General features: G+C 46.3%; 2 protein-coding genes across 2 annotated transcripts; one reads left to right on the forward strand and one right to left on the reverse strand.

The window, feature by feature from the left end:
- Window positions 1–8,025: 8,025 nt before the first annotated feature.
- HEMK1 (HemK methyltransferase 1, mitochondrial release factors N(5)-glutamine) lies at window positions 8,026–35,632 on the reverse strand. The gene is made up of 10 exons (XM_009482536.1): window positions 35,342–35,632; window positions 34,770–34,861; window positions 32,102–32,195; window positions 18,638–18,790; window positions 16,523–16,587; window positions 12,962–13,011; window positions 11,479–11,584; window positions 10,450–10,545; window positions 8,517–8,630; window positions 8,026–8,062 (listed from the first exon to the last, which is right to left on the reverse strand). The coding sequence occupies exons 1-10, from the start codon at window positions 35,630–35,632 to the stop codon at window positions 8,026–8,028; spliced, it is 1,098 nt and encodes a 365-aa protein (XP_009480811.1).
- Window positions 35,633–42,463: 6,831 nt separating this feature from the next.
- C7H3orf18 (chromosome 7 C3orf18 homolog) lies at window positions 42,464–47,935 on the forward strand. The gene is made up of 4 exons (XM_009487638.1): window positions 42,464–42,697; window positions 44,084–44,109; window positions 45,783–45,912; window positions 47,855–47,935. Exons 1-4 carry the CDS (start codon window positions 42,464–42,466, stop codon window positions 47,933–47,935), a joined length of 471 nt encoding a protein of 156 aa, XP_009485913.1.
- The last annotated feature ends 23,740 nt before the right edge of the window (window positions 47,936–71,675 follow it).

Raw genomic sequence — 71,675 nt, forward strand, 5'->3', positions numbered from 1 at the left:
TACCACCAGGTGAGCCAACTTCAACCAACCTGGAGTGAGCTGGATGACTCCACTGAGGTCAACAGAGTTGTAACAGCTTACTCTGGATTTGCAGCTGGAACTCCAAAGAACTACACAAACCTAAGTCATTCATCTTAAGCCAAATGCCAGGCCAGGAATTTTATAATAATTCAAGCCTTTTTGAACAACCCAAGCAACTATATTCACATTGTAGACAGTCTTGGATCAGTATTTCAGATAAACAGTGAGGATTTTGATGGCAGAAGCCGCTCTTCTACCAGCATTGCTGGGTACTGTGCCTCTTGCAGCAGCTCAGGCTGCCAGGTAAGGGCTCCAATGCAGTAGACGCTGTGCTATCAAGCTGATGGGTGTGCCCCACTGTGTGCATGTTATAGCGTATACACAAAACACAGGAGACAAGCTAAGCATCAATAAAGGAAGAAGCAGCAGGTGGGGAGCTAAAACTATAGGCACCAGCTAGCATAAGTGGAAATCAAAATCTCCCATGTAAGAATTGCTGAGGACATTCCACTAGAAGCAGAGTTCTGCCTCCCATGTACTCATACCTAACTGTGCAACCGGCATTTACAGAAACTCGGGCCAGCAGCATCTCTGTGACACACTCTGAGCAGCGCTCTGCTCTCAACCAACAAGGCTCCTCAGAGTCCTGTGCTCTGTCCACTGCTGCTTGCCTGTCACCTGTGGTCCACCAGAAAGCCATCCACACTGGAGAAGGGGCTCCATTCACTCTCCGAAGTATAGACATTAAGCAGACATGCTCAGACTTTGCCTCCTGTATACAACTTGTACCTTGTGGAGACTCAGCCCCACACTTCTGCTTACCGTTTCAGAGTGGCAAGGCAGCAATGTGGCAGCACAGGCCAGCCCTACTAAAACCTCAGCTTCGTTTTAACACACCCTTTCTCAAGAATCTTGTCTTCTCTAGATGAACTTCATGTAATGATTTCTTCACCACTCCTTCCTCCTCCATCACTTCTGTCATTTCTGTACGCCCAGGTCCTGCGGTGTTTAGTAATGGCTGTGCCAGTAACACAAACTGTGAAAACTACCCTCATGTCATACTCAAGACTGAGGATCTTGAAACTACACATTTCACTGGTCACACTCCCTCATCCTTTCTTCATGCAAACAGGAAGGAATAACAATAATTACTTCCTACTCTCGAGGCACTATCATCCTCCCAAGTGACAGCTGGGATGGCTATACTATTTAAAGAACCAGTAAAGGGAGAAACAAGTACAGCTAGAGCTAGGTTGCCAGAACTGCCATTAAAAGCATTCAAGCTCTTCATGTGACTGCCGTTGTTCTTCCTTTGCTGTGCCTCTTGCCACACCTATTAGTCCCGGATATTTAGATGGCAAACTCTTCTTTGCCATGCTGCAAATTCTAGCCTGGGAGCTGAGAATCCCTGCAATGTCTCCTGATGCTCCCTGCCATGGACAGGATGATTTCAGAACATCCCAGCTGTCACCAAAGAAAGGATGAAGCCTGAGACTACTTATGTAGCCCTTTGAAGCAAGCAGAACCCAGAGCAAGTACTTAATGGGGACAAGGCCCCTTCCTCCCCAGGCAGCAGTTTGTTCACAGGCAGTTGCTCTAAGGCCTCCTACCCTGTGGTAACCTTGCTCATGCAGCCATGGTTATCATCATAACACTGACGGGGTAGCTGCAACTGAAATGACATGTTGACACCCACTCTGCCCAAAATGCTAGGATGAGCACGCAAGACACAGAATAGTGACCATTCAAGTTTGCTGGTGAAGGGAGAAAATGAAGCACATCTTTATAGCTAGAAGGCGCCATTTAAACAAAGCTACAGTCCTGACATCAACTATGTAACAGAGACAAACCATGTAGACCACAACATGTGGCAGCACTTCTCTCCACCTGCCTGCAACAGCAACATTTTTAATGCTCATGCACCCTAAGAGCACCAGTTACTTTTGTGAACAGGATGCACTTTCTCAGCACTCTGCAGCAGGCTGGTTTGTCTGTGCATCATGCTCTCATCATGTTCAGAGATGCACTTGCTGCAGAAAAACTAGTGCTGGTGCTTTGGCTTACTCCCACATCCTATGGTTTTGCAGTGGCAGCACTGGAAATCAGCAAAGCAAAATCTGATTTCTCACGCTGCAGCAGGGTGATGTGCCCTGTCACCAAGAAGCAGATGAGATGGATTTCATAAAATTTGGCTCATTCTTTACTCTTTCTGGATGTAGTTGAAGAAGAGGTTGCCATAGGACAGTCACAGTCCTTTCTGCAGTAACTGAGTACCCCACATCCTCTATATAAGGTACTCTTACAACGGTCTGTAAGACAGAAAAGGGATATTATTCCAACTGTAACAGCAGGGAGCAGAGTAAGCAATAATACACCCAAGGTCAGGCTTGCAGTTTGTCACACAGCAGGGATATGAATACAGATTTGGTGAACCCCAGTATAGGATGGAACCACTGGCAGGTTTCCAGCAAATGCAGCATTAAACTTCCCACAAGGAACAAAGTAGAATGACAGCTTATTTGCCTCTGACCTAGCAATAGCAGATGGAGAAGACTGGAAGTCACACCTGCTTTTCAGCACAGCTGGAATTACTCAGGCCGTGCTTGTGGGCAGGAAATGTTGCAAACAGGTTCCTCCTACTTTGTCATCCCTACCACTCTGTTCCCACAGTGAAATCCCCAGGCATGTGGATTTCTTTTCTCAGGTGTAAGAGAAAGAGATCTAAAGCAGTTTGCTCAAGAGCATACCCCTTGAAAAACAGCTGATTTTGCAAAAACTCCAGTGCATCTGCACACACCATATTCCTCAAAGGCCCGATCCCCGGATCCAGCCCAGAAGTAAAACCATCATGGTATTCAGTTCAGCACAGCACACATAGGTTAGCCTCGTACTACTAGCACGTTCCTTGGTCTGCTCCATACCTTCTAACCAGGGGGTAACATAACCCTTATGTACCCTCTCTGGAGGGGATCAAAAACCCTAAGTAACATGAGCAGGCAATTTAGCAAACCACTTGTACTTTTATTCTACCCTCAGAAGGCTGTCCTGCCAGACCCACTGTGGCAGTGACAGGCGAGACCAAAGAGTCCAGGGGCAGAGAGATCATATAGGTCAGTATCCTGCAAGACACCACCTCCTGCTTGCAGGTGCACTTACAAAAGACTACCCCAGGCCGGAGGGTAAATCTTGGGAACAGTTCCGATGCAGACTCTGCACCCCAGGCATGTCAGCCTAAGCCCATCTGGCACAACCAAAGAGGTGACTGCAAGGCAGGAGAAAGCTGGGTGCAGGTCTGATTCTGCAACTAGGGCACATTTTAGAACATCCCTTGAGGGTACAGTAACTTCTGCTACCTGTCCCAATTGCAACAGCTGAATGCAGAGCATGCTTTGGCCATGACCCCAGGACTGCAGGGTAGTAGCATGTAAGTAGCCCCCTGCATTCACCGGGGATTGGATGGAGCATGCCGAGATTTGCAGGCAGATGCCAGGCAAAAAAAACAGAGAAGGACTGTGACAAGAACTTCCACAGGGAGGAACATCTGAAACTTCCAATGCCTAGCTCAAAGCATATCAAAACATCTATGGAAGAAGAAATAGGTTGGAAACTGGATAAAGTCTCTCTTGGTATCTCATCATCTTCTTGACTGTGAGAGAAGCCTTCTCTCACTGGGTATTTGTTCCTCTGGATGCAACCCAGAGTAGAAATAGTAGTTTATTAAAACTTAAATACAGCTTTTGAAAACTTGCCCAGACAAACAAAATGTTAATGCAAGTTTTGGCTTGGTCTTCACTGCTTGGGAAATGACTCCTCCCCTGTAATAAGATGAGCTGTAGCAGCTCTGTTATTCCAATCACGATAGGCACAAGTATCACCTGCAACACATCTGAAGCACACTACCCTTCAGCACACCTGGTCCCCCTTTACAGGTCTCAAGCAGGGAGGGAAGGATGTGCAAGCAGCCTACAGAAAGAACGCAATGTTAGTGTTCTCAGGAATGAAAACTGTGAGGAAACACAGGAACAGACTACCACATGGAAGCTGCTCTAAGAAGAGAGTCAGCTGTTCTGACTCCTGACCTCAGGACAGGAGAAGATTTAATGGCAGCAAGAAAGACTAAGTACAAAGGATAACTTTCTAGCAGGAAGAACAACAAAGCACCAGAACAGACTGCATGCAAAAGTCCTTATCAGCACTGGAGGCTTTTGAGATCAGGTTGGGCAAACATTTGTCAGGAATGATGTAAGCCAAGTTGATTCTTACTTGGACAGGAAAATTAGGCTAGGTGACTGTCAGACTCCCCTCCAACCCATTTTGATCTATGGCCCTGCATCAAGGAACTGAGTGCTGGCCAGTAATCCACACACATTCAGTCACCTGGGTCCCCAGAGATCTCCTGTGTCATCCTAGCAGAGTCACTCTGTGTCTGTCAGTTACTCAACTGGAAATGAGTCTCATCCCTACAAGAGCACAGGCTCAGCTAAGAGCGCTGTGAGGATAAGCACATTTCTTAGGCACTCTAAGGTCCCTGAGTCACCCTACAGGTCCTTTTCACCCCACATCTTGGGCAAAAGCGGTACTTGCACTTCAGGGTGCTCACATTGAAATTACACCAGAACAAGAATCCTGGAGGATACTAGAGCATACTAGATTGTCCAAAACCATGAATTAATGCATGCTTCAGGCCTCCCATTAACAGTACGAGGTACAATCCCACTCCTGTAGCACAGCTGCGAGGTCCCCTCCCAGCTTCCCCACATGAGCCCTGCACCGAAGCTCTGTTTTGGTGGCACAAGAAAAGAGGCTGAAGCCCCACTGTGCAGCTGCATCTACACTGCAGCCCTCTGTGGACCCGAGTTCTCTCACTGGGGGACTGCACCTTGCCATGCTCCCCACACAGCGGGATGCCTGTGGCAGGGCTGTTCTCCAGCACAGACACTGCTAAGCTGGGACCACAGCACCATCTGCAGGGCTCTGCCAAAGACCAAGCTTTTATCAACTCCTCCTCAGGAAAAGCCAGCATGATCATAGTCGATACCTTGCACCTGGTAACTCTCCAAAACACAGGTGTCAGCACACACACACACACCCCCCCCCCCAACCACACTGTTCAGAGCCCTGGAGAAAAACAAAGCCCCGCTCTGAAAGCATCACTTCAGGAAACAAATCAGCGTTTTGATACAGTTCCAAAGACCCAGTAAGTACCAGAAAATTAAATGTATGTCAGATACTGGATTACATAAAATGCCGACTGAAGCATCAGCCTTCTGTGGCTTCAGAGAGCAGCTACGCCTCTGCAGAGAGCTCACGTGCACGGTATATTGCTGCCGTCAGCTGAGCCTCCCACTCACAGGCAACAAAGACAACAGAGACACAGTCCAGTGCTTTAGCAAGGGCGCTGGGACTGCCTGTGGTTCCTTAAAACCACCATCTCCAAAAGGCTTTGCGGTGCTTCTGTACCAAAATGAGCCAGGGCCAATATGCGTAAAGCACTGAAGAACACATTGTACTACACCAGCGCATTCCCTCAGATATGAGTCTGACAAATAAATCCAGCCTCTTGGGAGGAAGAACGATTTTTCTCCATTCTTGTCTTTATGAGAAGGTCAGCAGCACCATGTGATTTTCCGAGACACATAACCACTACGCAGTGCAAACCCACAGAAATGCAAGCATTTTTATTATTGCTTTAGCTATAAATATAGGAATTTAACACTTGTCCTACCGGAATAGACCAAGAGTCTGTCTCACAGAGAAAGTGTCCTGCGCCAAGCTCTGACAAATGATTGATTGATGCTTCCGAGAAAAGGCATGCTGCTTTCTGCAGCCCAGCCACCAGCACTCTCAGAGGGACATCTAACTCTAGCCTGCTGCAGGGAATCAGCCTACCCCTTGAAGAATGCAATATGATGCCATTTAACACTCTCATAAGCCAGTAAATGATCCAGCTTTTAAAGCACCCTGCAGAAGCTGCGCGTGTTGCTTTGTTTCATACATAAACACTGCCAACACCCAGATGAAAGCTGTGAAATCCGTGAACTGTTTAAAAATTAAAAGAAGTCTGACAAACTGAACTTTAAAAAAGACCCTAAACTATTATTTAAAAAAAACCAAACAAACAAAACACCACCTCTTTGACTACAATTTGTACTCGTGGCTCTAGCAGGCAAAACCACCAGAAATCAGCCGTGCTGGAACTTTATTTCCAAACCTAGAACCAAGTGCACTTTAACTGAACTTCTTCAGTTCTCTCCTTCCCTAGATTTCCTCTACTGTGTTTAACCAGGGCAGGTACTACAGTCCAGAGAAGGCTCATAACTTCAAGTAAAGAGTGTACGGGACATGACAAACTACTGGCATGTGTAGAGGAGGATAAATGCAGGGCTGAGTCATACGATGGGGTGAAAGGCCAGGCTGCGAACAGAGCTGTAAAAGCTCAGAGGGTGGGGAGAGGATCCAAGTGCAGACCTGAGAGCTGGTACACCAGAGAGCTCAGGTATCTGTGGAACAGCAGGGCCAATGTTCAAGAGTTAAACAGCAAATGAAAGAGCAGGGAGTGTGACTATGGGAAGGGCAGAGAGGAAAGGGACTAGACGTATTAGCGCTCATGTAAAGCCATCTGAATCTGCTGCAGCCTTCCAAACAGATGCAGTTTGCTGATGCAGCTCCTACCTAATGTTTCTGGCCTATGCACTCCCAGTTCAGCCTGGACAGAGAGCCTGCTAGCACCTGTCACTGTCTGGACACTTCCACCCTACTGAGTGCTCACCTCCACCGGCCTAGCAAGTGCTTCCATTCAGACTGGTAGACCAGATCCTTCAGTTTGCTTTCTTTCCTTCCTTCCCTGCCTAGCTATGGTCAGGAAGGGAACTTGCAACACCAGAAACACTACCACAACAAGCAGCAGCTTGAATTTAATCCTTCCATTACTTATAATGTCATGATGTTGACTGTCCATTTCAGGGACTTCTCTCAGCATTGTTTCAGGCAGCCCTACTCTGAGTCAGCCTTCCCAAAGAAACAGACCTCAGCTATTCCCATGGCTGTCAAGAGACTGGGTCCTACTCCAAACTTAGCCTGTTGTCAAATTTTGTACAAGTTATTTCACCTCCCATTTTTCAATTTCTCCATCTGTGAAACTGGAGTAGCGATTCTGGCCGCCTTTGTAAAGTCTTGCATTTAAATGCCTTACATGGAAGTTAGGCGTTTCTATTACTATGAGAAACAATGTGGGGGTACCAGATGTTTATTCAGGACTGCTAGCATGTTTGAAAATGTAATCGCACAGCAGTCCTTGTAAGGACACTGATCTGAAGCACTATCTTTATTACAATGTTTTGATTGTTTCTGGCAGCATCCACCAAGTGTCAGGTGCTGTAGATTCAGATGGTGTAACACGTGCACTGATCCTTCAACGACATTGTCACTCAGCAGGACTGGGAAATGAAGGCTGCTTTGCTGTTGGAGATCTACTCTAGAGCGTCAGGATCCTGGAATAGAACTGAATTTGAAATGTGCAGGTTAGTCATGTCCCATTATACCAGCAAATCCATGTGCTGATATGAGCCAGAGTTTGGACCTACCACCCAATCTGGTCACATTCTATATAAATTTATCTCAAGGCCAAAAAAGAAAAAAAGTAAAATTCTTTCTAGGTCAAATGGGTGATCTGACATGTTGAGAAGTTCTATTTTTAATCAAAAATCTGGAGCTGTGAACTTTTCCATATTGGGTCCTGAGATTAATGAGTCACTTTAGCAAACTAAAAAGTTGCATGCAGTTCCCTGAGGAAGGTGAAACACTTCTACATGCTATGCTGAACTTCTGCATCTCTGGATGAAGTCTGTATCAGGAAATGAGGGGGTCTGCCGCTGCATGGAGAGCTCAGTGCACTGGTGAATGAAGTGGAGATTCCTTTTCCCACACAAGAGTTTTCAACAAACTGTTCAGCAGGGATCACCAGCAAAAAGCATACTGCAAGAAGAGTTATTTCTGGTACGGTTGTTATCTGCTTTGTTTTTGGATGTGCAGAAACCTAGGCCTGTGGGAAAAAGAATGATCAGAGCTTTAAGTCTTGCTAGGCAGAGCATGCCTCTACCTCCATCCTATAAAAGCATCAATTTTCCAAAGCTGATCATAGAATCATAGAATGCTTTGGGTTGGAAGGGACCTTTAGAGGTCATCTAGCCCAACCCCCCTGCAGTGAGCAGGGACAGCTTTAACTGATAATCTCACCAGAGCTAGTCACCCCATCAGAAATGCTTATCTGCACCAGAACTTACGACTAAGAAATACTTGCCAGGTTATCTTGGGATATGAGAAGGTTGAGATACTTGAAGGGAGGCCCTATTTTGCTAAAGATTGGCTTCAGCTGTGGACTTTCTCTGGCTGAGTTCATTCAATACATCAGGGTGCAGGGACGTAACCTACAAAGGATTCTAATCCTTTGATAAAAATTTGTAATCTACAAAAATCTGAAGGTAAAAGAGACTTACTTGCCACAGAAGTCCTTGTGAATGGCATGAAGGACAAGTAGTAAGCTGGGGTGTGCCTGTAGCCAGTTCTCCACCATATTTGGGTGTCTGGAATCAACTTCTAGAAACACACTCCTGAAAGAAAACATTTGGGAGTAGAAAGTGGGGAGATGCACACATTTAGGTTGCTAAATTGATAACAGCTAAGGTCTTTCTTTCTGGATGACTCCTATCAGTACAGAAAATGAGAAGGTCAGCAAACACACTGCAATCCAATAATCCTAAAACAGATCATAACTGTCCATTTAAGATGCAGATCCCAACTGCCTAGTTCAGGGGGACAAAGTGTTGATCTTGAGGGGAATTCTCATGGTACTCCTCTGTGTAAGCAGTTAAAATCCTTGTATCGAGATGCAAGGATCCCTTTTGAACCCCATGCAGAGATACTGCCAGCTCTGTCTTTCTGAAGCCCCCGAAGATTTAAGGCCAGTATGAAGTTTTATGATGCAAATGCATGAACACTGAGCACTGGACTGGCAGCATGAAGTTCCTCTTCGTGTAAGCAGGGTGACATTAAGTCCCAGTAGCAAGAGTCATAAAGAACAAGTTAGTACATACATTTTCCCATAGTAAACGTCTCCATAAAGCAGTTATGAAAACACCACCAACATTCAGACCTACATAGAGGACTGTACAACAAGAGTGCAGCAGCGATAAGGGAACTAATCAGACAACCTCAGCGCACCAGGACTCAGCCTGGACACTGCAGGGCTATTTCCATCTCTGCTGCAGCCGGGCTTTATGACACTGGTCCATTTCTGAGTCTCCACTCCCACGATGATGCAGAACCACCCTAGCTTACAGGCAGATGGAGGCAATGGAACTGGTTACAGACTGTGACAGCGCAGCAAGATACAAGTTTAACAGGCAAAAACCAGAGGCCAAGCCCCAATCATACACTCTCCTGAGAATTCCTAAAACATCCTACACTGAATACTCCCTATAAATTTACCAAACTAACTACAAGCTGGGTGTGGATCTCATTCCTGACCTTAAAAAACTTCCACTCCTCAATGGGGGTTCCACCTTATAAAACAAGCAAAAAGGGAAGGAAAAAAAAAAATCCTAACAACCAACCCCACGGGACCAATCTCTTGTTGCTGGGAAGTTCTGAGAAGCATCTTCTGCTCTTGTGGTCACGCAAAGCATGACGAATGAATTCTTCTGCATGCAGTATGCCTCTCAATATTCCTGTTCCTCTTCTCAAAACAGCAGATTTTCAATGACCTCTCATGCTGGTAAAACGTCAGGAATTTTCAACAGGACATATGAATGCCCTGGCACTGCAGACTTTTGGGTATCAGCATGTTGATCTTTAAGCACAAAATGGATCCCACATGACAGAGAATAGGAACAGTCAGTCTTGAGTACTAACCACGGAGAAATTTAACATTTAAGAAACTATCCCTGGCTGATCTTCTTTCTCCTGGGATATTCAGCATTGTATCCTGGCACAATAAACAAGTTTCACCTAATTAAAGGGTGGGAGGGAAGTAGAGATCTACATCCATTCTCACAGAGCTCTATATTGCTTCTCCTTCAATCAATTACTCTGCTTAGAAAGCTGCCTTTTTTTTTTTCCCACTCTCTCTTTCTCTGCTGCTCTTTCATGTTCTTTTTGTTGCTGCTTTGACCTTTAAAGATTCTCATGTCACTAATGACTATGAAACTCCACCACTGGTCAAGGAAGGCTCATATCCCTTTATTAACCAATTTCATGCTAATTTTGCTTATACACATGACATTTTTTAAACTGCTATTATTAGATGGGGCAGGGAGGGATGGGACATTTTTACAACTATTTTCCCTCTATACCTTCCTATATGAAAACAAAACAGAAGTTATAAAGTGAATGGACAAAAGACATGAAGTTCAAACAGAGAACACTGCTTACCCAGAATCCTTCAGAATAGAAGGAGCCAGAGCCAGAATGGTTTTGATGACTCTCATCCCATCATCTCCCCCATCCAGCGCATCAAGGTTCTCATAGCTGGAGTGTGGGAATAAGAAGACATTAACAGCAATTCACGTGGCATGAGCCATGCCGTTGAGGATGCATTGCCCCACACTCCATGGAGAACAGTGCACCTAACACACCTGAACTCCAGTACTCCTATAGCAGGTGACAGCACTCATAGCTTTTATGTAAAATACAGAGAGTAAGGCAGCTACCACTAGGCTGAGAAATTCCACATTGAGCCCAAGCAGAAAACATCCTCTGAACTTTTCCTAAAAATTACGAGCCAACTGCAGCCCTGGCCACACACTTCCAACACGTGGATCTGTTCCCTTTGCGCCAGCTGGACAGGGAGAGAGCGGTTGTACAGCAAGGGATCACCTGCTTTATTTCAACCATGCCAACAACCAGGTTGGACTGCCTTCCAACCCAGCAGAGCGAATTATGATGTAGAAACCTCAGCTTTCAGAATCTGCTCTGGTGCACATGTTGTACAGAGGTGGTTGCAGGACTTTGTCCTGTCATGCATGACAATCAGTTCTGAGGAAGGAACAGCACGCACAAAGTAGTTCCACATCCCAAAAGAGTTTATTCATGTTTGTGTGGGTTTGTTTGCTTAAGTATGAGCATGAAAATGGGTTGTAGCATTTCCACACAAGTTTTTTTTCCCCATCACAAAAAGCTGCTCAGATTACTTGTACTTTCTTTCATAAACTCACATTTATTGTGTGCTTTTTCCATTTTTATAAATACTTAAAGTACTTTGATATTGTTTCAGACCTGTAAGCAGTATTAAAGTAACACTGTATTATTATATACCATATAAACACACCTACACTATGTACACAACTACACTACGTACACTTCCCTTTGCATGTTTTGTGTGCAATTGTGTGTAGTATAAGGAAGCAGACAGAAAACCTTGCTTTAAGGAACAGGAGAAGAAAAATCTGTTTATCTGATTACCGGAGGATTTCTGTGTCCAAGGAAGCCATGTCTTCATGGAAGACATATGGGGGGTTACTGACTATGAAGTCTATGGGGCCCCAGAGTAGCAGTTGCTTGGCAGAATCTAGAAAAGAAAAAGAACCACAACCAGCTCTCAACCATAGCAATCTTCCCTATAAGCTCAGTGTCAGAATCCTACCCAGGAAACTGTCTCTCCAATACATACCCATGTGTGTTTGACTCTGCTTCTCTGTAATAAATTTTTATCCTATTCCTTTTGGGATAGCCTGGCTTGTATGTAAGAGTGATAAAAAACTAAGCACAGGCAAAGTATCATTTTTTTGTATCAACAGCCCTGCTTAGTGGAATATGTTATGAAGCACAGGACCTTGATGCTCCAGAGCTCTGTGCCTGTCCAGATCTAAAGTAACAACCAGAACTTAAGAGCGCCCAAAAAGACCTAAGTGGGAGCTTAGACTAGCTGTGAGGATGCATATCCTTCCTCTTACCAGAGCTGCAGAAGGACTTCTGACGAGCAAAAGAGCCAGGCCCTCTCAGCAGTATCAGCCACCTAATGGTTTGCTCTTCTGCAGACAAGGTTCAGCTTGCTACGCTCGTGCTGCTGTCTGGACTGACACATACCAGCCCTGAATCAGACATCATGTAACCATGTGAGTGTGGCCCTGTCCTTAGGCCAGCCTCTTGGCACAGGGCTTACCCATGCAGGTGCAATGCCAACACAGCTACACGGCTTTTGGACTGAAGCTGGCTGGCTTACTGCTGTTTGGAGTATGGGCAGCACAAACTCAGAACTGTAGACAGAAGACTGTGCAGACATACCTCTAACAGGCAGTATAGTGTCAAAAACAATAGTGTCAGAAAGGTGCACTAATGCATCTGCAATGCTGGAGCTCCTGGCTCCACAGCTCCTGGCTAAGAAACAGCTGAGTACGTACCTACCTAACTGGGCAAGCCTCACCAAATGGCAGTTTTAAGTGGTTCAGCTGGGTCTGGGGAAGACAACAGGTATCCTTCCCTGGTTCAGCTCACCTAATTTCAGGTGAATAAGGCTGGGCATTTAATCTAAGCTAAATATCTGGGCTCCCTCTAACATCAATGGAGACACAGACACATACACGTTTATTTAATGCATCCATGTCAGCATGGAATAAATTACACTGTGTATATTTGCCTTTCCCCAGTAACACTAGAGAGCACCTGGACTACCAGCTCAGACAGAACCTTTAGAAACCTAAAACAAGGAACAATTCAACTTCTGATGTAGTCAGGGACTTCTCTCAGCTGATCATCTGACCTGGAAATCTCTGAAGGGAAAAGCTTCACTGGCTCACTTCTTACTGACCACCTTCTCCATTAACTTCAACACCCTCCTGATATCTGCATCCCAAGGAGGTCCCTTGGCTGTCTCTCATGCCTGCCTAACCCCATCAAAGTAAAAAGGGAGAAAGACAGAGGGCATTATAACAGTGAAAAGAGTTACTGTATGAAACATCATGGTGCAGGATGTGGATCCTCTCCTGGAGTTGCAGCCTGTAAAGTTCCAGATGCAAGAACAGAAAGAAGAAAGATTAGGAGGCATGTTTGTGTAGATTCATGAACAGCACATTCTATTAAACATTTCACTAAATATCACATCTCTTATCTGATACACATATATCCTACCTCACTGACTGCAGTTGGATTCCTCTCAAGCCGCAAGGGAAGTTTAGGATCTGTTCTTTGCCCAAGGAATAAAATTCAAAGCAAAGAGCACACTGTGCACCCATGGTGATTCCATGGTGCGGCTCCTGTGCACCCAAAACCTATATGTATTGCCCCTTGCCATACATACAGCAGTATTCCCCCACCCTGCTGCATATTAACTACATCTCCAAGGCCTCCCCCAGGTAAGCTCACCATCCCTGAAAAAAAACCAAACCACCCAAAACCAAGAACCCACAACAAAATCACCTGTTTCAAATATGTAAATCTGCTATTGTAAGTGGAGACAACATGCTCACATTCGCCATATTCTTTCTCCAGACTCCTTGACAATCTAGATCTTAACAGTGTTTGGCAACTGAGTGTATTTTCCAGGGATCTTTGCATCTCATTTCACATGCCAATGTTAAGGTGACGAGATGTTACTGCACACTACCGGGATGCCAGCACATACAGTGCAGCAGAACCCCTGTGCCAGAAACAGAGCTAGGAAAAGGGACTCCTTTAGGTACAGCTCATGCAGAGACTGTACAGTATAACGTATTTAAAATACACACTAGGATCTCTCAAGTGCTAGTTTCTAATTAATGATCTTTCTTGCTCCTGACATCTCTGTGCACATTAATTAGGAAACACGTTATGGTCAGTGCCTTTCATCTGCAGCCAGACGTCCCCAGGGTGCTCACACCAGCAGAACCCCCAAAAGCACCAGAAGACACAAACGCCTCTCTACCTGTGAGAAGTGAGCAAGTAAGCATGCTGGCTTGCTATTTTTAAGAAGCAGGTCTATAAACACGTTGGTATTTCTTAGGGAGAAATCTTGGCCAAGATTCTGATCTGACTCACTGCACTAATCCAAGGTAGAAAAGCCTTGAGACTGCCAGACTGCCACTGCATGGTGCTCCAGTCTGTCACAACCTGGCATGATCTGTCCCTTGTTCCCAGCTTGCTACAGAATATGGTCCCTGCCAGGTGAAAATAGTTGAGACAGCGACCTCCTTAAGCCTTAGGAATCCTGAGCAAAGTTCCCTTGATGCTTCTGGGACAGGAAAGTGAGGCCAGTCTGAAAGCAGCCTTGGTGCTTGGTGACAGCCTGATACTACAGGAGAGGTCACAGAAACAGAGATCATGAGACAGCAAGGAAGAAACAGAACCTCCAATTCCTCAGCCTTGTGGTCCACCCACCAAAATGCCTCTCTTCCACCAGGTTTACCTCTGGCTTTTGTGAAGACATTTGAGCAATGTCAGAGGAAGCACATTGCAAAGTCAGAAAGACAAGGCTGGTTAAAGATCTACTAGTGGAGAAAGACTCCAGGCCTCCCACAGGAGATGCCATTCCCTGACCAGCAACAGCACATTGCGGCAGAAAGTCTGCGCTATCCCCTAACTCCTGTCGTCAATGCAGTCAATGTCTAGAGAAAACAAAACTGTCCAGCTCTTCCCAGCACATTCTCTCCTCCCACGAGAGACCCACCACAGTGGCAGAGTTTTCCTCCAAGCTCTTCAGTGTAACACCTCAGGGCTACCCAATGGGGTTCACAGAGCATGCTGTGACAAAGGCCCTATATCCAAGTCCTGCTTGCCTTTGCTGAGGGCCTATGGTACTGCCCTGTCAGCATACACAGGCATCAAGAAAGGGAGGGATTCCTGCATCTGGCTGCAGTGTGCCCACATGGGCCATCTGGCACTGGGATTGATTTAGTGAGAGCAAGACTCACCTAAGCATCTAGAGAACACAGCTGTGATAAGGGAGCTCTGAAAAGAAGGCAGGAACCAAGCTGGCTTCAGGCAAGCAGTAACACAGCTTATCCTACTGGCTTCTCTCCCAAGAGCTACAGGGCACCATGCCATGGACAAGATCACAAGGACACAATGAAAATATCCATGAAGAAATATGAGGTTCTCTGGCACTGCATTTACACTCCCTTGGCCACTCTGAGCCAACAAGCAATGTTAATAACAAGACTATTTTTTCCAGATGCCAGAGCAATAATCTACCAAGGAGGCAAAGATCTGGCCTGTTTTTATTATATCTATTAAAAAGTACCACAGAATTTGGTTTGGCACTGACACATCAGAAGGAAATTTTTGCTCCCCACGCCCTATAACTGGACTAGGAGGCAAAGGGTAATAGTGAGGTGACGAGTTTGGGAAGGGCTTGTTCCTACACATCACTTCAGACTCACATAAGAACTGGGACTGGGTTGCAAGAAATGAAGAGATGCAGCTCAGTGCAGCCAGAAACAGAAGTAGCCTGTCTCTGTAGCCCCAATGCTGGCAGCAGCTTGGGAAAAAAGGGTATGTGAGCCCTGTGGACAGAAATGCCAGTTAATGAGCACCACTTAAGGTTCACAACTGTACTAGACTCCCTAAGAGGTAGCAACAGGAATGCTTTCTGAGACTGCTTTAATTAATGCCTAGGGCCCAGCGGTTTCTGAGGATATGAATACATACTAGAGCTCTGTACCTTTTACAGTGTCTACAGAGACTGGGATCCTGGACTCGAAGCATACCGAGATTCTAGCTCTGATGCTTGCTATGTTACTGACAGTCCAGAATAACCTGGGTTAAGAAGAACCAGCTGAGGAAGCAGTGCCACTGGGAAGGACAAGGTCAACCTCATACAGAGCTGTTCTCACTTCAGGCATAAAATGCTTGACTCATTGCAGGGGGGGTTGGACTAGGTGACCTTTCAAGATCCCTTCCAACCCAAACTATTCTATGATTCAGCAGCTCTGAACATCCAGCCACAGCGCAGGTGTCATGCAAACAGCACAGGACCCAGCAGCACCATTCTCGCCAAACCCAAGACTGCAAGGAGGTTGCTGAGGGATACCACACTAGTGCATCAGAGTGAAGGTGCTATTTGAATGTGCAAGCTTATATCTAGAGGAGCAGTGACAGAAACAAGGACAGTAATAATAAAGGTTCAGGCTATACTTGTCCTTAACCTCCTCAGTGACATATACGTTCTTACTACCTGCTGCCTTGAGTTTCCCAAGTTCACAGAAAGGGATAAGAGTAGTTACCATGAAACACTTTGAATATCCTTGAAAGACAGACAGCATTTAAATACTATGGTTTTATTTAGGCTGTTGTCTTTGCAAAGCACATTCACAAGTCACAGGAAAAAAACACCCTGGTAAATATAAGCTTTTTTTTTCCCCCCCGAATTCTTACATGCTTTAGGCGCTCAACCTAGGGAAACCAGGGAAACATTCCCTGCTTTCCAGTGGTGGTAAACATGAACCACATGCCCAAACATTGAGGGCTCACGGTCTTTACAGTTTACAACAGTAAACAACAGTTTACAAAAAATGGATAATATGTGGGCTTGTACCTATGTGCATTCTCCCTTGTGAGATCCACAGCAGCCTTCTCTTTATCCACAGCTATCACCTGGCTCTGGGGCAGAAAAAACAACAAACAAGTATTACAACATCAAGGTTCCCGAGCAGACATGCTCTGCCAAAAGGGACATGGAAGATAAGAACTGACAATTCACTGTTCACTCTTGGCTCCTAAAAGGAATAGTTCATGAAGAATGCATCTCAGGGCACTGATGGGATTGTGATTCGCTTGTAGTAAGGCCGCTAACGTGACAGAAGGCACCCTGCAACACTGCCAGCAGCCTACCAAAATAGACAGGCTTCTGACCAAACGAACTCAGCTGACAACAATGGAGTCACACTGACTCACATCACCCAATACATTCATAGCTCCTAGAAGTGTGAGACTCGACACTGGCTACTCTGGGGTAGACACAGGTTAAAGGAAGATCATGTCCTAGGTTTCTCCTCTCTAATGTGGACAGAATCCCAGCATTAACACAACCACTTGGACAGAGGTTCTGGCATTTTCCATCCGTTATGCAGACACCTTTTGCCTAGTTACTCCACTACAGTCCTTACACCACATTCACTGCATGTATTGACTGCATGCACTTGACTGTGTGTCAAGTATTTGAAAGTCTTCCAATGTAACATTAAGAGACAGGACTACACAGTCAGAGATTTGTTTGACCTTCCATTCCACCTTGGGAACAGTGCAGGCAAAGGCCTGACTTGTTTTTGCTTTGCTTAATGTTTTTTAAACACAGATGTTGGTAAGTATTTACATAGAGAAAGCATGCTCAAAGAAACTACTTTGCATTTGGAAATGATGGTGTGATCAGCCGTCATTCCTAGGGGGATTAGTTTCACAGCCTGAGACTAGCACCCACACACATGAAGCTGACCCTTAAGGTGAATGACACAGCTGAATCCTGAAGTGGAAAGTTGCTGCTGTTTTCTCAATACTCTAGTGCCAAATTCTGCCTCAAACGCTAAAGAGATCACACAGAGTGTAAACTCCACTTAGCTGTCAGTGTGGCTACCACTAACTAATCAGTCAAGGCTCCTTATTTCTCTGGGGACAGCAGTTTGTGTTAGTCAGCTGGAAAAGGACTGTTATCAGTTACAGGGACAGACTGACACAGCTCTTTAACTTAACAGGCAAGGAAAAGAGCATGAAGTACAGCTCAGGAAATCAAAGTAATTATACTTCGAAGTCATGAAGCTCAAGTATTAACCTTATCAGGTGTCTGGGAAGAGGAACACAGGCATCAACCTCTAATTCTTACACACGAAGTCTTACACTTCTACAAGAGGAGGGGATGGCCACAGCAATTCTCGTTCTCAAGAAGGAACTGGCTGGTCTGCAATTCTGAGGAAAGGGGAATATTTTTCCCTTAACCATATGCGATGAGATCTTGGATTAATTTCTCTTTCTGTTTACCAACAGTACCTCAGTAAGCATGTTACATGCCACAATAATCAGGGGCAAGAAGGGCTTTGACCTCAGTGCTCTTCCTGCTCTTTTCACTCTGTTCAAAAGGTGTGGTTTGTTTTTAGGGAACAAAAGACTTCAAAAAAGGGGTTTAGCAGTTGTGGCAGTGTGGCATATGCTTGTCATATTGATCCCAAGTACTGACACTTCTGTGGTAATCCCTTCCCTGTATTAATTTAGTCTTCAGTCTCCTAGAGACAGGATCTTCCAATTCACAGCAAGGTGATTTTTAGGGATGACTGCCCCAAAAATTTGACTAATACAGTGCGTGCCCATGCCTCAGTCCTTCTTGTCCACAGCCCCAGATATTAGCTTAAACCAACACCTGCCAGTGCTTCAAGCTAAGGTGATTAATAGTGAGCTGTGACAGCTGAAGAATGAGAGCACATGTGCTTCTTCCATTCTGACTATGTCTCTGCTACTCCTGCAGACAGCTGGGGAGAGCAATTCCTAAATATCCCTAAATAACCCAACATGAACTTATAGAGCCTAACTGTCAGAGACCTTAGCTGCTGAAGTACCATCAAAGCAAAGAAGTTTGTCTGTGAAGTCTCAATCAAGACTAGTCAAGTGGGATTGTACTGTAACACAGGCATCTATTGTACCATGAGCACTGATAATAACTCACCTGTGGCAGTTTGCACAACAGACTCAGAGCAATTGCTCCAGAGCCACAGCCAATCTCCAGGATCACAGGATGAGGGACAGGAACTGGGAAACAGAGGCCTGAATTCTTCTCACATTTCCGAGATTCTTCTTCCACAACTAAAGAGACAAGATCCTAACAAAAAAAAAAAACCCACCAAAACCAACCAAAGTTTTTAAGGGAGCTGTTTTGACTCGCATCTTTGTCATCTGAGGACTGGAGTTTAAATTTCTTGACTCTGTAGCCCAATGAAATGTATTTTTGTTGCTAATTTTTAAAACATAGATGGCACCAATGGAACTGACACACCAGGAGTCACTTCAGCTCCATCTCCCCCTCAGGGTGCTTTTATTAGTAACCAGATCCTCAGGATACAATTTCCCACAGATCCTCTGAAATCTTCTAGCACTGTTGGGAAAAACAATAACCAAACAGCTGGAGCACATTATCTTCTGCAACACCATTTTATGCATTCCAAAATTCCAGCTTTCAGAATTTGTAAGCTTCAAAATTTAAGATTTTTACAGTCTCAGTATGGTATGTAATCTGGAGGCAGAGGTACAGCTCCTAACAGCATCTAAACCAATAATCGAACCTGCAGATGAAAAGCAAAGGCAATGAATTACTAAATGATCAGCTCCCTGCATGGATTTCAGATTGTGGACTACTACTACATTTTGTTGGTATAAAGTCACATGGAAAAGATTTTCATGCATTCTCCTGGATCCGTATGCATCTCTGCCATTGCTGCCTCCTCCCTCCCATCAATCTCTTCTTTTTTAAATTTCATATAAAATCCAACACAGCAGGAGAGGTCTCAAAGAGACATCGTTCTAAGGTTTGTGAAAATGAGTGATTAGCCACAAGTTAAGTTTGGTGACCTGGCCTCAGCCAGGTATGAAGAGCCACACTGCAATGCCCTACCCTGGTTACCGTGTCCTTATTGGCACTGCACTCATAAGGGAGTTTTGCTAACAGCCTCCAAAATCATATTCCTTGTTGCTGCTCTGGGATTCCTTTCCTAGGCAATTATGGATGAAAACATTCTTACAGGCTCCCAGCAGGACTGTGGGAAACCATTACAGGACTACCAGCACTCAGATAACAACAAGGAAAAATAAACACCTTATCTACCCACTTTTGTGTGAAAATGGCTTTTGCCTTTCAGCTAACAGCTCCAGATGAATCTGTTTGAAAACACTTCTGCAATGGAGACAGCCAGAGATTGTAACCGCAGCTGGTTTGGGGAAGCAGGTGCTGATGATTCCAAGACCACAGAAGAAGAGCCACCCAAAAAATTCTGCTTGGCCATTAAATCACTCTTTTAAATACCAGCCATTTCTGGTCACTTACAAATATTTCCAGGAAATCTCTGCAGTAACTCAGAAGAACCATCTGCCTTCAGGGTTGATCACAGAGTAGCACAAGTTACTGATTTCAAATGTCCAAATGTAACTTTCAAAAAGCAGAACTACTGTCAGCATTTATTAATTTCCTTAAGGTTTATCGTAAGTAATTTCAAGCTTGAAGTTTTTAATGGAACTTCTATTTTACACATTCCACAGTGAAAGTATTTTTAGAGTGCTTGCCAAAGCTCCTATTTAAATATGACTGATTTCAGTTTTTACCACGTGTATATTAAAAAAGGGACGTTGGTATTACTTAGGCTTTGTATCCTACTTCCCGACTCCCTTGCCTTATTGTCTTGGTTATTTCACATACTTCTTACTGAGGCAAAGACTAATTCTCTCATAATACATGTTTATCATAATAGTTCAAAATTAAAAGATATTAAAAATAATGTGACAAGCTAAAGAAACTACATCCTTTTCCAGACATTAGTATCTCACTACAATCAGAAAGTTCATTACGAAAATAAATTCTTTTATGAAATAAATTTGATTGGCAAGTAAAACAGAAGGTGTATTCTAACTGGCAAACTAGGAAAAAAAAAGGACTAGTACCGATTATTTGATGTTGAATTAAACTTGCAATTATGTATGTATTGAAACCAAGAAGTAAAGACAAAACAGAATACACTGGAATAAGACATTTTGTAATTCTGCGTTAACTGGCTGTGATGCCATGGTCCTTTTTCTCACTTACAGCTTTCATGTGCAAACCACGTTTCCCCAACATCTGCAAAAGAATCAGGAAAACCCAGGAACCACAATACAGAGTATGTCCAGTTAGCCCACTGCCATTGCCACTAGGTTTCCTTTTCAGAAATCATGAATGATTAAGCTATCCAAAACTGTTTTGAAACAGTATTCTTCCAATTCTTCTCAGTATTCTTCATCTTTTAGCAAGCGATCCAGCCAAAATCTGTGCTTCTCCAAGCACACCATCATCTCCAAGATGACACCACTGGAAACTGACAAATTACAGCACTTTGCAGAACATAGCAGAACCACCTTCAAATCTCATCTTAGGAGATGAAATATTTCTGGCTATGCATTACAGTGTTCATACAAAGACTACAAAAACCCATGCAAGACAGACATTCCCTACCTCTGTACAAGAATCTGAATAGAGCCACAGCTGGGGAACAGAGGCAGACGGTGCTAAAAAGTGATGCCAGTCCTAGACACAGAGAAACCAGGACAACAGCAGATGGCCAAAGGCTGTTGTCTTTATTGTGTACGATACCCCACATCTTCTCAGACTGAACAGATTCAGAGCACAAACACCTGCTAATATAATGCCATCATTGCTAAAAGCCACCTTAACTGTCAGTTTGATCACCAACTCTAAAAGTTGAGAGATGAAATTACAAAAATAAAACACTTTGGCAGCCTAGGTAATCAACCTTTGGAATACATTAGGTAAATTCTCTACAATCTGGCACTCTGAACTGAAATGGCAGGCTGTTCAAAAGGGCTTACTTTCAACTCACACCATTTACAGGATTCAACACATCAGGAAGAGAAATGTCCTTCACTACAGAAAAATGCTATTTTGGCTAAAACAAAGACTCGACAATCAGCATGTCTTTATAGTCTCTAAAAAGAGGAAAATGAGTTAGCTTGCTCAGGTGCCTTGTCCCTGCAACATGCTGAGCACTTCAGTACCTGTAACACATTTATCCTCACAACTCCCATTTTCCAGATGAGCAACTGTAAAACAGTGGCTATCCCAAACTCATGAAGAAGACTACAGGAGAGCAGAGCACTGAACCCAATGCTCCAGAAGCCTTATCCACACCTTTCCAATGACACCACTTTAGATTGTAGAAATGGGTCCCCCCGACTCCAGTTAGGAACAGGCAGGTCTACAGTTGTGTGAGGGCAACTGACCTCCTGCAGAAAAGCAGAAGTCACAAAGATCAGAACCAGATTCCCACATCACCTAAACAAACAGTGCTTGGCTGCTCTTGAATTGTCTTTTTGTTTTTACTGTTGTAGGTAAAAAGCTGTAAATATTAAAAAAAAAAAAAATTCGAAGTGCTGTATTAAGAAGCAAGTAAAATCGTAAATTAAGAAAGTATCTTAGAAATATGACCTGATCCCATATTTGCTGACAGCTTGCTAAACACTGGATAGGATGAATGCTCAACTGTGGAGTTATTAAAATTCAAATTATTGCTTACAGCATGTGGCATTATTGTCAGTAACAAAAGAGCCTGCACTAAAAATCCTGCTAACCAGTGCTACTGGTACTGGCAGAACTACTTTTATCCTGGAGCCTGGTGTAACACATACATGGTTATAAGTATGATATTTGTGTCAGAGTGGGGAAATGGAACATTTTGCATTTTGAAGATCTTTTCTCCCCTAGTACGTGCAAGAAGCTCCTTCCCCCAGCAAAAGCCAGTTTTGGAAGGAGCGGAGGGACTAAATGGCAAACAGGCAAAACCATGAGAAAAACTAAAATCCTCTTCTGTAAAAGCAAAATTTGTTTTTGCTAGCAATGGCATCAAGGTAGAAAGGAAGGAGGGTCCTGGACATGGCTTGAGCAGCCCCCATGACCCAGAGCTGTTGACATGTGCATGCAGGGGCAGATTGTACATTTCATTCAATAGATGGGTATACAGAGATGTTCAAGCATCTGAGAGGAAGAGCTAGAAGTCACATGAAAAGGTGAGCTCAGTAGCCACTGCTGGCCCTTGAAGCAAACCTTATACGTGGCTAAAACTGCCCCGCAACTGTCCTCTCCCCTGCAGCTTGCAGGGTTGCCATGCATCTTCCCAGGGCACACCAGCAATGCTGGTGTGCTCCAGGGCCTTTTTGTCATCTGTTACAGGCAGACAGCATGACAGTCAGGGCAACAGGCTAGGCTTGGGAACAGGGGCAGCTCATAGGTCTGCAGAGTTACTAGTGTGACTAAACCCCAATCTCTCTGCATGTTGCAAACTCCCCTTGCACAGCAATAATCAACGAACTTCCCCTTCTCCCCCATTTCACAGGATTTTGTGCAAATAAATATTCAAGAGGATGTCAAGAGCACTGGCCACCTCTGAAACCTGTGCATTCATGAGGGTGGTAAGCTAGGTGCAAAGCAAAGTATCTGGTAGGGTTTCTACATTGCTCTGGGCTGGAGGTGACGCAGGCATCAAGTGATGCATTTTCAGGGACCTACATTCTGTTGCTTAGCACAAAAAGGAGTGGGGAGAAGGTATCTAGACCCTCTATGTCTTTGCCAGAAGTGAATTTAAAGGTCTACAGGGAAAAACGCAGGACATCCTTGGGAGGGAGAAGGATATCTGGTCCTGCCTAGCGAAGGAAGAGCTTGCAAGGACTAGAAGAGACCTATCACCTGCGGTTCTGTATACAAATATTTGCTTCCCATGCTACTTAATTTCCAGCTCTCAGAGGTTCTCAAGCTTTTGTCTCTTAGCCAAGCCATTCACAGCCTGCTCTCACCTTGCGATTCCAGGAAGTCTTGCTTCACTGCCAGATTCGCCCTAAGTTCACGCTGTCATTTATTTGTTTCCCCCCCACCCCCCATCTTCTCTGTTGAGCGAAACAAACGCAAAACTTTGCGAACACCTCCAGCTTCCCATGAGCCTCTGCCTCACCCTTCCACCCACAACTCCTGTTCCCCAACCCCACCCCCAGCACACACTCATGTTCTGACAGGTTCTTGGTATTACCTCCCCCTCCCTGCAGCCAGGTCTCTAGTTCACTGTATTTCTTGGAACTGCAGCTGCACAAAGAAAGCATGAGGACAGTGTCTGCCAGCATCCAAACCACAAGCTCCACAGCTGCACAGCTCCAACCAGCAGACAGCGCAAGGTCAGGCAGCTTTCAGCACCGAGACAGCCAGGAGGAAACAGCAGAGATTCTCACTGCTCAACAGTGGCTACAGAGCTGTGCGGAAGTCCAGGGTTGAGGCAATCATGCTACAGTCCAACAGCAGTGAATGACCCATGTGATGTTTCTGAGATTAAAAGTGTAAGGCTAAGAAAAACAAGAGGGGAGGAATGGGAAGGGCAAGGGTGGAGGTCACAAATTCATGCTGCGCTCCCTAGAAACACCCTTTTTTCATGACCTGCATGCTCTGGGGAAAGCAGGGAAGACAAGGTTCCAGGGTACAAGCCCGGGTGGCAAGAGGCTGTAAGTTCCCAGGTTAGCGAACAGGACAAGGAAAGCAGACGACACATGAAAACCTGGGTAACCTTCTCTCTGCTCTCGCACACTTCCTGGGAATGTTTTACTTATTTGTGTGCTTTCCAGAAACTTTTGTTCTCAGAATCCAGGACTTTCCATAGAGCCTGATCTGATATTAACCAAATCACCCCTCCCCTCCTGTTTGTCCACTTGGCTGCCAATCAGCACATGACAAAACACCAGGAAGCCAAGCTGGAAACCTAACTCCACAGCAATGGCCCTAGAAGATCACTGCCACGTACCCTCCTTCCAAAATAAAGCCACAAAGCCAGCTCAGTGCTTAGTGGGCAGGCAGGCTATGGCATTTTTGTCCTCGGCTCTTCTGCCTGGCACCACAGCAGGAAAGAGAAAATGCTGCACAAAGCCCATGAAACTCCCCCTATACACATATAGAAAGCAAAACACCAGAATAACTCCAGAAGGAGCCACTGATCCTGAAAGACAAAGTGGCTTTAGGCAGAAGCAATGACAAACAGGTAAAGGCATGCCTAATGCTTGAGGAAGGGGTTTGGCTTCTCTGTCACACAACAGAAGCAGCTCTGGATGTGCCAGGGCACGCACCAAGCGCTGTTTCATCTGTTGGAGGAGAGGCTGTGACAGCACCCAGAAATGACTTTACCAAAAAGCAGCAGCCTTTGCAAACCATATATGCTAGTGCCCAATAGAAATTACCACAGTTGTCACATCTAAACTTAGCCATGCCCAAGAGGGGCAAGAAGAGTGGATCAAAGTCAATGGCCATACCTCAGGTCTCCAGCACAAACCTCTATCTAGGCACATCTCTCCAGAATCAAGGCATTTTCTTTCTCTGCAGGTACTGGTATTGACCACTGCCAGATATGGCATCTAGACAGATGTGCTGGTCTACCTCTCTAATCCTTAGCTCCAAAATTCCAGTTACTGGGATGTCTGAGAGAAGCGTGGGGTGGGAAGAGGGCACAAAATATTTTTTTTTTCCCCTGTTCATGCGGGAATCCCCTTGAGTCCCATCTCTCCTGTTACAGCCATTCTATAGTTTGTTTTTCTCCAGTTCTAGTCCTAAATCTTGCTCTGATGATGCTGCTGATGAGCTAAGCTACTCAGCTGAAGCTTACAGAAATACAGACCCTCTTTCAATCGGAAAAGGGAGATGAAAAAGCTGAAGACTTCACAGAGTTCTTCTAGGGCCAAAAAAATGAAGGCATTAACACCACAGAGATCTGTGAGAACATATTAGGGAAGTCTATATAAGTTAACCTCGGGAACAGGTTTGTGCGTGACTTAAAAGAACAGCTGTTGCTTTCCTGCCTTCAGCACAGATTTTAGCTTTAAATTTACATTTTTGAGTCTGTCCTAGAAATCACCAACTTTGAAGTAATCCTCTGCACTAGCACAGCCTTTTTTTCTTGCATAGGAAGCCAGGAGAAACTACTGCCATAGCTAATCTCGGCCAGTTAGCCAGGAATAATCCGGTTTCTTCCTCCATTTCCTTTTGAACAAGAAGAAATCTTTCCTGGGAAAACATCCTGTCCCAATTTTAAAGTAGCTAGCAATTGATTCCTGCTAAGCTGTTTCAGTAATTAATTACACTCTCTGATAAAGATGTGCACCTTTTCTGCTGGCCTACATTTATCGTGCTTGTTACACACTTGTCTATGAAACCAAAGAGACTTCTGTTATCAAATTTCTGCTCCCTGTGCCAGGTAATTAACGCCTAAGCTTGTCTTTGATGAGCTAAACAGTCTTTCACAAGAAGGCAGATTTTTCCAGCTGTTAATCCACCTACTGGTTCTTCTCCAAACCCAGTTTTCCATTTCTTTCTCAACTGGGCAGTAACATAACTGGACATAGTATTTTTGCAACTATTCCACTACTGCAGTACACAGATTTTAATCCTGCTACTTATATTTGGCAATCCCCTGTTAACACACGCAAAGATCACATTAGCCTGCTGGGCAGCCCACTGAAAATGGGTGCTTGTGGTCAGCCAATATGCATAAGAGCCCCAAATCTTTCTCCAAGCTCTCCTGGCAGGGGAAGCCCCTCAGCCACAAGACACAGGCTGCATTATTTATTTCTGCATATATGATCCTATTAAACACTTGTGCCTAGCTCAAAGAGTAATTCCAATTGCTCTGCAGCAACAACAGGTTCCCTCCGTAATTCCCATTCCCCAGCCTCTGTGCCACAGCCCACTTTCAGAAAATACTGTTTTCCTCCAACTGATAAAATATTACCTATCATATGGGCAAAATCTGATCTATGTGAGGCCACAACAGCAATGCTCCAATTTTAGCACATTTGTTTACAGCTACATTTTGAGAGATAGCAGTTAATTTTTAATCCGTTGAATAATGCCCAATTGCTTTTATGTTCTATGTACCTTATAGGAATCTATATATATTTCAAGAAAGGACCTTAAGCTTCGTACAAATAGGGTACCATCACCCTTTTCATTTCCCAAATTGGGAAGCCAGTGACACAGAAAGGAGAAGCAGCCTTCCTTTGAAGAGACAACTGGTCAGAGGCAAAACCTAAAAAAAAAAAAAAAAAAAAAAAAAAGAGCACCAGTCTCCTGACTCATGATCCATGGCTGTACTCCACTAGACAGTGTGACCTTTGAACTTTCCAAAAAGTAACCATCTGTGGCAATGAAATTAGGGAAATGAAAGGCCATTCTGCATCAAAAGTTCCTTTTAGCACTGATTAAACCAGAAAATGTGTACACTGCTTTGACAGAAAGCACTGGAGAAAGGCCCCACCTTGCAATCTGTATATTTGCATATATGTGTCAGGAAGCAAAAATCCTCCCTTCTCTGTGTGCTTGACTTTCTTGAAAGGTTAATGATTATGTTTAGCTAGAAGTAAGGTTAAACTTCATGATAGCTTTCTCTGAGCAAAACTTTGCCTAAAGTGCTTTTGCAGAACACCCCAGCACAGTGACTGCCATTCAGCTGACAGATGCAAGGAAACTGCAATGGTTTTGGTGTATTGAGCATGTTATCATGGAAAAGAAACAATCTATCTGGGGAAACAAGTTAAAAGCTTAAAAATCATAGGTGGAAAAAGAATTGATTAGACAGCACAGGACTAAAAACTACAAATGCTATAGAGAGCATGAATGGTTTGTGTGTTATGCAGTAAGAGTAAGGGCTTTCCTGTTAAATGAGCAGACAGCACTGCAAGCAAAGAAAATACTTTTCCCACTTACAATACAAAATTAGAAAGATTCACTATCGGATGATGTCATGGAGGCTAGACACAGACAGACTCAAAAGAGGATTAAACAAATTAATGGAGGACAGATCCATTAGTGATTATGAAGCAGGATGGCCCCAAATCCAGCTTTGGCTAAGAATGGCCCTTAAATGCTCACTATCAAAAGAAGGGGGGATCCTTCCATACCTGCCTTTTCCCTTGTAATTTTGCCCCCACCATCTGCTACGAGCCCCGATCAGACACAGTATACTGAACTAGACAGACCAATATAGTCTGACCCACTAAGTCTTTTTTCTTGCTCTCACAGGAGATTGCAGCCATGATCTTTTTTGCATGACTACCAAAAAATACTCAGCATGGCACAGACTTGTAATTTCTTTCCCTAAGATGTCTCCCACACTAAACACACATCCTCACCCTACAGTGTCCCCCCCTTACAGGACAATGGACTGTCCTCATGACACAGCTACCACAACAAAGACAAGAGAGAAAAAAATTACGTAGGGTCTGAGCTCGTGCTGAGATCACAACAGGTCAAGGAGGTGTCACCAGGGGACTCCTGGGTGGCCTGAGGGTCAGGGGGGATGGTGGGACCGCGACAATCTTCCTGAGGAGGACTGGAGTTCTCCTCTCAGCAGCTTCCCTCCAGCAAAAATGAAACCTCAATGTCCGAGAATCTGACTCTACCCACACAGTAGCTGCAAGGAAGAAAAGGAGACCATTTTTGTTTCCACTGAGCAAATAAGCCTTCATTTGCTTTAAAACACAGCATCTGAGAGAGGAGGGGATCAGAAACACCAGAAATCCTGTCATAATTAAAGGAAATAGAGCCATCAGAAACTCCACCAGCCTAAGCCTGGAGTGCCCTCTAGGGGTAAAAGACTGGTGAGCCGCATACCCCAAACTACTTCCTTCGGAGAAGTTCTGGACCAAACTAAACCTTTCCTTAATGCAGTCATGGTAAGGCTTCATTTAGCCTATACTTGCCTGTACAAGAAAAAGAATTATGTGTCCCCGGCTGGCCAAGTTTTCCTTCTCTTTGTCCTGTTTTTCCTCTGATCCACAATGCTGCTGCGATGGTAACAGCCCAAGTTTTAGAAAGCCTTGCTTTGGGAAAAGGAGTTTCTTCTCCAATAATACAGTGACTGAGCCGTGTTGAGACAGGGATTCCTTGACATTACAATAATAATCACACAACAAAGGTAATTCACGAGACTGAGCACGCCCCTAAGATTTGACCCAAACACGTCCCCGCTGCCGAAACCTGGTCTGGTGGTCACGCAAGGCAGGTCAAGCAGGCAGGATGCTGGGCTCTGCAAGCCCTTGCAAACTCACTCAGTGCTCATCGCAGCGAGTCCAAAGCTTTGCTCACAGAGGGACAAGTAAGTGGAGGAAGGTGAGACTGAGGACCACTTAACGAAATTGTCCTCCAACACAGTATGTCCGTGCTCACAGAAGTATCTATCAGCCCTGCACGCCAAGAAGTTATGACTGAATGCAGTCAGCTTTGTTATCCCGCTCTCTGAGCTTAAACAGGACCTGCTAGTTTCCTAATTTTGGACACATGTCCCCTCCCCACCCGGATTCCGATGGAACAGAAGAATGAAGCCACATGTGCTGAAAAAAATATTCCCGGAGGGACCAAACAGGATAGGGCTCAGCTACCAGAGAGAACAAAACATACTACAAACGGGCAAATGTCACACAGGGCAAAATTAAGCAGACAACTGAGCTTTTCTCTTTGCATGCGTCTCTGTCCCCAGGACTGAAACAATGCTGGTGGTTTATGTCATACTGTGTCTGCCTTCATGCCATTACCAACGCATCTGGGAGCAAGAGTCACAACCCTTCTGCTGTAACCATAGAATAAAATGTGCATCATAAAGAGGGCTCCTTTTCAGACTTTGAATCAACAAGCAGGAGCATTTGCAGAAGTTACATAAATATAACTAGGAAGCAAATTTTGCAGCTGCCTGCACTAACAAGCCCATTTAGGGAGTCACATTTACTCAGCCAAGGACAAGACATGCCATGTGGCTTGTCTGTGCAGTCACAGATAAGCAACTTGAACCTGGGATATCAATGTTGATAATGAACTGCTTCCTAAAGAACAAGGATTATTTACAGATATTATGGTGACAAGTTTCAGCACCATTGGTTTTAAGAACACTGCAGACAAATCCTAAACAGAAAGAGAGCAACAGATGCAACTAACTTCAATATATTCGAAAGGAGCTATTTCCACTGCAGCTTTGAAGTCCAATGAAGACTGGAAAAATTACTCTGATGAAACAAAACGTAGACAACCCCCAACCCCACACCTCCCAAAGCTCTGAGTCAGAGATGACCAACCTTTCCTTCCTAGCAGAAGGAAAGGATCTGGACACCAACTCACTTTGTGCAGCAGGTTACACAGAGTAGACAGTTCCTGGGAGCAGCACATGCCTAAAGCAGTGTCCTGCCAGGTGCTGCTAACTAGCTAGATCTTGTCCCCATGCTTTTCCTGTCCAAGTAACCTCCCCAGCACCCACATCACAAGAAAACTCTCAGTTGCCAAAAGAGCTCCATTCCTGAGCTATCATCATAAACTTCTGGCCTTCCATAATGAATGTGCTAAAAATGTGCCTTCACAGTAAGTACCATGATGCATCAAATAAAGTTTTCCCAGAGAGACAAGGTTTAGGTTAAGCTGTTTATGCTACATTTTTGCACGAGGGTATGTTAAGTGGTTTCAAACACAGCATGTTACACAGCATATATTTCAGTTTGGGCCAGAGGAGATGCTTTTACCAAAATCACGCACGTGGGCACAATTAACAATGTTCTCAGGCGTTAGCCACCCTGGCTTCCACTCCACACACTAGGCCTTTGAAGCCTGGCACTGCATGGAGAGCTCTCCCTGGTTTTAATGCTCACGTTGCATCCACAAATTAATGGGGGAATTAGAGGTTGGAACTACTCTCTTGAATCAACCGGAGCAGAAATACTGTTGACAATAACAAAGCTAACCATTGCTGGGCTCCAACTGGCAAAACTATTCCTTAGAGCCGTATCTCCAAACTTAATCACCACAGAGTGACCAAACCCAGACACAACAGAGAGCTCACACCTTCTCTGGACACAAGTGTCATCACTATGATTTAGGGCCCAGCAGGCTCTCAATGAGATGCTGCTGATGCCCCACACCAAATCAAGACTCTCATTCTGAATATTCTTCCATGGGCTGAGAGGAGAGGCTGTCTAAACAGTAGTTGTGTTGATTCCCACTAAATTGTCTGGAACCCTCTCATAGATTTCAGTAACACTCTCTTCAAAGGGCACAATGGAAGCACAGGCTGTATTTGCCTTCTAACTTTTGTGTAATAAAAGGTGTCAGATGAAGGATTCTGCAGACTGCATCCTCTCTTTAGTGAGCTGCTGCTTTCTTCATTCATTCCCAACACTAACCCTTCCCTAGAAAAAGCAAAGGTGGGCTTCCCATCTCCAAAGCCCACTCAGTCCTTGGCATCTCTTCTGACATTGTCAGTAGGGGACATTCTGTCTGAATGAACCTTTTCATTCTTCTTACAGCACGGGCCCCTACTTATAGAGACCTGAGCAGAGGGCCACCACTACATTACAACAGTCACCAAGCAGCAGGCAAACGTCTGAAGAAATGACTATTAGACTGAAACAGCTTTAAGCTTCTGGGACTCCTAAATGGACAAGTTATGGAGACCACTTCATCTCCAAAAGTTAACACAGTCTCCAAAAGAACACAAATTCTCAGAAGAAAAAGAACAACCAAACAACAACAAAAAACAAAGAAAAAAGAACCAACACAAAACCAAAAAAAAAAAACCCTCACAAAACCTAAAACCTCCTGAGGACTAGCAAACAGAAAGACTTCCTTGCTAGGATGGTCCATGAGCTGAAAGCTAGGCTACTGTCAGGGAAAGTGTCACCATGTAGTTCTTAGGCTTTTCCCTAGCAGCAGGAACAGTGGGGAAAATGGAGTTTTAACTTGATCATGTATGGCTGTCCTTTACATTCTTATGACTGACATTCATATTTAACTCCAGCCCAGGTCAGAACTTATCCTTCAGTTTCCAGTTTGTCCAGAAACCAGTGTGGAGCCATCAGACAGGTGGTAGGTGCCATTTTCTACCAGCCTGCACTGTTTTAGTCTGCACAGGGACAAACAAGGTCTCTGGAGTCCATTACCATTTTCCAGTAGCAGCTTTCTACTACGGCAGGATTTTGCTAACAACCTTTAGACAACTTCAAGATTCTTGTCCTTGTATCAAAGTACTAAGCCACTGGGATATAGCAGTACAGGTTTTGAACTTTAGGAGTCATTACTGTAGCAGAAATAAGGAAAGAAAGCCAACTCCTTCCATCAATGGAGATGGATCGCCGTGTAATTAAGTGATACACAAGCTTGCAACATCTCTTGCTCTGAGCCAGGGGGCAAAGTTCACCTGCATCAGTTCCAGATCACAAGCTTAGAATTCCCCTCAGTTCTAAAAGGAGTGATCTGACCTCCTCATCACTACAACCTCATGATACACAGGGTACCTTCATAGCAATGCTATGATTGTACTGTATAATGTAATTCACAGATTCAAGCCTGCCCCCGCCATGTTCCCCACATTCATACCTCTGTTTCAGGCCGAGGAATAAATACTGGGGGTCTCATCTTCAGAGTCAGGTCCTGAAAGTCCCACTCACCAAGCACATACTGCACCGGCATTCTGTGTCAGGCAAAAGCAAGTGTGAACACTTTAGGACTACACTCCGTAACACAGAAAAGCTCTCAGTACCATGCTTACCTCGTTACTAACCACATAACCCTTCTGAGCATGAGCACCTAGACACCGCTGAGGCTCTCAACTCCATGTGCCATGTGCATGTGCACCCTAAGGGAGCTGTGGGAGCTCCATTCCCACAAAAGAGTTTGTTATCAAGCACTGGACCCAGGGAACTACAGGCAAGTCAGCCTCACCTCCATACTGGAGAAAGTGATGGAACAAATAGTCCTACAGATCATTTTCAAACATACTAAGTACAGGAAGGTGACTGGGAGTAGTCAGCATGGATTTACAAAGGGGAAACCCTTCCTGACCAACCTAATAGCTACGCATGATACGATGACTAACTTGGTGCATGAACAGAGAGTAATCAATACTGTTTATCTAGACTTTCCTAAGGCTTTTGATACTGTCTCCCATAACATCTTCATATACAACATATACTTCACCATGCTGATGAAGCATGGACTAGATAAATGAGGCGGACTGAAAATGGACTGAACTGGCAGGCTCAGAAGGCTGTGGTTAGTGGCACAAAGGCTGATCAGCTGAAGGCTGATCACTAGTGGAGTACCCCTGGGGTTAACAGTGGGGCCAATATAGCTTAACACCTTCATTAGTGATCTGGATGAAGGGTTAGAGAGTACCCTTGGCATGTCTGCAGATGATAGAAAATTGGGAGGAGTGGTTAATAGACCAGATGGATGTGCTACTTTTCACAGGGACCTCAGGAAGCTGGAGAAATGGGCTGACAGGAACCTCATGAAATTCAGCAAAGGATAATGCGAAGTCCTATAAACTGGGGAGGAATAACCTCATGCACCAGTGCAGGCTGGGGGCCAACCACAGCTGGACAGCTGACTTGCAGAAAAGGCCCTGGGGATCAGGTGGGCAAGTTGACCATGAGCCAGCAATGTGCCCTTGCGGCAAAGAAGGCCAATAGTTTCCCGGGCTGCATTAGGCAGGGCGTTGCCAGAAGGTCAAGGGAGGGGATCCTTCCCCTCTATTCAGCACTGGTAGGAAACATCTGGAGTGCTGAGCTCCCAGTACAGGAGAGACATGGACATATTGGATTAAGCCCAACAAATGGCCATTAAGATGATTAAGGGATTGGAGCATCTGACATACAAGGAGAGACAGAGAGCTGGGACAGTTTAGCCTTAAGAAGGGAAGGCTCGGGCTGGGGGGGGGAAGGGGAGGGAAATCTCATCAATAACCATATGCAATTGGCGAGATGAAGTAAAGAAGATGGAGCCTGACTCTTTTCAGTGGCATCCAGTGAAAAGGCAGGCAAAGGGTACAGACTGAAATACAGAAAATTCCATTTAAACCTAAGAACAACCCCCTTTTATTTTCCCTGTTTTTAAACACTGAGGGTGGTCAAACAACGGAACAGGCTGTCCAGAGAGGTTGCATAGTATCTATCTTCGTCTATATTAAAAACCACATTGGGCACGGCTCCAAGCAACTTGCTCTAGTTGATGCTGCTTTGAGTAGGGAGGGTGGACTCGATTTCCAGAGGTCCCTGTCAACCCTCCATGATTCTATGAATTTCGGGGCCATGTTTTCAGCTGCTGTGAGGTACCATACCTCACTTCTTCATGTAGAACAGCAGAGATTTGTTGCAACCTTAACAGCACTTAACACAGAGCAATTTGCAAGTCAGACAGCTCTGGGAATTTTGCATTTCTGCTCGTAACACAAGACTCAAGAGCAGCAGGACAATTTCAGGGAAGACACTCAGATCCTACAAACAGTAACTAACCACTACTAACACACTGACTCCCTGAGAAACCCTCACATCCTATTCTGTGTAAGACATGGCAGGATAATCCGCACAGCAAAAAGAAGATCTACATCATAACCACACTCGTGTAAACAAGCAGGAGGATGCTGCCTCCAAACATGCTCCCAGGCATCTCCCACCCTTCTAAATGATCCAAGTTCCTGAATATTTCCTCTCCCCAGACACTACTCCCCAGGCCCAACCTGATTCAAGTAGCTTGTTCATACCAAACCCATTTAATTTTTGCACCAAGATAACACATCACACAGAGCAAGCAAATGGAAGGCCAAATGGAGACCAAAGCTACAACAGACATGGATACCCCTAAACACCAGAGAAATCCCCTGCAGGCAAAGCACAGCAACACCACAGACCAGTATAGGACTGGCAGCTGAAGAGAGTGCCAAATCAGACAGAAGGGGACAAGGGTAAATTTTTAAGCACAGAAGGGCTTAATGAAAATGTACCCAACTCAGAGTCAGTATTGCCAGTTTCCTGCTCCTCTGCAACATCCCTTAAACCCTCTTTGCTCCCAGACAGGACAGAGAGCTGATTTGTTACCTGACATCAACAGCAAATGCCCATCACTTGAGTCACCCTGAGACACAGCACTGTTACTTGACATGCCAGCTGCTAATGGTCTTCTGCCTTCTCTCTGCTACCATTCCTCTGGCTGCATTAAGACTGAAGGAAAACCCTCCAAAGGAACAACTGTAAGAGGATGCTCCTACCTTTCTAGTCGCTTGCTGCTCAGCTGCTGGATTTGCTCCTGCTGCACTGCTGTAAGCGGAGTGCGGAGGCTTTTGGAGTTCAAGCTCTGAAACTGAAGACAAGGTCACTTTAAAACCTGCCCACTGGTGCCACTTGGGTGTCCTCTGCAGCACCCCAACAGCACCCTCCAGGGAGACCCAGCATGCTGACAAACATGCCTGGAATTGTTGGAAACCACAAATGATTATGAGAACCTATCTGCATGTTTAAAAACAAACTGTACAACTGTTCTTCTCCTACTTTTCGGGGCTCAGAAGAATAGGTAAAATTAAGAATCATTCCACTAAGCAAGTCAGGGTACAGTGTGGGTGTATATGTCATGGGTTACATTTTAGTCTCTCAAAAGAAGGCATTTAAGAGACCCCAAGTGTTCTACTGGCATTAATAAACTATACCTCATCCTCTCTGCCATCTAAGGTAGGGAAAAGTTGTTCTACTTCCTATACGTGAGATAAAAAGAAAGGTAAGGGATTCAACCAAAACGACAAAGTGAGAGGCACGCACAGACCGTATTCTTTTCCTGCTACTTAACTGTTTTTGCTCCCAGGACAAATGACACGATATATTCACTGGATTCTCGTGCTTCAGGGATCCCATTTGTCTCAAACACCTTCTGCCAGTAGTTGACCACATCAGTGGCAGTCACAAGCCCAGGACTTGCACTACAGCCCTGCCTCAGAGATGACCACTTTGGACTGAGGATAGGACCTTTACTTTGACTGAATCCCCCTGGCACGCACTGAGGTGAGACACCCAACAACCTCCTGAGCAGTGCGTGGGTAAGGGATCTCATTGTTGTGAAATCAGTTCCTGGCTTCCGCATGTGTTCCTCGTTGCCATCAGCTGATCTAGTCAGTGCTGAGACTCACAGGATGTTCAGTGCTACCACAAGCCACTGTGGCTAAGCACCAGCTGACCACAGTCAGTAGATTCTCCTCAGGGCAGCATGAAAAGGGCACTGGTTTGCAGCTCTTCTGGTCTAGGAAAGGAGGCAAGAGTACAGCCTGAATCCCTCAGGCTAGCAAATCATAGGTTCCCCTCTGACAGAATGCAGAGTGCTTGCTCTAATCCCAGCCCACAGGTACAAAACCAATTACTCACAGCCTAAGAGTAACAACGGATTACCCCAAGAAAAGACTCAGGTGACAGCTAACCAGCTCTGCCACTGGAACCCATTTCTTTGCAGAGCTGCCCATCTCCACAGGCCAGAGCTACCAGGCCAGTTTGTGCCCATGGCAAGGCAGAAGCAAATGTGCCTACACACAGGCACAGCACTCCTGCCTGTCCTTGGTCCCAGAAAGCCAGACACTCCAACCTTCAGCTCCAACCCTTGTCTCTCCACCCCATGGGTGGATCACCCTGGTTCCCTGCTGGAAGACCTTCAGTCTCTCCCAGATTCTTTCTCTTATTCCTCTCTCTGTTCATAAACCACAAGTCCTAGTTTAGCAGGTGCGCTCACAGAAGACCTTGACTCCATGGGTCAAGGGTCTTCCACACTGTCACCATCCCCAGAGAGCAGACAAGGGGCCACAGAGCCAGGGCCAAGCTGCTAAGAGCAGGGGAAGGAGAAAAGCTCACAAGGTACAACTAGAGGGAAGAGAAAAAATTGAAAGATGCAAAGGCCAGAAAAGGCAAACCCTGCCAGAGGGAAGTCAGTCTCTCAAAGGAGAGAAATGGCACAGCCAGACAGAGAGGGAAGAAAAACAAACAAGATGACTGCAGGAGACAAAGAAGATGAAACTTTATAAACAGCTGCTGCATATCACACTTGGAACTGTGTTTTAATGGAGACAAACAGAACAACCACCCCAATTCCCTGCTGTGATCCATCAGAAATGAGGGCCCCCCCCCCTCCCTTCTGACTCACAGTCCCTGGAGCCACTGTGGGTTTCCCTGAGTGCCCATTCCCATTCCTCTATTGGAGGCTGGTTCTCATCACTTTCTCGGAGAGGCCACAACCTCCCCTCCTCCAATTCCTCTTGAAAACCACCACACAAAAAATGAAATACCTCTCGCAAGTAGCTGGCAGCACCCAGGATGGGTGGCTGACTGCTGTGTAGGAGTGCTGCTGCAGGGAGATCTGGGGGGGGGGGGCTGGGTCAGCTCCCACCTGGGCAGATGCTGGCACTGAACCCCTGCAGCAGCCCTGGACCCTGCTGCATGGGGCACCTGCACAGGCAGCAGTGTGGGACCTGCTCTGCTCTCGCTGCACAGTGAAACTGTGGGAAGAGTCAAGCCTCTACTGCCCTCCTTTGCAAAAGCAAACTAAACAGAGCCGAGGGAAGCAGCAGAGGGAATACCCTGCAGCAAAGACCTCAAGATTGGCTTACCTGCTACCTCCTGGCAAAGGGGTGGGTGGGTGCTCTAAGAGCCCAAGGATCCCCTTCTTACCATCTTCATTACCCCCCGCAGAGAGATAAGCAGCCCCTATGAAAACTTGCCTTTATGTTACACATCAGCAGTCTGACTGTTACAGTGTTTACCTGAGCAGCTGCCCACTTCAAGGCCCTGTTTTGGGGATACTGCCACAAGACGGACACTAAAGGAAGAAAACATTAACCATTAGTGTTACTAGGGAGGCAGAGAAGACTTTAATCTGCCATGGCTAGAGCAATGCTGCCACTACTGTCATTATTAATAAAGGAGAGCAGCTACTGATGCGAGGTCCCTGCCAAGAACAGCCCCTGTATGCTACTTCTTGGTGCAAATACCTGTTTGCACACAGGCAGGGAACGCATTTTTTTTTCCCCCTGCAGTTCCGTGGTCTGGTCCATTCAACCCGCAGTTCCCCACTCACTGCAGCCCAATACAGGTACACTAGCGGCCGTCGAAAGGCATGGCCTGGCCCGCCCTCGGCCCCTGCCCTACCCTCCCTGTCTCACCCGCATGCTCGGGCAGGAGCTGGGGCTTGCGCCGTACAAGCCGATACCCTCCTGCTGCGGGGTCAGTGCTCAGCTGAACCGGCCCCTCGCACAGCCCTGCCGGCCGTGCGGGCGGAGGGGGTGCACGCCCCCCTTTGCCAGCCAGGGAGCTGCCCACCCGCGGCTCATTTCAGCGACCGGACGGCTCTCCGGCGGTAAACAAGCCCCACAGAACACTGCCGGGACGGGAGCCCGGCTTTCCTTCCAGCTGTCCCGGCCTTCCCTGCACACGCAATACCCTGACCACCGCCAGGCGCTCCGCCTGGCCTGCACCGCGGCGCTGGTGCGGGGTCCCTTTACCTGGGCGGCGGCGGCGGGCCCGGGGGCCCCTCAGAGGCGAGCGCGCCCGCACAGCGACGCTTCACCTCATGGCTACCGCCACCGGCGGGGCTGGAGGCGCAGCCGGCTCCCACAGGGGCCGGGACCCTGGGCAGCCGCCCCCGCACCGCAGCCTGCGGCGGGGGCCTTGGGGAGGGGGTGCGGGGGAACGGCGGCACGGCCGAGACGCTCCCGCCGCTCACCGAGCGCCACCGCCGCACCGCCCGCCACCGCCGCCGCGCGCACGAATGACAGGCGCACTGACCAACCGTGAGCCGAGCCCCGCGGGCGGCGGCCAATCGCCTGGGGCGCAGAGCGGCGGGGCGGGGCCGCCGGCCGTGCGGCCGTGCGCGCGGAGCGCAGCGGCGCGGCCCGGCCCGGCCCGGCCCGCCCCCCGCGGGCAGCGCGGCCCCGCGGCCGAGGGCGCGGCCCCCCCGGCGGCCCCACCGCCAGCGGCGCTCCGGGGGGACCGGACGCCTCAGCGGGGAGCGCTCAGTAAGTGCCGGCCCCGGCGGGCCGGGGGCGCCGGCGGGCAGCGGCCGCCCCGGCGCGGGGGGCGCGGCGCTGAAACGCGGCTGCCTCCGGGGAGGGGCGCGGCGGCGGCGGGCTGGGCCGCGGGGGCGTCCGGCCGCGCCGCCCCGTCCCGTCCCGTCCCGTCCCGTCCCGTCCCGTCCCGCCGGGCCGCGGGCACAGGCGGAGGCTGCCGCGGCCTCTCGGGGCGGGGAAGGGCGGGCGGCGGCGCCCCGCGCTGTGCCCGGCCCCGTCTCTGCCCCGGCGAGGCCCGCCCAGCCCCGGCCGGGCGAGGCGCAGCGCTGCGGGTGGCCGGAGCCGCGGGCGCGGAGCGCAGGCAGCGCTGCGGTGGGGAGCCGGCTGCGAGCCCCGCGGCTCAGCCGTCGCCGCCTGCGTGGCGTTTCGGAGCGGGAAGGGCCGTATAGCCCGTTATCCGTCTGGAAACTTCTCCCGGGGACAGGGGAAGAGCGGCTTCCCGCAGGGACAGAGCCCCCAGGCAGCTGTGGGGTGGCACTGCCCGGGAAGGGTTAGGGGTCAGGGCGGTGCCTAATATTTCAGTTTTCGATCGGTGCGGAGTCAGGAGCGCGGACGTTGCGGAGGAGCGTCCCCGCGCCTGTGCCAGGGTGGGAGGGGACCGTGGGACGGGACCGTGGCACCGCTGACGGCGGGAGGGTGACAGCTGAGGTGCTCCGGGACAGCGGGCACCGGCGGCTGGGGCTTCCCCCCCTACCCTGGGGGCTGCCCTGTGCCAGGGGCAGAGGAAGCCGCAAGTTCACGCCCTGGGAAGCCACATCCCGAAGCCAGCAGCGACCCAGTGCTGCTTGCATTGCTGCATTACTAGAGACACTTCGTCGTGCTAGAAAAAATACTAGTTGTTATTTGCCGCCTTCATCCAGAGACCCTGTGGCCCATCTTTATCCCTGTGACACAAACTTCTATTCCTGTCATACCCGAGAGGAAACTGCAGCAGAGAGGGATTAAAACCAAGACTCGGGAAAGCCAGCAGCCTCCAGCTAGTGCCTGACACGATGTTGGGCATCTCAGAGGTGTTAGCCACTGCAGCGCCTATCAGGGACCAGTTTGGAAATGCTGGATTAGGAGAGAAACAAAGGTGTTCTCCTTATTCCCAGACCCAGCAGAGCCCAGCACAGAGCGGCCCTGGCTCTGTGAGAAGCTCTGTTGGTGCAGGCAATGGAAGAATGCCAGCTGACAGCAGCTGAGGATCTGGTTCCTCTTCTGTTCTGTTCTATTTGTGCATGGACTATGCTGAAACCTGCCAGCGATAGGTAGGAGCTTGTCCCTGGCCCTAGGGCAGCTAACAGAGACTTTGAGTGTGCTCAGCCTGCAGATCAAATTTCCAGTACCAGGAATACAACTGGGAAAGGAAGGTGGTGGGAAAGATCATCCACCCCCAGCTTTACCATTGTAAGCCCAGGGACCTGGACAGTACTTGCAGTCAGCCTCCCCATCTGGCCCTCTGCAACCTGGACCAGAAGGCACTTAGGAACAGAAATACCCTCATCTGGACTTAGAACTGGTTGTCTAAGCCATGTCAGAAACCTTTCATACAGGAGCTAGGTCTCTGGGCTTGGGAATCCTTCAGCATGGACAGGACCCTGAGAGCATGAACAAGAGCCCCCGTTCCCACTCGACCAGATTTCAGCTGGCTAATTTTAACCTAGCTTATTCAGAGGAGCAATGCACAGCAGCACAGTGTGTGGGCCATACAAAAGGGGTCTTACCTAAAGGCTTGGTATCAGCTTCAACATCTGAGTTCCAGTGGTTTTCCAAAACTGACCCTGCATTGAGGTGAAGGCCTAACCCATTTTGTTTCCAAAATTCAGGAGCTGTTTGAGATCTAGAGCTGTACTTTGCAAAGCCCTTGGGCCTGCTTCACTCTTTTCACTTGGGCTCTTTTTCCACTTCTTGTTTCCTTGGTGGTAGCTTTTTTAAAATGTGAATTATCATCATGGAGGGTTTCCCTGAATAGCACAAATCAATGGTTCTCTCTGAGCAGCTATTCAGTCTGCCCAATACCTGCTCAGCAATTCCTTCCCTTTCCCTAGTGGGCTGTAGCTGCTGCTGCTGTTTCGGCACTCAGATTTCAAATTTGCCATCTTTGTGCCAAAGTGTCCACTACACCTGAGCTCCACTGTGGTCAGTAATGGCTGGGGAAATCCAGGTGCCACATGGTTTAAAATAGGCATGCATGGTTTGGTGGTCAGTGAAGGACACGGTCCCTTTCAGCTGCAATGAACTTGTGTCTCAGCATGATGTTAGGTAGCACCAGACCAGAACTGCTATCTTCACATTTCTCTAGAAACTCATGGGAGTTTGACAGCTCCCACAGTCTCCCAGGCACTTCAAAATCCCCCAGCAACTCCTGCTTCACAGAGTTGTTCACAGGGAGCTGTGAGACAGATCCTGTGTATGTGGCGAGAGATTTACCTGCTCAGGGAGATGCAGGACAAGTGCTGTGCAAGTCGAGCTGGCTACTCTGGCTGTGGACTGACCACAGGGGCGGTCTGGTGCTGTTTGCCTGGTGTCATTTCTCTGCTTCAGTTGTTAGTGAGAGATGTTAATCACACTGCTTAGTACAGTAATGGACAGCAGTAGGGCGTCACAGTAATGGGAACTGCACAATAACCTTGCCTAGAATAGAACAGAGTGGAGCAGAACAATAGCTCATTTCTCTTTGCAGGCACATCTTTTTCTGTTCAGAGCTCATTAACCCCTATGTCCCAGCTGCATTCCAGTCCAGAGATGTAATGTCTGCTAAACTGCAGAGAAATTATCAGAGGACTGCTACAGTAGTTCCTGGGGTCAGCACTGCTCTGGTCCAGAGGTAGCTGCATTTTCACGGTAGCAATTGCTGAACTAATGTTATATACAGTGGTTTTATAGACAAAGTTGTACAAATGCTTCCCATAGGATCATCCCATGGTGTTTTGCAACTCCTGATCATTTGCACAATAGAGGCATGAAGCAATTAAAGTCTTTCATGTTTTCAGCATAAATAGATCTATCAAATTTCACAACTCCAATCCAAAATTGGACTAATTTTAAAATTAATATTAGCAGTGCATGACTAAGCTTGAGTGGGTGCTTTCATGGGGGACTTGAGAAATACTGACTTTTAGTAGCAGATGGGGGACCGGTGCAACCCACTGCTTTAAGGAAGCTGCCTTTCCAGAGTGCATGGGAGGAGGGACAGTGGGGTGATGGATAGTGCAGTGACTTACCAGTCACCAGTGACTACTACAACAGGGAAGTCCGACTTCGGATTCAATAAAAAGCATTCTGAGATATGGATGCCTCACAGCTGAGTGCCATTTTATTGGATGTGTTCCCACTGATAAACTTAAGGGGATCCATGTAACTTTCCGAAAATGAAAAGCAAGAGACAGAAGCAGGAAAGTGCTGTATCTCCCAGGGCGGATAGAGGCCACCTGTCTCAGCCTGGAGCAGACCAAAGACAGGGGTTCTGAGGTTGTCCCCACGTAGATCTGCCAAGTCCCTGCAAGGAAGCAGAGCTGAAGCAGTGAGGGGAGAGCATATCACTGACTTCAGGTGAATCGGGCATGACTCCAGGGGCTGTCAGTACCCTTGAAAAATCTTTTTCTTATTTTGAGTGGGCATCTGTGAGCTGCTCTCAAAAATTGTACTAGTGAATTGAGAAGCTTTGGAAAAGGTTGTGCCTGTCTCAAAGAGCTTTGCACTGTTCATTTGTTCTCATTCCTTCCTAGGCAGAAACCAGTGTGGTTCCTATGAAGAAAAACCATCAGCGATGATGCTACAGAATAGGTCTTACATGAGGGTCCTTGATATGAAGGGCAGATCTCTGCTTCTGTAGCTGATGGGTGACGGCAACAGCTTGGTAAAAGGAGCTACCAAGAGCTGGCAGGATGAGTTACAGCTCACCCTCTGTGCATGACTTGTATCACAGCACCACCACCACGGCCAAGCCAGACCCCGGGACAACTCTGGATGGGACTGTACCAGAAACAGCTACCATAAACCCTGAGACTACCAGTTTCAACAGCACCAAAATCCCAGATGTGGCCAGCACTGGACCCGGCATGAGCACAATGCTGCTGTCCTTTGGGATCATTACTGTGATTGGGTTAGCTGTAGCTATGGTAAGAGAGCCCTGCTAAATATTTGTTGGTGGAGGATGGCAAAGGGGTTCTAGGACTGATTTGGGTTGAATAATTTATTTGCGTTCTACTAAAGGCTCACCCGGAACTGCTGGGAACTGATAGTTCCTGATATCCCTTTCATTTTAAGGCCTTTATCCAGTGCTCCAACATTTCTGCAGTCTCCCTGAGGTCTAGTGCAAACGGGATGCTCAGCAGGCCTAGAGGAAACCATATGTAGTATCAGTATTTAATAGCAATAGGAAGTTCAGTTGAAAGAATACAAAGCAGATTCTGTTCTGACTTGTTAACTGGAACAACTGCACTGATTTAAACCTTGTCAACATGGGGTCCCCCTACAAGAAAGTTCATCCAAATTACTTTTAAAGCAGGCTGTTGAAACCATGTTAATCTCCCCTGTGGACATCCCTTTTTGAATTAAAGTGGCCTGAATCCATTTTAGCTAGACTCGTTCTGGGCTGCATTTCCAAGGTTCTACTTGCTGGGTATCAGCAAAGTCCTTGAGGATTTGCTGTGTAACTAACTTTGCCATTAATGCTGTAGGCAGAAGCTTTCAGAAACTGTAGTTCTGGGCCTGACATGGGCAATGCAAGTGCTGCAGTTCTTCTTTTGATACATAACCAGATCGTTTACCTGCCAACAGAGAACAGAAGGTAGCAGCAAGCTCCCATTCCTCGTATGAGGAAGAGCTTCACTAATACAACCATCAGAGGAGCCTACAGAAAGGGACTACTGCAAAATTTCATTGCAGGCCCAAGGAGGAGTTTTTCCAAAAGTCCCTAAGAGAACCTGGAAACATTATCCTGGAAACAGTCATAAGTTCCCAAGAGCAACATCCAGCGTTCGTAGTTCTCAGAACAAGGCTCTGGAGGCCAGAAGCCTCACTTTCTTCCCAGCACAGCCACTCTTACTGGCTGACAGAGGCAAGTCACTGAGCATGCCCTCTTTGCTTCTTCCCTTTGTACTGGGGAGGGGGTAACAGCACTTCTACGCTGTAGGAAATCTACAGATGAAAACCACAAAGGGAAGGTTCTTCATCCACTCTTAAATTGCAACATACGTTCTGCAGCCACCAGAAATGTGCTGAGCTACACCTAATAATAATACACCTAATACTCTTACTACCACTAACGCACCTAATAACGGGCCACTCGAGCACTTAGTGTCAGCCATGATGTGCTACCAAGCTTACACTGATGCATATGAAATTTCACTTTTGGTTGTCACTTCTCCCTTCCCCCTGCTTTAGTGCGCAGTGACACCAGACTTGCTGCACCTCCTTTCTGTGTGCCCCGTGCCCAAAATTTCTTCTCAGCTTTTCCCCATCCTACTAGGACTGTTGTAATGATGATTTTCTTTCTCCTTCAGGTTCTGTATATCAGGAAGAGGAAGAGGTAAGTAACAGCTGTTGTTGGCTGAAGGGAACTCAGTGCTTCAAAATCCGGAGAGAGCTAGGAAGGAGACAGGGAGAGTGTAAGGGATGGCTGTTTGAGAACAAGCCTACGGGGAATCAGCTGTGTGTGAATGAGGCAGGGGTAGGGACACAGCACTCCTGGTATTAGCCCACCTTCTAACACCAGAGCTTCAAAGACTCCTCCGCAGCTTTGGAAAGGAAAACATGGTTGAGCAGGAAGAGGTTAGGGATCCTGCAAACTCTTCATGCTTCATCTGTGAGATGCAGTATAACAGAGGAAAGGGTTGTGAGTGTATAAAGAAGCTGGGAACTCTGTCATGAGAGGTGTGGATCTCCTGTTTCAGCCATTCACAGATGCCTGTGTTTTCCAACAGCCTGAGCCAATGACGCTGGCCTTGCACAGCTGAAGGCCTCTTTAGCTGCAGTCACAGCAACTGGCAGCAGTGCAGCGCAGAGATGCAGCTTCCTATCCCAAGACTTAGTGTCTTAATTTCCTTGTTAAGCTCCTGGCTGAAAATAGAGAGGAGAGCAGCATGCAAGGAGACACACATCTTGATTCTTCCATCTCTGACAGCAGAGACACTGGTGAAGATCCATTAGATGTGGTACCTCCTCCCTGCCCGACTCCTTGTGGCAGGCCTGGCCTGGCCACAGACTTTCAAGAAGTGTTGCTGCCCACTAAAATTTCCAAGCCAGACCCTAAAGTCCAGATCTGGGTACTGCCACAGGAGCAGCTAGTGCCTGGCCTGTGAACGTAGCGCAGTTGCTGGAGATAATGGTTGTGTTGGCAAACCCATAGAGAAGCAGGGAAGGAATGTGTCATCCTAACACTTGCCAAAATAGATACTTGTGGTGACACTGCCAGTAACTGCTTGTATGTTTCCCTCCCCCACCCCCCAGAACTCAGCTACAGTGTAAGGCAGGGCTCAGTGTTTTCACAGGAGCATGCCTACCCATCCCTCATCCATCTCCGAGTTGCCCAGTATTTAGGGAGACCCCTTGGGGTAATACTTCATAGCTCTGTCACTTGGAGCAATGATACAAGAGTAAGAACAATCTGTCCACAGGCATCGGCCTCCAATGACTATCTATCTCTTTCCTATTTTCTATTTATTGGTTATTATTTTCTATTTATTTTCATGTACTTCAACCCCAGAGTTAAAGTACTACTCTTAGGGCGCACTGGAGCTAAAAGTGGACTTGTGCTTGCAGACATAGTGTGACGTGGGAGGACTGGCTGTTGTGGGCAGAGGGGCAGGGGGAGAAGTCACAAAATGCCTAGCCCGTATGTTCCACTGTCTCTTTTGTCCCAACACATAAAGCTTGATCTTTTCAAGGTCTTTTAAGGTCTGCAGGAACTTAAATCCCTGTCTGATTCCTCTGTGTGTAATGCCTGCCAACATAGATTAGTGATGGTAAATAATCCCTGCAACTGCACTCTGGGTATCTTCCACTCCTGCCAGCTGTGTGTAGTAGGTTCTTACCCTCATCCCTGCAGGACAGGACATGACCCTTATCCAGCAAGAGCAACAAGAGCAGAATCTCTTTGCAGCAGGAGAAACAGCCTGCAGAAAGCCTCAGCAGTGGGGTGAGGAAGGCAGCATGAGCGCCTGTCCTTGTCAGCCAACCCTTTCCCTTCCCTCCCACCGGCAGGTTGGAGAAGCTACGGCACCAGCTCATGCCCATGTACAACTTTGATCCCACCGAGGAACAGGATGAACTGGAGCAAGAGCTGCTGGAACATGGGCGAGATGCAGCATCTTCTCAGGCATCGCAGAGCAAGGTAGGCAGCAGAGGCCAGCAAGTCTGTTACTACAACCACTGGTACCTTCACGGCTTTTGTTACAGAGTCAAAGAGTTTTTGTAGGGTTGTAGGGTAAGGAAACCGTGTAAGACCTCAGGAGGACTTCCCCTGTCTCTGCCAGTCCTGGAGATAGGACGCTTGAGCAGTTTGGAGTGCTTAGGATGGACTGAAGAGTCGGGCAACTAGAACGAAGAGCCTGGGGAGGTGAAGTGCTGGCTATACTCAACTAGGAGAGAGAAAAGGGCAACTTCAGTAATTAAGGGTGAGTTTACTACGATTTACCACCCAGGGCACCACAAGGGAGCAGTAGGATGAATGCCATTTTCTGGGAGATGGGGCTTCAATACCCACAAAGCACTGAGGCTCCTTTGCCCTGGCCCTGAAAAGCAAATAATTTCCATCCAGTTTTAAGGTATCCCTGCTTTGCCTAAGGATACAAGTGTGGAACAAGACCTTGCTGAGGGAAAGCCTGTAATCATAACAGTTAACTGTGCTGCAAGCCCTGAAGAACGCAGGCAGAAAGCCTGCACATTGTTGTGGCATGGCACATCTGGTCTTGTCAGCACCTCCAGGCCAACCTTGCTGGTCATAGAGCAGGCATGGCTCAGAAAGAGAAAAGGGAGGAGAGTTCTCTATTTGAATTTTGGAAGAGGGGAAGAAGGCTTTGCTCTGACCACTTCTGAGTGTTCAAAGGCATGCAGCCTGCTGAGAAACGATAAGGTCCTCAGACACCACTGACTTACTACATTTGTGAGTTAGGAAAGAACTTGATAGCTTGGCCAGTTGTTTGTGGTTAATGGTCCAGATGGGTCTGACAAGAGGCTATCTCCTTCCCCAGTGTACCAAGAGGTAGGAGAAATAGGGAAGAAGGGCTTCTCGCCATCGTTTGTACCCAGCTTCACAGTGTTTTCTGTTTCCTTTGTCACCACCACCACACACAAAGCCTTTCTGAAAGACAGAGCCAGCAGGGATGGTTGGAACAGGTACGTCTCTTAGCCAGTGATACAGCCTCCCCTTAGAGTAGACATGTCTCCTTTCTTGAATGCCTCTCCAGCTGCTCTGTGTTGCCCCTGTCTTCCCTTGCTTTTCCAGTTCCAGGAGCTGTGCCAAACAATTCTCAGTTTCCACACACTTTACACCTTCAGATAATCTATAGCAAGCTTGGTGTGGGCAGAAGGGTAAAGAGGAGATAATAAATACAACTGTAATTATAAAATGTTTACCTTGAGACATGCTTCCCAACCTGCTAAAGAGCACAAAGGAGATGTGTGTGATGGAACATGAAAGACAGTCAACATATTCCATACACTGGTTTGGGAAAGCAAGAAATACTGTTGTATAAAAGCAAAGGATCTTGTCCTCTGAGTAGTGCATACTGGGAAAACATCAGATCCCTCTATTAGTGCACACAGAGGACCTCCCTTCAGGTAGTAAAGGGGGGAAATGACAAGGCCAGAGTTAAACTTAGCACAGTAAAAGCAGATCCTTCCTATACAGGGACTGGCCAGCAGGATACCTCAGATCCCTCCAGAGCTTGCTAATGCACAGATACCTCTGCTTGGAAAGTATGCAACTTTAAAGGCTTAACATAACAAGAGAGGGAGAGTCTAAAACAACAGCCGAAGTTCAGTCTATGGCATGTTTCCAGGCCTTCTTGATGTTTCTAGTCTTTTTGTGCTGTCTTGTATATATAAATAGCGAGACCCAGTAATCCAATGATGTGAGGATTTTAAACTGGCATGGATGTGCTGACTTGCTCTCTGGCCTGTTGTATTTTTCTGTCACAGCCTTGTTAATGTCAGCCAGGCTCCCCTTAGTAAGGGGTGCAATCTAGTTACAATACTGTGCAGTCTGTGCCCAAGTACACGCACCTGAGCAAAGGCAGACTTGCTGGGTCTCATCTTTCACTGCTTCAATGCAGATTCTGCTGACAAGTCAAGGAGCCCTCCAGAGACCCAGCCGTCTTGTGTTCACAGACGTTGCCAATGCCATCAATGCATGAACAATACCTGCCACTGCTCTGGGATCGTGCTGAGACTGGGGAGGATGAAGCCAACAAACCAGTGACTTCCCGCAAGCATGGCCGATCCACTGAGCCCAGCTGGTCACCCCGTTGGTTTGTGTTACAAATGGGCACAAGCCCTGGGAACTGCCTTCACTCTGGGAAGCAAACCCTGTGTGATGGCAGTGGTGATTTTTTTGGTGCATCTGTTACCACTAAAAGGTCCTGAGCTCCAGTTTCTGGGCTGCTGCTGACTGATACCATCTACCAAGCTGCGTGCTTAGGAACAGTGCCTGCTTTGTTGTAGATTAACTTGTCAGAGCACATGTGTGTGCTCTCTGGGTCAGGGAAGGAGGAGAGGTGCATGTTTCAGAGAGCTTCCCCATTGGCTTTGTGCCACCAGGTCCCAAGGAAAGCGATGACTGAGCCTCTCTGTACAGTGACCCCAGCTTCGGCAGATCCTGGAGGGGTCACTGGTGGCAAAGCCCCTTTGAGCAAGGAAAGCTGACTCCCCTAGCTGAGTGGTAGTCTGGGGCACGCCAGGGAAAACACATACCATGGGCTTATTCCTCTTGTGGCATGTGGGCTGCTGCTAAATGTGTGCCTGGGGTGATGTTGAAGCATGGGGAATTCACTAGCTTTAAAAAGTGAAATGGTGAACATTTGGCTGATTACATCTTAACTGAGTAAGTGGCGGAATCTCCCAAATTCGGGCTGCTGTGTAGACAGAGGGGAATTCACACAGCTAGGGGTAGGGGTTGTCGATGTCTGGCTATGTGACTCTCTGCTGCTGCGCTAGGAATAACGGTGCTTGGGCCACAGAGAGGAGTCAAGCAGAACTGGGGTTCCGATACTGTGTATCCCCCTTCTGCTTTGTCTCAGGGAAGTTTCTACAGTGCAGAGTGTTATCCAGAAAAAAAGATTAAACCTTGAAATATTGTCTTTTAAATAAGGAAAAACATGTATTGGCTCAACATTACAACAGCCCTATGTCTGCCCCCAGAGGTGACTGAACAGCTGGTTTGTACTTCCTTACCTGCCAGGACCTGCAGTCAGAGACTTCTCTTCTTCCTACTGAAGGAAACACGGAGCTTTCTGTTAGCCTCTGCTCACGTCACCTGCTAATGCAGAAGGTGGGACTAGACAGGTAAGCCAGGAGTTTCCCTGTAACCCTGAAGCATCTCTCTGCCTGTGCATCCTTTAGGGCTGCAGGAGGGAGAGAGTCAAGGGGTCTCTGGCCACCTTGGCATGCTGCAGTGCAGCATGGGGGCTGTCCTCTGCAGAGCCTTTTGGTGGCCTCCAGCACAGCGGCCAGGGGCCAGCAGCAGAGCCTGCATGCAAGCATCAGTGCCCAGCCATGCACTGATCACCTCCTGACGTTTTTGCAGTACATGCATTTGTCAGTCAGATCATACTCCATCCACAGCACCAGTCAAAAGGGAATCAGGGCAAGCCAAAACGTGAATGCAGATCTAAGGTAGGCTTTATGCACGGAGATGTTTCACTGAGTGGCAATTCAAGTATCATGTGATTTGTTGCAAGTTTCGACCTGCCAGTTAGTTTTTGTTCTCCCAAATCTTTTTCTTCCCCACTGCATTTTTTTTTCCCCATATTCATTAAATGCAGACTCTTTCCTGGGCATGTGCCACTGACCCCTGCAGTGCACAGTTCCTTACCAGCCCTCCTTCACTGACACAGCTTCCCTCATGACAGTTTTGCAGAGCTAAGGTGCTTTAATTTTTCAGTATCCCTCTTTCTTTTTAAAGCCATGGAGTTCTGGGAGTGTATTAGGGCTAGGAGAAGAAAACAGCCCATCCTCCATACTTAGGAGATCTGGCAGGAGGCACTCCCAGGCTGCTGGTGTTTGCACTCCAGGGATACTGTTGGAAGGAAAGTGTGTGGGTACAAATACTGAATGTAATCGGGCTTAGGTCCTTAGAATTTGGACACCAGCTGTGGGTCTTCGCAGAGGTTATGCCTACGTGACCAGCTGAGAAGCAAATACATCACCCCCCACACACATGCACACTTACCATCTCCTCCAGGTGCTCACTGAGAGCAGCCAGTCACAGACATCAGATTTCTCCCTTCAGCAGCTGGCATGTTGCTGCCTGTCACACTCCCACACTCTGCAGCAGGACAGGAATGCAAGCAGCAGCAGGGGTGCATGGCTGTCCTAAATTGCAAGGTTTCCCCTAGAACTCTTAGGATTAGAACTTGTTATTTTACATTCAACAAAAGGCAAGTGTAAGCTGAGCTGTTTCCTTAAAGCAACAGCCTACTTTGTGCTCTTTACCCAACTCCATGTGCTGCACAGGCAGCTGCTGAGCAGTGCATCTGCCAGCTCAGGTGCAAAAATATGCACCTTGTTCCACGTTAATGCTGAGATGTATCTTGTATAACACACACACCTACAGAGGAATTCTCTTTAGCCATTCTTCCTGTAATGGTAGGCTTTGCCCTGTGGTGACTGCCCTTAGATTAAAGAAGTACAGATAAGAAGACTAAAAGAATATTACGGGTATTTGCTGGGCTTGTACTGGAGTATTCTTTTAGTTCAATAGCACCTCTTCTCACAGTTCTTGGAAGTATATGTACAATTTAGCAGAAGCATTATGATGTAATTTATTTCAAGTGTTTCTGTGTTTTAAGCATTGGAATATAATTAAACTATTTACATGAAATCTAGTGTGATTGTCTTTCTGCCTCCCCCCATCATTTGCATTTTCCACAGAAAACTGCTGGAGTGTATCCTCACTTCCTGTTGGTAATTTGTATGCAGTGAACTCCCCTACTCTTTCAAAGACTGAAGTAGGTGTGAAAAACTTGGAAGGACAAGCTCTGTGGGGGTCAAGGTTTAGTGCTCCACAGCAGGGAAACTCAGACCTCTTCAGGAAGACTTGGTGCTTGGTGGAGAAGTCAGGAAGGCAGGGGCTTCTAGCGTAGCAGATCTTGGGCATCCAGAGTGCAGAAAGACAAATTTCAACTTGTGTGTTTGCCATATTATCCTTTAACCAGCTGAATTCCTGGACAAACTAGGGGTTCATCAGCTCACCTGCAGCTCCACAATAGCCTGCCCACACTGGGGTGAACATTGTGGGCAGTAGCATCTGTAGCTTCATGGTGCTATTGTTGGTGTATTTCAGATTTGTTTTCTGCCTCATCTTCTGGCCCACAGACCCAAAACCTGGGACTAGTTAGGAAAGCTGTCAGGTTAACTGAAGAGGCTACGCACAGGAACAAGATTAATTGTGTGAAGAGCTAAATAGTTGTATGGCACACAGAACAATGTGGGGCATAAACAGACTCAGCTGTGGATACTTCTGGATGTACACATGAAGCAGAATTGGCTTGTGTTCCAATCAAGCCAGTTATGAGGTACTATAAAATATACAAGAGGATGGAATTAGGTACCAACATTTGGGTTTAAGGGCCTGTCTGTTTTCCTCCATGTGTGATTCCTCATGGTCATTATTCCTTGTTTTCACATAGATCTGTGGGTGCTCCTGAATGACCAGATCTTGTTTTATAATCCCCAGAGCTCCAATTCAGCTAAAGAGAAACTCACCTTGTCTGGTGATTATGCATGTGTGCTGAAGTTGTTGCACATGGAGGAGGCAAAGCAGAAGCCCAAGGTGCTACATTTTATACCTTTATTAAAAACAAACTCCAAGGCTAATTTGCAAGTTGCCAAAACTCTTTATGCCTTCACCAAAACCATTTCTGAGAATCTTCCAAACTTTGCTAGATAAAAAAAACCCCGTCCTTCATCTCCTGAGTTTTGATTCGACTGTAATGACGTCTTATTTTTGGCTGAGTCAGACCAAAACTGAGCTTAAAAGCACTTGCAATGCATTTGCTTAGAGGTAGGATTTGGCTACACTGAAAAGTTAACTATCTATATGGAAAATAAAAAGTATTTGTCATTTCAAAAAAGAAAATCCAAGTAATCCAGCGTGATCCTAGCTCTCTGAAGATGGCTGGAATTCTGCCCACCTTTAATAGCCATTGACTTTCATTCCAAGTCTCTGCATAAACATGGAAGCTGAAGCTATGGATTGGCATTTCAACTACACACAAAGTAGCTCCTAATAGTGTGGAATTCTGCTTGTTCTCATTGAGCACTTACATTTTTATGGAGACATGTTTTCTACTGTGGCTTCCAATAGAGTATTAAGAGAGCAAAGAATAGATTTTTTTTTTTTTAAGAGAAGTACTTTATATGCATGTCCCAGAGCAATACTGCTGACCTAGAGCAAATGGATTTACTATCTAGCTGAGGCAGTTTCCATCCCTACTCCATGCCACCAGCTGAGAAAGGTCTGACTGATGTCATAAGAAAAGCTTGAGTCTCTTACAGATGCAATCCCTAATCCATTTAGGAGAAGTTGAAGTTCCAGTCTCACATTGTACCAGCTATTACTCTCAGGTAATAGGGGTTAATTAAATAGGCAGGACAGCCTTGCAAGCAGAGTACTAAACCTGCCAATTCACCTGAAAATCAGGTAAAGAAGTTGGTAAAATATCTTGGTCTGCCACTGGGGTGGGTTTTGAATGCAGACATGAACTGCAGCTGAACTTGTGTGTCCACTGAAGAAAAGCAGCTCCCTAACCTGAATTCAGAGGAACACCAGTTAGATCTTCTCTTGTAATCATCGACAGTTACAGAATTGCGTGCATGATGTCCCACCTGGATTTATCCACACAGCAGGAGAAGGGGGTCAAACTCTTCCCCTACCTGGCAGCATGCTCATCCTACAGCATAAGATTTAGGTCAGTCCCTGTGATCTAATCCATGTAATCCTTGATTTCTCTGCTATGTGGTAGAGGAGGCACAAAGGTTATCTCTGATGCAGTTTTCTGCTGAGACCACCAAACTCCATACACAAGAAACTACTGTTAGGGCAGACCAGACAACAGGATGAACAGGGTCAGGACTCTGATCACTACTAAACAGAATTAACAGGTTGAGGACTCCGATCACTACTAAACTGGGCGGACTGGGCAAAAGGACCTAGAAGGAAAAACAACTTTTTTTTTTTTCATATTATCTCTCTCCAATCAGCCCTTCCTCTTAATTTGGCATACATTTGCCTGTGTTAAATAAATACCTGCTAAGGGAACAGACCTCTGATGAAAGGATAATAAATGAGCTCGATATATACTGCCATTTCATGGGTTTCTGCTATGCACTGCCATAAATTTAAAGCCAATTATGTTCTGTTTAAATATTTAACACTGTAAAGCTAGCCAATTTTACATCTTGTCAAAGATAATTGAAATACCCAGTTTGTCCCTTTAGTAGGCAGGCAGAGCATCCACAAAATGGAAAATACCACCGGGATTTCACTGTTTGCAACTGGATATTGGAAATACCTCCAATTCCTCAGAATTTAGCAAGATCAGCTCTGACACCGAAAGCACAAATCTGTATACAATGTGAGACTGAGAGCAGCCAGCAACAATCTCAGACCAACTGGCTACTTCTGTCTCCCAAAACTAAACTGTATCAGCAAGCTTTTATTTGCATAGATACAACACTAGAGGACCCCACACACGCACCTTATGGACTGAAGATACAACTAATTTAAATTGAACCCTGAGGCTCTGCAAGGAAGCAACCTTTGTGTAACTGTACACTCCTTTGAAGTGATGAAATCCAGTGGCTGTGACTAGGCTCGTAAACGTTGTGCACTCAGAGTTGCTATCAAATTCAGGGGAAATGCCACCAGGCCAAAAGCTAGTTACAGGAGATGGCCCTGAGCTGATAATGCTAGGATAAAAATTTCAGAATCAATCCCCAAGACATCAGGGTGCGAACTTTCCTCTAAAGCATCCAAGTTACTGAGCAACAGCATTAGGTAAGCTGGAAATGCCATGAAAGTTTTTCTTTCTGATATAGAAGAAAGGACTCAGAGACTGTCTTTCAGATGCAATCCTTATGGGCAACAGAGCAAAACTTAACTCTTGGGACTGCTCCATCAATCTACCGAAGGTGGTGCGATATATCAAATTCAGCAATTAGCTGTGTAAATGGGTTTCTTTTACTGTATCTGCATTACTGAGTCAACACTATCTGTTGAACTATTGCTGTCCATGGCAGGGCAAGGCACCGTGTTATCCAAATATTTTTAAGAAAGATTAATATCCTCACAAAAGGTATGTTACAAACTGTGAAAAGCATCTCCCCAACAAGGAATTTGACATTTCTTCCCCTCAGTCCCTGTTTGGATATTTGAGGTAAGTTGGCAGAGAACAGGAGAGAAAGCTTGGCCAAAATTATCAAAAAGGAAGAATTTGAAATGAGATGATGACATTAATATGACATTAAAAATCTTGTTTGCTTTCCAGTCCTCTGGCTTCAGCAAGACATGAACAGGTGGCATACTACTGAGCTGTGGCAGGGATGTTACTCAGAGATCTCCTAAGACCAGTAGTTTTGCCAGGCCTGGAACCGTCTTTTCCAGTGATGCCTAAAGGGAAAGATCATGGGAGAGAGAGGGTTAGAGCTCTGAGTCCAGGAGCCTAGCTGCCCAAATGCCCCATTACAGAGTAAGTGCAAGGTTAAAAGGTGGCAAAGATCCTTTCCCAAACAACCAAAGGTCTTCACAACAACATTCCCATTGCTCTTGTACCAGCTCCAGGCTAAAGCCTGACACAAATGGCTTCCCTGGCAGCAGGCCTCAGCATGAGGCTATTGAGAACCCAGAAGTTACAGCCTGTGTGAAATTTTCTGGCTTCTGCTATGCAAACACACATGATCAACCTCTGCTGTGAGCAGTTACATATATTTCCAAAAGCTAGTGGTCAGCCCAGCTGCCACCCTGGATCCTCATGAGACACAAAGTACTAGAAGTGCCTTACACCCAGTGTCATGAACATCAGGAAAGTAGATGCACAGAAGGTCTGAAAATTGTCTTAGATTGGGGAATGTTCCTGGCTACACAGGCTTGCTCTGATCTGCAGCTAACCCCCTGGTTTCAGGAAAGCTGAGGGGACCATTGGGGCAGGAGAGGGAACAAAGTGAGACAAAGGAATTTGCAGCTGTTTTATCTCTCAATGTACTGAGAAGAACACAGGGAAGGAAAGACAGACAAAAAGGAGCAAGATCCCAAGGCTGCTTCTGGTTTTGGACTGGGTCTTGGAAATGTTGCCATAAAGCAAACTTTCCCTCTCACACCTATACTCCATTAGCCAAGCAAGGTTATTGAAACAAACCAAGGCTGCTTTTGTGGCTTAGGAGGCTTTGAAATCAGCTTCATCAATCATTCAGTAGTGGTACTCATGGAAGTGAAGACAAATGCTTCTTGGCCCAGACAAACAGAAAACTTTAACAATTGAGTTGTGACTGGCAGCATCTGCAAGTAGCAACACAATAAAGCCTGAACCATTAGCAAATCCCTGCCTGCTCCTGGATAACCTAGAGTCACCCATAACCAGTGCCTTGGGAAATCAGAACTGCATCCCCAGCTACAAAGGCCATGGAAAAACATCAGCTAGCATTAAAGCAGCTCTCTGCCCCATGGTAGGCTTGCATATTTCTAGTCTGGCTCTTCCTATTTCTTGATTCTCCCCATGACAGACTGACTGAAAAGCAGGGATTCAGTCATTGTTTATTTCAGCAATTCTTCCTTAATGTTGCAGACGTGAAGCCCAGGGCAGATCTCGTTCCCACTCAGAGCTGTACAGCGTACAACCTGCAGGATGACCAAGCACATGTATCCTCCCATGCCCTGCGTCTAGCACAGCAGCTCAAAAATCCTCGCCCAAAAGGAAAAAGCAAAACAATGAACCCCATAATGACCAAAACCTCTGGCTGAGGTTTGTTAGCAGAAGATTTTTATGTGATTGCAGACTCCTGCTAACAAATCTCAGAGCAGTAGCCTCCTGCACGAGTAGCACAAAAGCTTGCAGGCATATAATATCTAAGTTAAACCCAGACCCACAGAATGGGTTCATCCAGAAACTACCTGTCTGAAAGCTGCTACAGCTGCATCTCACTTGCAAACAAGCCACAGGATCTATAGTTTCCAGTAAGTCAGAATAGTAAGTCTCCTCTTTCCCTTTTTAGTTAGAAGTTTCTAAGACAGGATTACCACGCCATCTCAAGCTCCTGAGCAAATAACAACCTTTATGAAATTTTCCAGAGGATTGCCAAGTTTCATACGGTACACGCTCATCCCCACTGATTTTCAACTGGCTGTGTTTTTCCTAGAGAAGTGCACACCTCCCCCAGCTGTAAAATGCCCCTCTCCATCCCTGGTGCTAAGCATGCAGACACAGAGCGGTTTGCACTGCAGTATCGTGTGCTGCACTGCTGCCTCCCACTGACCACAGCATCCGCTTATCCTGTCACATCTGGTTCTACCTCATTGCGACAGGAGGGAAACGTATTCCTCATGTCACTGCCCTCGGTCCCACTCAAACTGAAAGGAAGAAGAAAGTACCCACATCGGCTGTGGTTTTGGGCGATGCTTAAGAGTACTACAAAAAGGCAGCGACTGGGCCGGAGGTGAGCTCATCATCCGTGAGCCTGCGGCTCTGCTGATGTCATCGCACAACTCGGTGGCAGGAAGTGATATGGGAGCAGGAGCCTGAGAGGAAACTGAATCGAGCAACTGAGGTTAACTACTCTGGCGTTTTATCATGTGGCATTTCCAGGGACTTTCTAAGAACCTGAGATTGGGTTTGGCTGCCCAGTGTCAGTTAGCTTGCTTTGCACGCCACGCTCAACAGCGCTAACGGCAGCGGGATGAGGGAGCAGCTGTGCTGACCACATGGCAAAACAAGGCAACATCTGCCTCTCCTGGGTTGCTGGCCCCTTCCCCTTCCCACTCAAGGGAGAATATTTAATGAATAGCTTCCTATGATGCTCACTGAAGGTAGGACTCAGCTGCACACAAGTATTCCTGGTGTCTACCTCCGAAACAGCCCTGAGTGGTATAGGCTGGACTTGGATTTGCACTTTCCCAGGGTTGTAGTGAGGCTGGGACTCTGGGTGGTGCATCTGTGAGTTCCTACGACAGTGATAACAGTTATCTGGCATCTCATCTCAGAGAAGCTTAGATAACTTTGCAGCCCTATATAGAAACTTGCCGGTGTCGTCATTCTCTGCGCTGCTGATGCACTAGCATCTCTGCTAGCATGCCAGCCACTAACAGAGAGCACTGCCTTAGAGAACAAGCCAGGAAGGAGAGAGCAAGACTATCATGGAGGCATGCTAGAGTTAATCCAGAATACTAGGATGTCCCAAATGTCAAGGGATCTTTAACTCTTTTTTTTTTTTTTTTCAGCAAGGTAAGTAGAGGCCCCATCCCTGGCAACATTCAAGGTCAGGTTGGATGGGGCTCTGAGCAACCTGATCTAGTTAAAGCTGTCCCTGCTCACTGCAGGGGGGTTGGGCTAGATGACCTCTAAAGGTCCCTTCCAACCCAAAGCATTCTATGATTCTTTATAGACTATTTTCACTTTCTACATAACACAGCCAGACAACTTCACTGAGCCATACCTTTAACAGTGACCAGAACCTCAGATACATAACTTCTTGGAAAGACAAAGGTTCTCTTCCCATCCCTCTTTTCTGTCTCCATTTCTGCTGAAGTAGTCACAACTGAATTAGGTGGAAGGAATGTCCTACGCCTTCTGTTGTAATGTGCCTGGAAGCCTTCCAAATTCTCCTCTGTTTGTAGGATTTACCAGAATGATTGCAGCCAGTGCTAGAGCTTTGGGGGTACGCACATGGTTTGCCAGGAGCATGGATGCATAGTTTAGTCTCGTGTAATTATGATTATCTAATTTCAAACCTTGTGTGGCTGGCTCCGAGTTAAAATTCAAGTCACTGCTTCCCTGAGGATTTCCTTCCTGAGACACTCCTTCTTCGACCACTAGTTGAGGCTACAAAGAAAAATACCAAAACCAAATAAAACCCCCCACAGAAAATTAGATATCAAGAGATAAAATTGCAAATACACAAAGTAGATAGAAAGCAAAAAGCCTTTGATAAGTGTTATTTGAATAAGACTGTGCAGCCCTGAAAGCATGCCCATTTGCCACCACTTCCTGCATTCAACCATATGCAGGAGCAAGCGCCAGTGCATGTAGTGTCCACACACATTCACAAGTGTCTCTGAATGGTTGTCAGAATCCATAATAAGCCACCATATTACCAGTTTTATGAGACACATGGCCCCATACTTTGACAAAAATCTCCCCATTATGCAGCTGTGGAGAAATTTTTTCATCCTTAAGAACACTTTCTATATTTCAGGATATTTTCCTGTCCTGAACAACTAAGTATTTTGTCCATCAAAAATTTAAAACCAAATGGCTGTTCTTTTCCTTCTGCTTTGGTTTTGCCCCCAAAAACTCCTCAGTCGTTAAAATGAATTCATTTTGAACTGAAACATCAGAATACTTCACTAACCAAAATTAGAACCACACATTTTGAAACATTAAAAAAAAAAAAAGAAAAAGGAGCCAGTGTACAGAAAGTTCAGAAAGTTTTAACTTCAATACATTGGCATGTAGTGAAGGTGGTTTTTTTGGTTTTTTGTTTTTGTTTTGGTTTGTTTTTACAAATTACTGTGCAGCTCATTGTTTATAGTAACGAACACCCTAACTTACAGCTCTGGCACACAACTCAATTAATTTAACCACAAAATCCCAAGCCTAACCCTAGAACTGCAGCTACTACAATCTGTTACAGAAGAGAATGGCTGGAGGAGTCTTTTCCAACTTCATTTGCAGCCTGTTATAGATTAGAAATGGCTATAAATTATTTGTAGCATGCCATAGGTGCTTATAGACTGGGCAAATCCCTGAGCACCCTGATCCAATTAGACCTGCTTTGAGCAGTGGTTTGAACTAAAGGATCTCCAGTGGACCCTTCCAACCTGAATTATTCTATGATTCTAGAAAGACAAAAAGAAGCATAGGGACACACACAGTTGGGGGATACCAGACATTCAATACCACTATTAGTAGATCCTGGGAGCTGTAAGGATGCTCCAAAATGTTGTCTTGCTTCTTCTGTGTGGCATAAAGGTCTCAAAGAAGAATAAAGTGCCAACTTAAATGATAAGGAGGTGTTTTAATTAGATTATCATTACAGAAAAATAAGAATTTCCATGGATTTTTTTTTTTAAATTGTACTTCTACCCACAAAAAAAAAAAAAAAGAGAGAGAGAGAACACAGGACAGGAAAACTATTCCAGCTAGCTTTATTTCAGATGTTAGCTTCTGACAGCACACACATGGGTGTCTGTCCCCCGCAAGATGTTGGAGAGCACGTTCTCAATACTGCCTGGCTGCCCCCATTTCCTTTTCCACTGTAGGGGCCTGTCCCTGACGGGAAGAAGGGGAGCATCTCTCTCTGCAGCCATGTCAGGCACACAGAATAGCTACAAAGCAGGGCTGAAGCCATCTATTGTATTACTATTCTGCATTCTATCACTATTACTCTCAGTTTAACCACAAGACAGCCCTACCAGCAAGTGTTTTATAAACTGTCCCTTGCTCCGAAACCGTCTCTCAGACTTGTCCTGCATAGGATCCTCAGCTTTATATAGCATGTACTTCACTTCTGGCTTTCCTGAACCCTACAATAACAGAGTTTCACAGCCAAGGCTTCTCTGCCCCGATTCAGACTGCATCATGGCAACAGCAGAAGCTGGGACTGAATCTATTCCTCCCACAGAATTTCATTGCCTGCTCTTTCCCTTACCAGGCAGGAAGCAGAAAGCCACTGTAGCACTCCTGAGGGTTAAACTTGCTCATTTCAGATTAGATGAAGAATGCATAAACTAGTGCCAGAAACTGCCTGCCCGCTCCTCTGGAGTCCTTTGGCCTCTGCATTTGCATTTACCCACTGTAGTTCATGGCTACACATACAGGACACATCCATTTGTACCATTGTTCGAGACAAGGTAGTAGCTGACGCCTCCTTCCCCCTCTCTTCTCAGTCTCTGCCTCCCCTCATGCACGTGGCCAGGTCAAATTGCAGCTGCTGATGAATATCCCTCCTACCCCATCTCAAATTCAGCAATATCAGGCTGCTTTGAAACTACTTGCAAAGTCCTGCCGCCTTTCACTGCTCCTAAGGAAGGACTGTCACACCACTCAGACTGCCTGGTAGCCCTCATGCAACCATCTGGATGCCAGTCCCTGACCCTACTTTCACCTGGTGAGAGTATGCCATGTGATGTTGCTCTATTCTCATCAGTGCTTCTCTTTAGCACAAATACTCCTCTCCTAGCTATTGTTTTCCAGCTGGGTTGCAACTTTGGAGTAACTTCAACAACAGTCAACTTCTGAGCTCCCCGAAACTTCCATCTGTTTGGCTCCGGAGTCTGTCTGAGATTCTGTTGCAAAGCAATTTGTAACTTAGCAGAGTTCAATCAATCTCAACCACATCTGAAGAGTACACTGCCAGCACCCAGCCCTTCCAGGAAGGAGTGAGAAACTCTCTCATCCAGGACAAATTCTCAGAGCAGGGGAACCCTGCAATCACAATCCTTCAGGGAACACCTATACTATCTCTCACTTTATTTTTATAAAGTTATCTTCGATCCATGTTACCCGGGGAGTCAGAAGTATGTTTTCTGGCTGTACAGGTGCCTCCCTGTTCTCAGCCCTGGTTTGGGTTGATGCTGTCTCTCACACTTAGCTGTATTACCACAGCATTTTCAGTCCAGCTCAGCAACGTTCAGTTCTGTTCTCTATCAGCAGATAATGATGCCTTCTCACAGTCCCTTTTGTCCTGGACACTCTGCTTAAACAGGACTGTGCTCGTCATCTGGTCCAGGGAGCAATCTATGTATTCCTGCTTGTAGTGTCTTTGGGCAGGAAAGTAACATCTTCCCCATAGAATCTGAGCTCCTTCTGACCCACTCTGTCCTTGAAAGGGAATCAAGACCTAGGACTGGCTGTGCCTCCTTATCCCTTTCTGATCTCTCTCCAATGCACATGGTTCTAATATATATAGAATCATATCTCTGAGATATACATGTCAAGTCATTTTTCTTGCTTGCTTGTTTGCATCTAATTCATAAAAGAGCATCTTCTCTCCTAATTTGCTGCTGCTTTGTATTTCTTCCCTCATCTCATTTCTTCCTCTCTCTAAAAAACAAAGACAATGTAAAAAAAAAAAAACAAAACAAAAAAACTCAAACCTCTTTTTTTTTTTTTCTTTTTCTACTTTGCAGCCCTGAGATGTTTCTTTTTCCTCCAGATGCACTTTGGGCTTTCACAACAACCTGGCCATGGCACCCTACCACTACTGAAAGGGAGAACACTGTCCTTTATTCATGTCCTTCTAGGTCCTCCTGCTTCTCTTTGAGATTTGTCAACCCATGAATGTGTCCTGGTTTCGGCTGGGATAGAGTTAATTTTCTTCCTAGTAGCAGGAATAGTGCTGTGTTTTGGATTTAGGATAAGAAGAATGCTGATAACACACTGATGTTTTAGTTGTTGCTAAGTACTGCTTATGCTGGTCAAGGACTTTTCAGCTTCCCATGCTCTGCCAGGTGCACAAGAAAGTGGGAGGGGGCACAGCCAGAATAGTTGATCCAAACTGGCCAAAGGGCTATTCCATACCATATGACGTCATGCTCAGTATATAAGCTGTGGGGAGTTGGCTGGGGGGAGTGATCGCTGCTCGGGAACTGTCTGGGTATCGGTCGGCGGGTGGTGAGCAATTGCATTGTGCATCGCTTGCTTTGTATATTATTATGTTGTTATTATTATCATTACTATTTTACTTTATTTCAATTATTAAACTGTTCTTATCTCAACCCAGGAGTGTTTCTCACTCTTACTCCTCTGATTCTCTCCTCCATCCCATCAGGATAGGGGGAGTGAGAGAGTGGCTGCGTGGTGCTTAGTTGCTGGCTGGGGCTAAACCACACAGAATGACACCAGCAGAACTCACAGGGTAAGAAAGATGTTTTGGCCTCTAAGACACGGCCATTTCTGCCTCCAGTGCTTTTCAATAGAGCTTGAGGATCCAAATTTGCAGAGCTGGCTGCTTTAAGCACTGGTAACATACCAGATTTCCTTACACAGTGTATTTAAACAACATAATGTAAATGGGCTTAGAAAAAGCAATGGGCTTTTAGCAAAAGCTATGTGCTGAACTAGACTGTGACCTTCTCATCTGGATTTCAAAGAAGAAACAGCAATTGGACAAATTTATGGAGTAGAGTTCTTGTCTGGAAGATTCAGTTCTGCACTGGGTTTGCAGACAGTTTCTCTCCACCACTATCCAAGAAATATTTGTATGCCAAGGTCACTGTCATGTCAGAAAAGTCTTCTAATCTCTCCCACATCCTGTCACTTCCTCCCTGGTGAAGATTTTCTTCCAAGCCTCCTGCGTAGCCCTCATGGACTGCTCTATCCCTGGTTCTGCTGAACCAGACAGTCTCTCTCCTGTGGCACTGCATCTGTAGAACAAACATATGGATTCCTGCAGCAAGTGCACAGCTTGGGTTTGGTCTAGAATTTTTTGTGGTAACAGATACACACCAATAATTGTTTGTGGTTGTTGTGTTTGTTTTTTTTTTTTCTAATCACTCCTAATGATAGATAACATGCCATTAATTGTTCACAGGACTGAATATCCTTATTGATTAAAAGCTTTCATCTTTTTTTCACACCTGAAATGTTTGGTCTTCATCTACTGATTCTTACTAATCCTTTGCTGCATAAAAGAGCCTCCTGCTGGCAGGATTCAAAGTTTTGTCATTCACCAAATTCTCTTTTTGCTTCTTTTTAAGTTTCTTCTTTTGAGACAAACTGACACGCTAAGCAATCTCTTCAGTCTTTCAAGACTCCTGGGAAGACAACCCCTCTGCACAAGAAAGGATGGAATCTCTGGTCTGACATTTCAAGCCTGGGAAAGTACCGTGGAAGACTAATATGTCTTGAATTGAGTACAGCAGCTCTCCTGGGCTCTCAGAAGCTGAATCTTAGGGGTGACTGGAAAGGCAGTCAGAGTTTCCCTAACATGTTAGATTTCCAGGCCACCTAGGCTGCAAGAATGTCATTGCACATAGAGAGCCTGAGAACAACAAATGCAACTGATCTGTGACTGGAGAAGAGGAAAAGGAGTAAACACTGTACTCACCCACTTGCGGGGCCTCCCTCTTGGCCTTTTTGCAGCAGAAGGCTCTACCTTTATTGAAAACAAAGGAAAAAAATATTTTAATCTCTCATATTGCTGGGCACAGTGACTACTACGCTGAACCTGGCCAAGGTGACATCTGTATAAAGTTCTTGTAAGACAAACAGCAGAAAAGGCAAAAGCTGAGGATAAAAGACAGTTGAGGAGGAAATGCCTGCCAGACTATGCTGGTTGTGATTATTTGGTACTGGTGGAAGAGAAAATGCTAGAAGGAAGCTGCTGAACAGGCAGTGGCAACACAGGAAGGCTGGGAGGTGAGTTAGGACTAAAACCACAATAACTCGTTTGTCCAAGAGTGGCAATTAAAGCTGAGCTGAATTAGGGGCAACTTTCACTGTCTATCTTTAAGCTAAGAGAAACCTCCCTGCTTGTCCCTCTAGCAATGTGTCAGGAAGGGACAGCCAGCTTCTCTCTCGCCCATAAAAGAATATAAGCCATTTACTCTTACCATTTGTCCAGATACAGTAGTCACTTTCGTGCTTCCTTTTGGCCGTCCTCGTGGTTTCTTCACTGGCAATGGTCCCACAGCCTCCTCCTGCAATAAAAGGAGAAAATCATTTAAGCAGGGTGATCCCTGGAACAACTTACAGCTTCTCATTTCAATGTGTCTTAGATTCTCTTACACCAATAATAGCACCCAGACCACTAAAATACCTGGTGGTCGCTGCTTTTCCAGCTGTGAAGTGCATTAGAAGATGGCCAGCAATACCCCTACCCCTTTGTCTTTTGGGCTGGGGAAATGACTAAGTTCCCAGGGCTCTGACCATAGTGCCTGGAATGGGGAGAGAAAAGGCCTTGCCCTTCTCTGCTCTCTCTAACTACTGGTGCAGAAACAGAGGGTGATGACACCTTGAACAGAGATCTGGCTAGCTCCTCTCATGCCATTTCCTGGCCTGAAGAGTCATGGCCTGGCACATTAGAGGCACCTCTGAAGCCAGTGGCTGAGATGCCGCAGGGTGCACATACTGCTGCTTTCCTGAATAGCAATATTTACCACAGAACACCTCAGCTTCCCTTGCTCTTTGTCAGCGAGCTGCTTCCCAGGGCTGCCTGCAAATCCCATCAGGCTAATGCCATAGCATCCTCAGGCAGCCTCTTAGGATGATGTGCCCTCACCTGTGGCTGCTTCTTTGGTCTTCCCCTCTTTCTCTTCAGGCCCTCAGTCAGTGTAGGTGAGCCGGGGTTCACTGGCCTCTCGTTGCTCATGTTGGCACTTCCCACAGTTTCCAGATGATAATCCAACAGGTTATTTTTCCATGGACTGGGAAAGAAAACTTGTCTCCTCTTTCTTTCCCTATCTTGTTACGGATTCTCCTGTACCTGCAAGGCTGAAATGGTGAGAGAGAATCAGGCAGACAGCTTGCTATGGTTGTTATCACCTGGAAGAGTCTGGGACACAGCAGATATTTAGAAGCATAACCGTGCTTTATAAACATTATTAAACCATTCTCTTATATGGCCCGTTCCTCAGCTTTCTGAGGCTTTTGGCCAAAGGTGCTGATTGCTCAAGGTGCCAGAGTGTGTTGGTACCTACATCTACCTTTCCCCGCTTGTTGGCCAGTTTCATCTGAACTGACAAAGACAATGTCTTCAGCTCTCCGAACTCTCCTCTTTGTAGGCTTCCTTTGCCTGAGGAGGAAGGAAGTGGGAGACAAAGTGGTGGTGGTGAGTTATAAACGCCCCATTCAAGGGTAAAGCTTCATTTGGAGAAGCATCATTGTCAGATACCAAAGCTAATCCTGAGACCCAAATCCACAGCAAAGAGGCGTATATCAGGATGCTTGAGAGAACAAGTATCAGGGCACAAACTCTTTAAGAGGTGAATTTGGCTCTGGAGCTGCCCCTCCAGAGTTTGTTCCTGATCACTGGCTGAACAGGCGCTGTCTCGAGAGATGGCCTGACCCCATTTCAGAGTGCTCAGCCTCTGGTCCTGCACGACGCTCACTGTTTCCTACAGGACAAAAGCCATCACCCAGACCTGGGTTTGCTTGGGTCCTGAGCACCAGTTTGTCTACTGCAAGCTTTGTATCAGCAGGCTTGCCAGTCAGCCTCCTCCCTGTCCCCAGTCTCTACTTAGTGCCTGCTGTGGTTGGAATGAGCCCTGATCTGACTTGTTTGCTCTAAGAAATAGCCAAGATCATGAGCTGTTGAGGGTACATAGGAAACCAATGACTTTCCTTGCTTCTGCTTGAGGTTTCTCCTCTGGCGTTGTCTGCCAGAGAAGGCGGCAGTCTGACTGTGAGCCTTTACACCCTCACCTCCTGAAGCAGGAAGAAGAGGGAAGAGACCTTGACCAGAAGCTCAGCTGGCACCTGAATCCTGGGCATGTTAAGAGAGGTGGGGGTCATTGTTCTTGCTTGCATGTGAGGTAAACCCTAGCCAAAGATCTGAGTTCAGCTCCCAGTTTGCTGATCTGCTTGAAAAAGGCACTTGCAGCCTCCCAGACCTTGGCCTTCCTCTTCTTCTTGCACAAGGGGGAGGGCTCAAGAAGATGAGAAGCGCTGAGGGGACTGAGCCTGGCTGGACAGAGCCCAGCAGTGCTTGCTGAATCCTCTTTTGTCAGTAATTCTTACCACAAAATAAATAGCTGAGAATAGTGTGGTTGGGAAAGCATCATTGCTTGCTTAGGAAAGCAGGACTATATAGGCAAACAATGCATTTCTACCTTCTGTGCAAAGCCATTGCCTTCTCCTTCTCATCTAGACATTGCCTTGCCTATAGAAGCTCTTCTACCTCCACCTGAGAAATGTTTTTTGCAGCTCTTTGCTCTACCTGTTGTGTTTCTCCTTTCTCACTTGTTACATGAAAAGTAACAACAGCGTGCTTAAACAGCTCTTTGTCCCATGGCCTTGAGTGCTGCTGGGCCCCTAAGTCCCTCCGGCAGGCTCTACCTGAGGCAATAAAGGCAATATTGCAAGTAAGAGCACAGCTGCACCACATAGAAGAGTGTGACTGTTTTCTTCAAAATAAAGCTGGGGGGCAAAAGACGGGTTCAGTTCCAGTTCATGCATGAGCAACGCTACCTAGTGACTCCCTGGATGTCCCTTTGTGCACACTGTTGGGACCCAGCTTACAGGTGCTGCTGCACTTGGCTTTTCTATCAAAACCTCTGATCAGAGGGCGATGGAAAGACCGTAGCTCAGGTCTCTGAGTTCAGGCTGCATCTGGAGGGGAGACAGTTAGGAAAAAAAAGTTTCTTTGTACTTGCAAGCCACACACAGTTGCCACCAAGTCCCTGAGAGAAAAGCATGAAATGCTTTTGCAGTCTCTTTCAGAGAAGAGCTGTGCTTTTAGAAACTGTTACCAGAGCTTTGTAGTTTGATCAGACGTTCAAGTTCCAAAGATGTGAGTGCCTTAACTGAAGGTGACAAAAAATATTCTGCCCTCTGCTCCAGCTACTGTTTCCTGCATCTGCATTTACTGGTCAGAATTGGGGCTCAAATGGCCTTGTGCTGGTCCTGGCATTTGGGGCTGGCCGAGGCAGGAGGGAGTCACTGAGGTACATGCACCCTGGACTGCCCTAGGAGCTGAGAAGCCTTACTGCCTCTTCCCAAAGGCACGTCTAAGACAGCCTGGGCTCGTCCTGCACACATCTGCTGCTGGATCAGCCCAGACTGCTACAAAGGTGGCTTGAAGCCTCCTGAGCCTGAGCCACCCCTCAGCCGCCTGTGGAAAGGGAACAGACATCGCCATAGGAATGGACAAGTGTGAAAGTGCTGTCCAAGCCAGGCCCCTCAGTAGAGATTAAGGCTGCTTTGACAACACAGCTTCTACCCATGTACCACAGTAATTTGAAAGCACTGGTTCAGTGCCTCTTGGAATTGAGGTCCTAATGCTAAGATGTGGAAAAGAGTTATGGAGGAAATATAAACATGTCCTTGGAAAGTATACGTGCATGGTTTTGCATGTTTTTCCATGGTAATGCCAAAGCGTAAGGAACAGGAAGAATGATGGCATATAGCAGGTATTGTCAAAGATAACAAAAGATGTAGTTATATCTGGGGGAGGCTGTGGTGATAGGAGGGCCAAGTTAAGTATTTGTATTTTATTTTTCAATCTTGGATTGCACTATCTGCTTGGTCACCTCAGGCCGGACACCCAGAATCTAAAAATGTCACTGGCAGATGCAGCAAGAAAACTTCCAGCCTTCACTCCATATTCTAACAAAACGTATGCAGTCATGACAAACACCAAAGCCATTGCTCTTATTGACACAACCTCTCTCATGAGTTCACTGTAACTGAAACCTGCATTAAATCCAAATTTTGCATGTCATTATTCCAGTGGGAGCAACCACAGTGTACAGAATTCATTTTTCCCCAGATGCAAAGAAAGTCAGTTCTTGCACAATGATTGTTTTCTAAATCTTGCTAGACTGATACACTCTACAATGTCTTCACATATCTGGCGAGCTTTCTACAGACAAGACTGCAGACAAACGTACAGACTGCCAGGAGACAGCAGTGTCTTTGTACATCTCTTCCCATCACCCACCAAAGGCACGCAATTCTTGAAGCCTGGTGTGAAAAGAAAAAAAAAACAAAATACAAGCAAAGCTATACAAGCATCAGTCCTTAGGGCTTTTGTAAGCTTTACATGACTCAATGTAAGATGCATACAAAGCAAAACACCCACCGCAATTCTGCTTCAAATTTCTCAACAATAGCTTTTCATTTATCTATATAAAGCCCCAGACCAATATTGACTCTCATTGTATACCAAAAACCAAGTATGCTTTCTAGGGTTACTGCACTCCTTGCTGGGAGTGGAGCCAGCAGGGCTGAATGCTAGTCCTGTACACTGTCCACAAAGGCACAAGATCTAAAAAAGCCTATCCAAATGCCTGTGGGCTTTAGATCACCTTTATGCAGCCATATACAGAGCTTTGCATATGATGCAGATATGTGAATACATGTTTTTGGCAGTATTCAGATGTCTATGTTGCAGAGACATTGCCTAAAACAAAGCACCTCATGTCCCAAAAGCATTCCCAGGCACCTGGCAGAGGACAGGGATTCTCACAGTCTAACGCTTTGCACCTGATTTAGGTGCTAAACTGTACAAAGCCAGCTTTTCTACCATACCAAATTCTCAGGAAAGAAAACCTCCTGCGGGGGGCAATGTAGTTGTAGTCTAACACAGGCTATTGAAGAGTGTTCTTGAGGGACTTTTCCCTTTCCACAGACTATGGAGGAAGCCTTGGGGATGAGCCTGCTGACTTGGGCAGGTAAATTAAACGGCAGAACCCCTTGCAGTTTGTTTCCTCAGGGAGGTTAAATTTTAGGCTATGTCCTTGGGACAAAATACAATATGACACAGGGATGCTTGAGACGTCGTACTAAAACCCCCCAAATGTGCACATGATTCACAGCAAATGCTGCCAGAAAATGATTGTCTAGCTGCAGTGCCTACATACAAAATACAAAGCTCACAAAGCCTTTTCCAAAGCATAATAGAAGTGTGATTATAAGAGACCCTTCATTATATCCTTAACTCTGACGCTGTCTCTATAATAATAGGAAAAAATATCCACAAAGCACAACTCCTGCTTAGTAGCACAGTGCCATTGTTCTGCTGTCATGTGTGACAAAGTAAACCCAGGGTAACTTCACTGACGTGAATGTGGTCACTCTTCAGTCCCTCTAGTAAAAGAGGGAGGGAAAAATCTGGCCCAAGCTCTGCATCAAGCGGAGGAGGATAAAAGACTCTGTTAGTCAAGACATCTAAAGAAGAGGACTAAGGAGGCCGGGCAGAGAGAAACCTTTCATTCCAATAACTGTAGCAATAACGATCTGCACTCGCATTATGAGAAATTACTTTCACCTTCCGAGAAATCAAATGCTCACGTCTTTTCAGATCTCACAGCAGATCAAGAAATACCACAGCTTGTCGCGGTTCCCCGTGGACTGTTCTAGCAGAAAAGTAGGATAGCCAAGTGCTGGAATATCTCCCTTGGGAAAGAACAGTGGTAGCAACACTGGCAAATGCACCTTTTCTGCCAGATTTTTCTGTGAAATGAGGAACCTAAGGGCTACTAAATCAAGCTTGTGGCAACAGCAGGTAACTGCCACAGTCTCATAAATCACATCTCAAAAACATAAACAACCTCTCTAGGTGATTTCCCTAACTACTTTGAGTGGCTGAGTCTAAGCCTTCCTTTGTCTCATGCTTAAAAGTCTCCTAGTTCCTTGCCTGTTGGTTTTTTTAATAGGCAATTTATTGTCATTTGTTCTTGCATCACCAGAGTCTTTCAGCAGCAACATCCCTCTCTCCTCCATTTTTAAACCCACTCTACCAGATATACACATTAATCTATCTCGCCCATCTTGCCTGGCTGAACAAGGCAGTGTGTTCCAGTTTCTTGGGATGTGATCATATCTCCTGATCGTTTTGGTTGTCATTTACACCCTTTCCAATCTGAGCTCAACGCTTCTGAATACGATAAGAATTCTTAATCTCAAAACTATTTCCAGTGAGGACAGCTTGACTAACTTATCTCAGAAGCATGGGCTAAGCAACAGTTCAGTGGGAAAAATTCAGTTCCTGTGTAACATTAATAGGATAAGCTTCCAAACTGATTCCAAGCAAGCTATTCCACCACCTCCAGCATATCCTGACTGATAAAATATCCAGTTCAGAAGACAGAAACTATTTAAGCTGACAGAGGACAAAAAGTACAGAAACTGTACGGGCTTCCATGCTTCACATGAGTGCTAGGGACCAGCTCAAGGCCTGAACAGGAACTTCTGTAGCTCTATCTACAGAGTTACATTTCCGACTTTGTTACAGATTTCTCTGTGTAACCCTAATGAAAGTGCCTTCATGTGTTTCAGTTCCCCATCCACAAAATGTGCGTAGTTCCCTGACTACTGAGCTATGCTGGTGATGAGGCTGAGGGGAAAGAAGCCAAGTGAGGCAGGAAGAGGCCATCCTGTCTGTGCCTCTTCTTCTGAGACAGCCAGCAAGGTAGGCAGGTGCTACCAGCTGTGATAGGAGCTTGTGGACTAAAGACCTGTCTGCTAGGAAACAGTGCCAGAAGCTTTTTTTTTAACATTAGAGACATGCACAGCTACATGGAAAAAGGGTTGGTGATTACTGAGTTTCAAGCAATGACGTGGACATGAACAGTCTCTGTTTCCTATTTCCCAGATCCTGAGCACCCAACTTCAGCACAACATGAATACACTGAAGAGCACTCTCTTGAATGAACCTAAGGCTTGATGCAGTGCCTGCCAACTTGTTTCTCTCTCTGTCCAGATACCTGACCCACTTACTACTCTGAGAGGCACCTTGCTCATCCTACCACAACTAATCATAGAAATACCACCATGGCTCTGCTGTAGCTAGCGTAAAATATTCCCATTTTTTCCTCCAAAAAGTGAGGCTTTTCACTTGCCTGTGGAACGTGCCAGGCCATGTGTGTAGTCCTAGCCGCACTGAGGTCCTACTCATTTCTGTATGTGCAGGACTTTCCCCGAAGGTTGCCACATACTTCCACAGTGAAGGGCTCAACCTCAATCCTAACTCAGCACCATCAGCTTCCCAGTCCTGCCAAGGCCTCAGGCTTCTCATGGTCAGAGCAGGCAAAGCAAGGAGGCAGTTAACCATCCCAGGGAAGACATGGAAAGGCACTGCTGGATACCCCAAGACCGGAGAGGAAGAGAGATCTGGAATCTCTTGCTGACTCTGGTCTTGGGCAGGTCATGTAATCTTTCTGTGCTTTACATTTTCTGTCTATAAGATTATGGAATAACACTGGAAGTATTAACACTTGCCCTCAACCTGGGGTGGAGGGACTAAGGGTTAAGTCATTCCTATTTGTAGAGAACCCCCAGCATAAGAGAACAGAGAAGGCATTATTAGCAGACTGCAACAGCAGCCTCCCCCATGTCGTTGTGTTCAGGAGCACAAAGGGGAGGCTGTCGCAACAGAAGAAATACAGCCCAGGATTAGCCACATCCTGCTGAGTGGCAGAACACACCCTTACCCTCTTCCCCCAGGAAGCTGAAGGCTCGTGGGACCAATTTGGCCCACAGCTGTAAGCTGGAGTTCCTTGCCCTGGGAACCTGGCACAGCACAGCATCGGAGTGCAAGTTAGGGTTCCCCAGAGCTGCAGCACGTTGCTGAACTGCACAGCACTTCTCACCCACTCCCAAACCAGAGCAGGTAGGGGATACAGGGCCCAGCTCACTGGAAACTCACATACCAAACTCAGGACCCCAAGTCTTGAGGCCACTGCCTGAGGTCTTAGACACCCTTCCAGCACTTCTCCCAAAAGTACCAAGCCAGATCAATGACACTTAATGCCTCTGGGCAGATTGTAGACTCCCTAGCATTACACATGAAAACCCTGTTAAAATTATCCCTTAGGGAATTTGCCCAAAGACCTAAAAGTTTGCTAAAGAACTCTTTCTTCTCTTAAGGTCTCTGTCCAGACACTTTCACCAAAAAGCAAGCTCCCCAAGCACTGCAGAGTTAAATCAGTGGAGAAAAAACAACAGTATTTACAGAGAAATGAAAGGATAAGGAGAAACCTGTGGTTACTAAAACAAAATAAAAAAT

Source organism: Pelecanus crispus, chromosome 7, assembly GCF_030463565.1.
Source record: "Pelecanus crispus isolate bPelCri1 chromosome 7, bPelCri1.pri, whole genome shotgun sequence".
Taxonomy (NCBI): Eukaryota; Metazoa; Chordata; class Aves; order Pelecaniformes; family Pelecanidae; genus Pelecanus; species Pelecanus crispus.

Bases quoted from the DNA above. Each gene is read 5' to 3' on its own strand.
- HEMK1 (XM_009482536.1), bottom strand. From the start codon at position 35,632: ATGCGGAAGCCAGGAACTGATTTCACAACAATGAGATCCCTTACCCAC. The intron at 18,791-32,101 runs GTATGAATGTGG...TTTTTTTGTTAG, and splicing joins TTCCTCGGCCTGAAACAGAG to GATCTTGTCTCTTTAGTTGT. The intron at 16,588-18,637 runs GTGAGTTATTAT...TTTCTGCCCCAG, and splicing joins TGTTGTGCAAACTGCCACAG to AGCCAGGTGATAGCTGTGGA.
- C7H3orf18 (XM_009487638.1), top strand. From the start codon at position 42,464: ATGAGTTACAGCTCACCCTCTGTGCATGACTTGTATCACAGCACCACC. The intron at 42,698-44,083 runs GTAAGAGAGCCC...TTTCTCCTTCAG, and splicing joins TTGGGTTAGCTGTAGCTATG to GTTCTGTATATCAGGAAGAG. The intron at 44,110-45,782 runs GTAAGTAACAGC...TCCCACCGGCAG, and splicing joins TATATCAGGAAGAGGAAGAG to GTTGGAGAAGCTACGGCACC.